General features: G+C 43.9%; 1 protein-coding gene across 1 annotated transcript; it reads right to left on the bottom strand.

The window, feature by feature from the left end:
• Nucleotides 1–15,359: 15,359 nt before the first annotated feature.
• On the bottom strand, nucleotides 15,360–28,483 carry LOC122926699 (galactoside alpha-(1,2)-fucosyltransferase 2-like). Its single transcript, XM_044278166.1, has 2 exons — nucleotides 28,340–28,483; nucleotides 15,360–18,350 (listed from the first exon to the last, which is right to left on the bottom strand). The coding sequence occupies exons 1-2, from the start codon at nucleotides 28,359–28,361 to the stop codon at nucleotides 17,278–17,280; spliced, it is 1,095 nt and encodes a 364-aa protein (XP_044134101.1). The 5' UTR covers nucleotides 28,362–28,483; the 3' UTR covers nucleotides 15,360–17,277.
• Between the last annotated feature and the right edge of the window lie 43,606 nt (nucleotides 28,484–72,089).

The following is a 72,089-nucleotide window of genomic DNA, read 5'->3' as shown; positions in this document are numbered from 1 at the left end:
AAAGTGTAATATAGAGCAACCAAAAATCATATGTACCCTAAAATAGTACCAACAAAACTGCCACCTTATCCCGTAGTTCCCAAAATGGGGTCACTTTTTAGAGTTTCTACTCCACGAGTGCATCAGGGTGGCTTCAAATGGAACATGGTGTAAAAAAAAAACAGTCCAGCAAAATCTGCCTTCCAAAAACTATATGGCATTCCTTCTGCGCCCTGCCGTGTGCCCGTACAGCAGTTTACGACCACATATGAGGTGTTTCTGTAAACTACAGAATCAGGGCCATAAATTTTGAATTTTGTTTGGTTGTTAACCTTTGCTTTGTAACTGGTAAAAATTGATTAAAATGGAAAATCTGCCAAAAAGTGACATTCTAAAATGTCATCTCTATTTCCCATTAATTCTTGTGGAACACCTAAAGGGTAAACAAAGTTTGTAAAATCAGTTTGGTATACCCTGAGGGGTTTAGTTTCTTAAATGGGGTCACTCTAAGGGTGCATCAGGGGTCTTCAAATGTGACATGGCAGCTTAAAATGATCCCAGTGAAATCTGCTTTCCAAAAACCATATGGGGTTCCTTTCCTTCTGCGCAATGCCGTGTGCCCATACAGCAGTTTACGACCACATATGGGGTGTTTCTGTAAACTACAGAATCAGGGCAATAAATATTGAGTTTTGTTTGGCTGTTAACGCTTGATTTGTTAGTGGAAAAAAATTGGGAATGTGAAGTAATAACTATTTTTGGAGGTACAGGTATTACTATCTAATTATAAAAGTAGAGAAATAGAAATTTACAAATTTGCAAATTTTTCTAAATTTTAGGTCAATTTGGTATTTTTTCATAAATATAAATAAAAGTTTTTGACTCAATTTTACCACTGTCATGAAGTGCAATATGACAAGAAAGCAATTTGAGAATGGCATGGATAAGTAAAAGCGTTTGAAAGTTATCACCACATAAATTGACATGTCAGATTTGCAAAAAATGGCCTGGTCCTTAAGGTCAAATATGGCAGGGTCCTTAAGGGGTTAAGATATGGAGCAGGAGTCTTAGGAGTTGGGTGTGGTCGCTGGTAGGGTACATGAGTTTCTGATTCTCACAGTGTTTAATTACCACTGAAAGCTCATTATCTACCTGGCCAGTTTTTTTTTTTCTCTTTGTGTGCTACAATTTTACATGTTTACTTTAGATGTCAGTGACCAAGCAATTTTTTATTTTTTTTTATCATCACATTTGAAGAGCTAGAACTTTTTTTCCCATTGATATAGTTGTGTGAGGGCTTTTTTTTTTTTGGCCGGATAGGTTGTATCTTTCAGTGGTACCATTTGGTGTACATTTAATTTATTGATTAGCTTTAATTTTGTAGGGTGGAAATATAAAAAAAATATCCAGTTGCATTGTTTTTTTTTATGCACTGTTTTTACCATGCAGTAAAAGCTACCTTTAGTCTATAGGTCTGTACAAATTGTGACTAAATACATATTTTTCTTTTTACATTTTAGAACTTAGGAATAACAAAAACATGTTTTTTTTAAAGAAATGTCATCTTTTTGTCGCTGTATTCAGAGACCCATAACTTTTATTTTTCCATCAACGTAACCATACTGTATGAGGGCAGGACAGGTTTCAATTTTTATTTGTAGTATTCTGAGGTACATATAGTTTATAATTTTTTGCAATGCTTTTTTAGGGGGAATGCAAAAAATATAGCAAATACGCATTTTTTTCCTGTTGTTTACTAGTTGCTAAAATTTTCATGATTGAGGTGGTACCAAATATTTTTTTTTCATTTTCACAGTGTACTAACAGGCAGCCTGTAATGCATCTGCTATTGCCTAATAGGCAAATTCTTAGGGCAGGCCTGTGGGCCTTTTTATGTCCACCGCTGCTATAATATAGTTAACAGCAGCTCAGGCAAGATGACTGCCCCATAATCATGTACACAAAACAGAATAAATAAAATTGCAATCAGAAAAATTACTGCTAAATGTATACCGTATTTTTCGCCGTATAAGACGCACCGGCGTATAAGACGCACCTAGGTTTTTGGGGAGGAAAATAAGAAAAAAAATATTTTTAACCAAAAGGTGTGCTGTGGGTTTGGAACTAGGTGGTCTGTGGATGGCACTATTACTAGGGATCTGTGGATGACGGACACTGTTATGGGGGGATCTGTGGATGACGGACACTGTTATGGGGGGATCTGTGGATGACGGACACTGTTATGGGGGGATCTGTGGATGACGGACACTGTTATGGGGGCAACTGTGGATGACGGACACTGTTATGGGGGAACTGTGGATGACAGACACTGTTATGGGGGGATCTGTGGCTGGCACTGTTACAGGGGGGGGATCTGTGGATGGCACTGTTATACATGTGTCATCCACAGACCCTCCCAGCCCATAACTGTGCCATCCACAGATCCCCCGCCGCTCCAGTATACTAATATAATATGTCTGATTTAATTAATGGTTATTAAATATGCATCTTTATTCCTAATAGTACCTTAAATCCTAAGCGCTTCAGTACAATGCCGGCAGGCCGGGCAGCCGGCGCGGCGCGTCACTCACTGACGTCACTTGCCTGCGCCGCCTGCTTCATTCATAAAGTAGGCGGCGCAGGCACGTGACATCAGGGAGTTACGCTGTATCTAGCATTACACAACTATCTACTGAGGAAGGAACTTGTTTCCGAAACGCGTCTAGTGTGTATTGAGACCTGGCTATCGGTGCGGCTTTTTTCAAAAATGCAAGAAGATTTTTTTCAAACGATATACCGCTACAAAGATTCCGTTCACCAAGAATCTACTAAGTGGATTGAAACTGTGTTGCTACATCTGAGATTACCACAAACACAAGGTAAATCCTGTTGTGTTCACTCTCCCTGACCTGACAAGTTCAGGCAACTACCGGCTCGGCTCAGCTATACCAGCTTCCGTCTGGCCTGACGGTTCAGGCGCCTGCGTCACAAACCAGCGATCAACTACCTGGCTGGACACGTGGGACGCTGAGCGAGCGGGTCTGATGGTCTGCTCCGCAAGGAACAAGTAAGTGGAGCCCCACAGATCGGAGAAAGCGTGGTTACGAACTGTCAGACGACATCTAAACACAGAGTCCCCTTGTGGGAAATTACAACAAGGACAATCCTGAATCTATAGTTCCAACTATTCGGTGAATCGGTAACTATAATCATGGACATTTGAATGGTTCAACACATTACCCCTTGCAGCCTAACTCTAGCCATTAGGTCTCATTTCTAGGAGTACTCCGGTTATCTAGGTCTGTGCGTGAGCTCCGCACATTTATACCTATTTATATATTTGTTTATGTATGTATGCTGATACTGACACCAAATCTTATTATTGATTCAGTGTATTAATAAATTTTACGCAAAAATACTGCGAGCCAGCCTGTATTATTAGTATTGATTTATCTCTCTTTTTCAGCTGGTAACTGAAAGGCTGAGCTCCAGTAGTTTGCTGGTGGAGCCTTTTCTAATTATTTGATATCAGATCCATGTAATAGCCATGTGTCAATATTATATATAATACATGTATAAAAATATGTAATATGCCAATAGTATAAGCATTTTAACATCTAGAAAATAAAAGTATATTTGCAAAATGATGCCAACATAAAGTGGACATATGGTAAATGTTATTTATCACCTGTTTTGTGAAGTATGACTGATCTGTCCTAAAATCAGATAAATCCAGATTTTGAAAACTGCAAATTTGGTAAAATGATTGTTAAATTTCACATTTGATTTCCAAATAAAAACAATGTATTACCACTAACATAAAGTAAAATTGCTTGGATAAGTAAAAGCATTCCACAGTTATTGCCACAGCTGTTTCCTTGTGGATTATGTTCTTTGTTTGCTGAGATTGGATTTTTGATTTGTCCTTGGCTGTCTTATTGGGTTGGTATTGTAGGGCAGTGAATTTATTTCTGTTCATTGTTACTCATTCACTCTGAACCTGCATACCATCACAATATGCCATCCACTTCATTGCAGGACTACCAATCGTTTTTACTTCCATATATTTGTTTCCTGATTTGTTTTCTACCAGTGTTGATATGTGCTTAATAATATTATTCTTGCGACCATTCAGTTATATAATTTGGACCTACTGTAAGTTCTAGGATATTTGATTACCAGGAGACACTGTTAGTACCTGGGAAAGGTAACTGCTATAGGTGCCTGAACAACAGGCAGTGTGATATCATGTGTGTTTAATAACGTTTATTACAAATATTTTCTTTATTGAAATTGGTTTTGTATCATTATTTTTAGTAACTTTACTAAAAAAATGTAACTCTAAATATGAACACATTCCCAAATACCTTTCATTAGTTATAATGTCTTGTTTTTTTATAGGAAGCAATCATCAGGGGAAATAAAATGACCGCTCTCCTTTTAGTACACACAAAACCCGTCCTAATTACACATCAGGACAAGTTACTTCACAACACTGAGGTCTGCCTCATCCTCCTCTCTGCTCTACTTGTCAGGGATTATGATCCGGAATACAGATGATTAGATCTTTAGCTGAATCTTTGTGGGAAATGAGGTCATGAGGAGACATGAAGTACAGAGAGGACAGTGGGGATGTGGCTAATGAGAAGCAGCACTTGTATGCAGTCTCCATTACCACAGACTCACATTACCACATTCTATCCTGTCTGTCCTCTCTGTACTTCATGTCTCCTCATGAACGCCATTCCTACGGAGATTTAGCTGAAGATCTTATTAGCTGTATTCAGGATCATAATCCCTGACAAGTAGAGCAGAGAGGAGGATGAGGCTGCTCTTTAGCTCAGTGTTGTGAAGTAACGTGTCCTGCTGTGTGATTAGGACAGGTTTTGTGTGTACTAATAGGACAGCGGCCATTTTGTTTATCCTAATCATTGCTCCTTTGACAAAACAAGCCATTATAATTAATGAAAGTTATTTGGGAATATATTTATAATAATATAATATTTAAGTGTCTTCATTTTCTTAATTCCCAGAGAACCCCTTTAAATCAGCCCTCCCCATTAAAAAAAACCCAGATAATTATTCTGATAATCAAAATGGAGCAAGAACAATTAACATATAAATAATACAAACTTTACAATAAGATCAACAGCAAAACAACCTTACCGTATAAAAAATAAGTCTTTTTATTGCCAATATTTAACACCACAATTTTGTAATCACACAATTGTAATCACACGTAAACATGTTACACCCTCGATAGTAATTTTTTAAAATAATTTACAGGCACATTTATTGCAGAAAGAAATATAAATGTTCAATGCATTTACGTATCCACCTCCAAAATGACAAGAAATTTTTTTAATTGCATAAGCTACTTGTATATAAACTACTAATACATTTAAAAAAAATCCTAAAATAACCTAAAATATATATTAATAAATAAAACTGCTTTAAAGGGGTTGTCCAGCCTAGGAGCCAACCCAACTTCTGCTAGTAATAAGCACAAAAATAAATAAATTCACTTATCTGTCCATCTGTCCTGGCCGCTATGGGTTCCTCCAGGACTGGTAGCAGGTTGGTCCGCTGTTACCGCTGTGGTAATCACTGGCCTCAACAGTCATATGTGCTTGTCATACCACTCAAGCACAAGTGATTTGCACAGCAATCATGGAACTAAGCTACTTCCCGTCTGGTATGGACCTAAAGCAGCCAGGATGGAAGCCTCGGAGTTGTAATGACTACACTGTGGACAGGTAAGTGTATTCTTTGTTTAATTTGGGAACACGTTACTGGCAGGGGTTGGCTTCTAGGCTGGACAACTGCTTTAAGCAAGACTAAGGGATCTATTATACCTGCAGATAGTCGGCCAGATCATTGCTAACAAGCGTTCGCAGGAGCGTTCGTTATCGATGATCTGCCTGTATAAAAGTGCCGCCGATTACTCGATGAACAAGCAAACGCTCATTCATCAGGCAATCAAAAATTTTAAGCAGGTTAAAAAATCATCTAATTATGGTCTGCAGTTGACAAATAATGATTTTGAATGGGGCAAGTGGTGGCATTAGCGATCGTATCTCCCCATACATGTAATAGCAGCGGTCTCCTCCACTGACGAGCAGGTGATTGTCGGGGAGGAATGTTTACTTCCCATTAATTGTCTGCCTCATCTGTTGGTCCAGTACAGGCCTATGAGGTGACTAGAAAGGAGTCATTTAAAGCCCTAAAGAGAACCTGCCACATAGGAGTCATATACAGTATAGAGATTATGTAACTGCCATGGTTGATCCCTTCGCATTTGCTATTGGGTGGCAAGAAGCTGCTCAGGATTCCAAACTATTATTATAAAACATGAGGTGAAAAATTTAACGGAATTTAAATCCCTCTGGTGCGCTAAAGCATTAGCTCAGACACGTTTTACTTGATTTCTGTGGAAAAACAGAATAAAATGCTAATAAGCCATATATTTCTTTGTCAGATTGCTTTACTGGACACAAGATGCAGGAAAGCTGTGTGCTTAATCAATCCTTCCAGCTTTGAAAAAAATTTGCAATTGGAACTTGATTCCCCTACGTATGTTTTATGAGTAGTCCAAAGATCAAAACTGCCACTGACCTGACCTAGAGCTGTATGCAATCAGTGCACATTACAACTGCCACTGGAATTTGAACTTTACACTACCGCTTATTCCAAAAGGTTCTAAACTGCGATGAGAGCCATAAAAGTAGTTGTCCACTCCTTTACAAGTAAAGACCTGCGCTCAGGATAGGCCATCACTATCTGATCGACAGGAGTCCAACAACTTGCACTCCCAGTGATCAAAGTGAATGGAAGCAGCGCTGCAGTCACTAGTTCCGTGTAGTTCCAACGCTTAGCTACTGCAGAAGAGCTGAACAGCAGCACTTGGACCCTTCCCGATGTCTGGACTATCGCTTGTAAAGGAGCAGGCAATCCCTTAAAGGGAATCTGTAAAAAGTAAACCCAAGACACTTTGTAGATGTGTGCTTTCCCCCTGTATACAATGGATTTTCTCCCATTCTATTCAGTGGTCAAAATTATGAGAAAAATGCTAATGAGCAATAATATTCTAATGGGCCCCTTTGTGCAACAAAGACGTTGAACCTAGTTACATCCAAAGGCTTTGCTCATTTTCCCTGCCGCCCATGCTCGCACCACTTTCCCTGACAGGGTCAGGCATTGTAGATGTAATCGCGCCTGTCCCTTAAATCTCACAGCTGCGCTTTCGTCGCACATGCGGTGACAGGGCTGTAGAATCTGTCTGCCCATCTGCCTGATGATGCGCTGCATGTAATATTTCGGGGTCAGGTGCAATTACATGTCATGTTACCTGTCAGGCAAAGTGTTGGGGGCATAGCTGTCAGACAAAATGAGCGGAGCCTCTGATTGAAATGAGGTGCAACGGCAACGTCCTCTATGCATCAATGGGGCTGATTAGGATATAGTAATCAGAATTGGGACCACCAACCAGGATAGGAAAAATTCCATTGTATTCAGGGGAGAAAGAATATATCTACAAAGTGAGTTCATTTAGAGGTATGTGCTGACAGAATCCCTTTAAGCCTCTGCCATTTTAAATATGTATTTGGCTTTAGCCAATCCACTTTTGTTAGTAGGGTCCCTTGAGAAAAAGCGTATCACAGAGTAATCTACTAATGAGACCTCCACTAAAATACTCCAGTCAATGAGGGAACACAACACATTGAATTTTCTTGCATCGCCACTACAAGAGAACTATAGCATTACACAGTTCTTATTCAAATCAATGGGATGTCAATGTAATGCACATATGCAACAAGTCAAAGACGCTTTTTGTAGCTGTTCGCCCCTCCGTCTAATAGATAAGGACAACCATTTCCTCAGAATCTCCTAATCAGTTATTTGAAAATGTTTTTTTTTTTCAGTGAATCACCCCTATGAGCAGTCCCGGCGCTATAATAACGCAGACCAAGTGGCTGCCTTAGGGCGCAAAGAAGGGGGGGGGGGGGGGCGCCAGGGCGGAAAAATGAAACTTACAAAATAAATAAAATCACTTGCGAAGTTGCGCCGTGTGTGTGCTCTGGCCCTCACTCACAGAGCGGCAACACGGTCACGGGGTCAGGGGGGGTGAGTGTTGACTGCCGTAGGTGGTAGGTGAGCGCAGAGCGGCGCGCATAATGTTTTTACATAACACAACATTAATGGGGAGGGTGACATGATGGGAGGGTGGAGAAGACAATTCGAAAAATGTCTGTAGTCTGTGCGGGGAGAAATGTGACATGGGGGTGAAATGGACATGATGGTGGGGAGAAATGTGAGCTGGAGGGGGAGAAATGTGACATGGAGGGGGAGAAATGTGACATGAAGGGGAGAAATCTGACATGGGGGGCTGATTTGAGATGGGGGTGATTTGACATGGAGTTGGTGAATTGTGACATTGAGGGGTGAAATGTGACATGATACGGGGGAGAAATGTGACATGGGGGCTGATTTGACATGGGATGATGTGACATGGAAGGGGAGAAATCTGAGATGGGGGGGAGAAATGTGACATGGGGGGGTGATGTGACAGAGGGGATTATGTAAAAAGCAGGGGGGGGAATGTGACATGGCGGGCTGATGTGACATAGGGGGGTGATTTGACATGGAGGGGGAGAAATGTGACATGGGGGGGTTGATGTGACATGGGGGGATAAATGTGACATTGGGGGATTGACATGAAAAGGGGTGATGTGAAAAGGGGGGGGGGGTTTACATGAAATTGTGAATTTCACCATTTGTTCATTATATCGAAATTGCAATATTTACCTCCCTAATCACAATTGCACATGTTCTCCAAATCATGCAGCCCTAGTATATATGGGGGCACTGTATATATTTGGGCACTATATGGGGGCTGTGGGGTACTGCATATATTGAGCACTACACCCTGTTTGTTTTTCAGTTTAACTCATGGATGGCATTGTGTCTCAGGGCTCTTTTGATCACTGAAAACAATCTCGGACACCTGTGATAATTAGATTGGCAGGTGAGCCCAATTTAAGGAAAAACTACTAAAGGAGGGCGTTCCACATTATTAAGTAGAGCACCATTGTCAAGCAATATGGGGAAGAAAAATTATCGCTCTGCTGCCGAAAAGAAAGAAATAGTTCAATGCCTTGGACGAGGTATGAAAACATTAGCTATTTCACGAAAACTTAAGCGTGATCATCGCACTATTAAGAGATTTGTGGCTGATTCAGAGCACAGACGGGTTCATGCAGATAAAGGTACATTGAGGAAGATTTCTGCCAGATCCATGCAGCGGATCAAGAGAGCAGCTGCTAAAATACCATTTCATAGCAGCAAACAGATATTTGAAGCTGCTGGTGCCTTTGGAGTCACAAGCAGAAATGGCTGCATTGGGCAGAAAAATACATGAAGACTAATTTTCAAACAGTCCTGTTCACTGATGAGTGCCGTGCAACCCTGGATGGTCCAGATGGATGGAGTCGTGGATGGTTGGTGAACGGCCACCCTGTTCCAACAAGGCTGCGATGTCAGCAAGGCGGTGGTGGAGTCATGTTTTGGGTCGGAATCATGGGAAGAGAGCTGGTCCCCGAAGGTGTAAAGGGTCCCCGAAGGTGTAAAGATGACCTCTGCAAAGTATGTGGAGTTTCTGACTGACCACTTTCTTCCCTGGTACAGAAGGAAGAACTATGCTTTCCGTAATAAAATCATCTTCACGCATGACAATGCACCATCTCATGCTGCAAAGAATGCCTCTGCATCAATGGCTGCTATGGGGATAAAAGGAGAGAAAGTCATGGTGCGGCCTCCATCCTCCCCTGACCTCCGTCCTATTGTGAACCTTTGGAGAATCCTCAAGCAAAAGATCTATGAGGATAGGAGGCAGTTCACATCAAAGCAGTAGCTATGGGAGGCTATTCTGAGATCATGCAAAGAAATTCAAGCAGAAACTCTCCAAAAACTCACAAGTTCAATGGATGCAAGACTTGTAAAGGTGATATGAAATAAGGAGTCCTATGTTAAAATGTAACGTGACCTGTTAAAATGTTGTAAAAGTAAAAATGTTGTTAAAAGTTTGATTGAAATAGTTTTGATTTCACTAAATAAGCTGCAAACAAATGACAATTTTCAGTTCTTTACAACCTATAAAGTGTTTTGAAAAAATAATTTGGAACAGTGCATTGTAAGTTTTTTATGTTTAAAAAAACTACTGTTATCATTCTGAGGTTTGCTCAATAAAATTTGAATTGTACTCTTAATAGTTGATAACATAAGAATTATGCTGACTGTTATTTACATAAATTATTTAGGTAAATGAGAAAAATATCATTTGCATAATAATTTGGAACAGGCTGAATATGGGGGCACAGGCACTAAATGGGGGCACTGTATATAGTAGGCCTAGGCCAGCCCAACAGGTACTATATGGGGGGGCCTGTATATATTTGGCACTATATGGGGGCTGGGTGCACTGTATATATGGGGGGCACAGAATATAATATATGGTGACACAGATCTGATAAATATGACTTTGCTTCAGTTCTGTTCAGGCTCAGCTGGGGACTGCACTGCAGACTGAAGAGCAACAGAGGAGAGAGGCGCATGTAGGTCAGTGGCTGCATCGTGGTGCATGGTTAGTCACTGTCCAGTCTGTCCCCCCCTCCCCTCTGGGACAATATTTGTATTGGGGCACAGCGAGGCAGAGCTTCACAAATTTGTTATGAATCTAAGAGCCAGCAAAATGAGTTAGTGGCCAGGATACTACATGTCACGAAACTTGAGGTTATGAAGTCAATGTGGGGTTATAGCACATCTTATATGCACAGGAGGTGGGTGCGGTAGGTGGACTGCAGGGTTTTGCGAGGCAGGCATTCAGGCGATTGGCGTGGGGTCCGGGTGGGATGCTGGTGTTAGGGGGAGTTCTGGTGGGGGGGACACCAAAATGTAGCTTCGCTTGTGTTGGCAAAAATCCTTGCACCGGCCCTGCCTATGAGCCAACATCTACTGAGTCTAGTGAAAAAGTTAGAACTGAATACAAAGGTAATTATTCGAGACACGTGTTTTATTGCACATTCTTTAAGCAAAAGTTAACTGAAAATAGAGGCTAATCGAGATAGAAGGTAGTAAAGTTTATGAGCAGGTATTGGATTGAACTTTGGTAGCTTAAAGGATTGACAGCCGGATGCTAAAAATGTGCTGAAACAGTATTATGATCTACTTAATAGGCTGTAATCATGGCATGCAGTGGCAAGCCCCTTTAAAACATATAATATATAATCAAGCCATAATAGGACTTAAACATTAATACAGGGATTCCCGTGTTTCTTCCTGTTGATCCAGAGGAAGGTAAGCCCTTTACCCCATAAGGCTGAGCCAATCTGTCCCAATGGGAAACATTTTCCTCCCCAAGAGACGATCAGAATGAAAACCCAAAAAACAAGAATATCTAATGTAACAAAGAGGGTGAGATTCAACAATGAATAAACAGTTGTCTGAAACTCTATTCTACACAGTCAAGCTTCTCCTCGTAGGACCTCTCACCAGTAGCTGCATAGTTCAAGTGTGAGACATCTAAAGTCTAGATAACCCCAGCAGGACCTGCCACCAGAGGCATCATTAGGTCAAAACATTCGGGGCTTGAGCCCTGGATGTTTTGTCCAGTGCTCCGAATGTTATGCTGGCATGGTAGCATTTTTTATTTATTTGGCTATTCCCTACCCCCCTTGTACTTGTTCTGCTACTTGCGGGCTGCGGGGACATGAGTTCAGTCACTTTGATGCGCAATCCCGTTCTGCGGTGCGTTATCCCACAAGACCCGCCGCTGTAGGTCATGGTTCTCACGGGATCAGGCGCCACAGGACGGGATTGCGCACCGAAGTGACTGAACTAATGCCCACGCAGCCCGCAAGTAGTGGATCAGCGGAACAAGTACAAGGGGGGTGAGGGGATGATCTGTAGGGTTTCCCAGACGGCTAGGCCCTTCACAGTAGTTATTAACCCCTTTCAGCAGTCCCCCATTCACTAAAGGGGGACTGCCGAAAAGGGTTAATAACTACTGTGAAGGGGGGACTGCTGAAAGGGGTTAATAACTACTGTGAAGGACCTCCCCCCCCTCTGGTGGTGATGGGGGTGTAGCTTCACAGGGTGGGGGCATGGTACAGTGGGCTTGTGTCCCGGATGTTTTCAGACCTTAGCAACGCACCTGCCTGCCACCAAGAAATCCCATCCTTCACAGTCCAGTTGAGAAACATCTTAGATGGAGTTGCTCTGAGTAGGATCTACAAAGAAGTACAACAGTATAGCCTATAGCAGAACAGGCTAGAATGGACCGACAGTATGCATTTATTATTGAGTATATATATTCAATATATAAATAGTATGCCGAGAGCTCATAAGCAGTGGGTCCAGGCACTAGAAATTTTTGAATAGTTATCCCCATTTGCACATTTACGTCTTATCCAAAGGATATGCCATAGATGTCCAACAGGTGTGGGGGAAAAACCCTATGGGACATGTATCCAACTTGAGACGGGGCCCTGTCTTATGGCCGTTGTGAATGGGAAGGTGGCTGTGCTTGCTCTGCTTTCTTCATTCTCTTTTATGGGAATTACACAAAATAGCCAAGTATGCATGTTCGCCTATTTTCCAAACTCCCACAGAAGTGAATGGAGAGATGTGAATGTACAGCCAACTCTCCATTCACAGCGGGCACAAGATAGGGCCCCATTCTTGATATAAGTGAAGGACCCAGAGGTGGGACATGCGCCTTATGGAAATTTATGGCCTATCTGGTGGATGTGTCATAAATGGCAGTATGAGAACAACCCTTTGATGCAATGTCAAACTTTTTACGTTTTATGGTGGAGAAACCATTATGATATTTTACATCCGCCACCACTTTCTCATATCTCATCTACTACAGGCCATACCCAACAGATTTAACCCAATCCTGAATGAAATCGAATATTGTTCTGTTTACAAGCATACAGTATGTTTTCGCATTATAACATATCTGTTAGGAATTTCCGATTTGATTGCTTTCCTAGATCTACTAACAGGTTACACTTGGGATTTAATTTACAATATCCTGCATTTAGTCAATACACTGCCAACGCAGCTGATGGCTCCAGCCGAACAATACAAGTTTTCATTCTCCATAATTTTACATGTTATTCTTGGAAATAAATGTTGTGCACAAACAGAGCTCACAGCATTAACCGGACAATAGTGGTCAAGAGTATTTGCTGGATTATTTTTTATCACTGACTTTGTGGTGTCTCATTTGTAAGCTAACAATTCAAACAATGGTTGGCAGGTGCAAGGACAGCTTGACCAGACACATTGTGGTCATGGGGCAGCGCATGTCAACATCCTGGTACCTGGCTGTAATAAATGATACTGCTGTAATAAACCATACCATAGGATGGCTGTATATCAGTTATGTTTCACTAAAGGGTCAGAGTCTATGGGGGGAATTTATCATTAGGAGAATATTTGAAGTCAGTTTTGCTTCAGTCTGTGTTGGAGTACTTTGTGCCACATTTATCAAATGTCACTGGCTGTTTGATAAATTTGGCTTGTCCTTAAAACTAACACTTTTGTCTAGAGAAGCTCCTTCAGTTTTCCTACTCCACCCTCCTCCTGGAGTGAGATTGATACTTTTTTGCGACTTTTTAAAATTCGCACAAGCTGCAATGATAAATCTGGAGTGAAACTCATTAACGTAGCTAACCACACCCACTTTTCCACCCATATTGCAAAACTGGAGTGAGTGGTGTACAAATGCAAAAAGTCGCAAAATTTTGCGCAAGTAAGTGTAAAAAGTCGCTAATTTTTGCACAATCGCATATATTATGCGCAAGCGAGTGCAAAAGAGTCGCAAAAGCCTATTTGATGCCAGAATTATGGAGTGAAGGTATTATAAATTATGGCCTATGTGTCTTTCTAATGGGCCATAAGGCACACCATGTTCTCTTTCCACATTACAGCCTTATTGCATGCTAAATTAAATCTTCCTCCACTGACAGGTCTCTCTCTCTCTCTCTCTCTCTCTCTATATATATATATATATTATGTATATAAAGATATGATATTATGTATATATAAAAATATAAATATATATATATATATATATATATATATATACACACATATAGAGTAACATGTTTAGTCTGTAAATAATAATTAAAGTGGTTGTACCATGAAAGATATTTTATATTTTTCAAACCAGCACCTGGATCTGAATTTTTTTTAACCGCATGTAATTAACCCCTTAGTGACTACCCAGAGGCCTTTTCACAGAGGTCACTAAGGGGCCTTAGGCTGGGCCGTTGCTTTTTTACAGTGCAGCTCCGGGCACCTGGCTCTCACATGAGAGCCGTGGCCCTGCTCTAACAGCCTAGACCGGCAGGAGCGCCGATCCGGGCTGTTTAACACTTTACATGCCGCAGGCAATTGTGCCCGCTTCATATAGAGTGCTGACAAAGGGAGCAGATTCCCTCTGTCTCCCATCGGCACCCCACAAATTTGATCGCGGGGTGCCGATGTGTGTGAAGGCTGCCTGGGGTCTGATGTAGGCCCCCAACCAGCCTTGAGTCATTTCCAGCCTGTTGGTCAATGTCAGAATAGCATTGCTATTAAAATGCAAGGAACTATAGGGATAATAAAAGCAATCAAAAATATGTCTGTTATGGTCCCCTTGTGGGACTATTAAGTGGTAAAAAAGTAAAAAAAAACTCATTTATTCAATAAAAAAATTCCATAAGAATATTATGCTTTTTTTGCATTGAAAATACGCTTTTCAATGAAAAAAATTGCTAAAAATAAATCTTCCCTATATGTTTGGTATTTCCGCATTCGTAATGATCCGGACTACATAAATATCACGTAAATTTTCCCCTACGGTGAACGCCGTTAAAAAAAATAGAAAAAATAAATGAATTGCTAATTCATTTTTAGTTGCCACCGAAACAACGTAATAACAAGTGATCAAAAAGCGCCATTTGCTCCAAAATGAAACCAATGAAGAATACAAGTCGTCCGCGTAAAATCAAGCCCTCACACAACTCCATATAAAGAAAAATAAAAAAGTTATGGGTCTTGGGAAGTGGCAATGCAAAAAAAAAAAATTCTTTAAAAAAAGGGGGTCTAATTGCAAAAAAAGTTGTAAAACATTAAAAAAATATGTATTTGGTATCGCTGTAATCGTACTGACCAAGAGAATAAAGATATTATGTTATTTATACCAATAAATTAACACAGTAAAAACTCAGTGACAGTATTGCTGTTTTTCCAATTTCCTTCCCAGAAAGAGTTAATAAAAGTTAATCAGAAAGTTATGTGTACCCCAAAATGGTGCCATTAAAAACTACAATTTGTCCCACAAAAAAAAGCCCTCATAAAGCTATATAGACGAAAAATTAAAAAATTTATAGTTATTGGAATGCGACAATGAAAAAGTAAGAAAAACGTTTGGTCAGTAAGGCCCAAAACAGGCTGGTCACTAGGGGGTTAAGAATGTAGTAAAGGCACTGAATGAGTTATTCAATAAAATGTACCTTGATAGCGCAACCTGCTGTTTGTTCTTCAACTCTTCTGTCTGTCCATGGACTTGCTCAGTTCCATCCTTCAACTGCCACCGGCCAGAACTACTGTTAGAAGCTATGATAGTTAGAGGACACGCCTTCTGAGAAAGGACACACCCCCTAAGCTGCCAGTTTGAAGTAAATCTAGCACAGCAATTGGAGCAATGGATGTTAGGGACAGGGCTGGTTCAAGCTTTGTTAGAAAGAGGTTGCCATGCGCTATATGATATCAGATTTTTATTTTTTACATTAATCATGGGATAACCCGTTTAGGGCACCTGCCATGTGGTATATAATAGGCACGTCTGATTTGCTTAATTGTTTTTAGTCATACCTGAAGGCACTAAAATAAGTGATAGCCAGTAATACCAGGCTAGAGTGACAGATTTCAGATAACCTGCATATTTAGTTACAATTAGAATTATTTTTCTATGGAAAATCTGCACCTTTTACCAGACCTTCCAGTAATAACAATAGTAAAAAAAAAATCATATTGTTAGTTGTTACAATAGGCACAATTAATAGTATGCTAACATAGATTGGTAGAATTAACCCCATGTCTATGAAGCTATTAACCAGAATGTCCACCTACCAATAAACATGACATTATACAGTATATCAGATGATAAGAATTTTAGGACGGTACCATGTGTCAATTCAGTACTACCCACTAACCAGAGGTAGTAATTTTGCAGCATAAACTGTGTCAATAATAACGATTATAAATAAAGATATTCATAGAACTATAATTTTCTGGTCTATATTTAAAAAAGTCTGATTTTACAAAATAGAATTAATAGAATAATAACAATGTCAGTTGTCCCAAATTCTGAAAAAAAGTGTAATATTTTTTAATATGGATTTGTTTAGCTTTTTCCTGAAATAGGTGCAATATCTCTTTGAATACAACTCAAAGCAGATTTAGTTATTCTAACAGCCAGTGTAAATTTAAGCCAGGCAGTCTGAAGATGTGCCAAACTAGCTGCTGTTGCACATTGGTGGATCTGAAGTCAAGCCCCTTTCTTACTGATCCATGATCCATGCCCTCTAGTCGAGCAAAGCACAAAAAGTGTCTAAAACACATAATAAATGTGTTACAAAGCATGTATGCCAGATTATTATTATTATTATTTTGCACAAATTGAGACTCCTTTAGGCTCCTTTAGGTTACTAGTTCTCCCCTGATGTCTTTCTCCAGTTAATACATTCTTGTTCCATTGGTATGGCAGTTAATTTTTTTTTATATATGTAAAATGAATAAAATACCATGTATTTGAATTTAAGGAATTGGATCTCTACTGTAATTTTGTTTATATCTGACACTTAATATTCAGCATTAATTAAAAATTAAATTACATATGGTGAAATATTCTTAGCATAAGAACATAAAAAGACTTTTAGCTGTCATTTTATATAGAATGTACAATATGCATGTCAATCTTTGAAATAATAAATAATGTTATCATATTTCTGTATAAAAAAATACATTTTAAATTTTTTACTCTAAATTATTTTTTGTTTTGGGCAACCAAATAGTTGAAATAATAAAAACAAGATCTTTAAATGATTGGACATGGAATAAAAATTGTTGTAACAGCTCACCCATATTGCATAGTGAAATGATACAAAAATGACTTTGGAGAGACAGGGAGAGTTTCTTCCTATAATTGTCCTTGTGGCCTTACCCGGAGAACCACGTAAACACTCATTAAGGGTTCTTTTTATTAAGAAGTGGTGAAAGATCCGCAGGAATCCCAATCCATTCTGGAAGAAAAGCAGCTTCATACTTAAAAAGTTTAAGGAAGGGAGAGTCAGGTAAAGTGTAGTTTGTTAGGTAGATGGTTTCTCCTCCCACCAAGTAACCAACCCAAATGCCAAATGTCCCTATGGTCATGATGGTGTGGTTACAATGTGATAGCAAGGCAAAATCTCGCCCAGGTGAGCCCTCCTGGCCATCCCCAGCAAAGTGGACATCACCCAATGAATTGTTTATATTCTCTTTACACCAATCCATCCCATTACTGGTCACCACAAAAAGAGGGTTCTCATACTTCTCTCTGAAGTAGTCCATGGCCTTTTGCAAATAACCTTTGTCAGCAATCACCCCTTTCCATGTGTTTGGCATTACATGAACATAATCACCTCTCCGAACGTGAATTCCGACAAAGGTGACGTTCTTCCTATCTCCTCGAACCTTCTCAAGATAAGTGTTAGACTCTTCTTTGATATAATCATGGAAAGTAAACTCTCGAAGAATCTCATCCTTTATATGTTGGTAGAAAGTAAATGAACAAGGGTAACCACTAAGACTGATGTATTCGCCTTCAATATGTCTGTACTCCTCAGACATCCAGTCGTGAAGTCCATAATGTCTCCATTTGATGCGGTTGATGACATCTGGGTGAAGCACAGGTAATGTAATTTTAAAGATCTTTGACAGCTGGTTCTGCATCTGTGGCAAGATATAAGCTTGATGGCCATTTAACTTGGCAAGGGCATATAGCGTTGCATACTCGCCCATTAAGTTGCCCAAACGTCCAATGGCATTGACAGTCCACATACCAGTCAGTGGTTTGGGCTTGTTTACTATTGGCTGCAATTTATTTTCTAGCACTTTTTCTTCTGATGTGTTGTGCAGTGTCCTTTCTCTCATTACAGTCACGAATGTATTAACATCCAGCTTGGTATAGTACATATAGGAGAACATCATGATAACAAGAATAAGTAAGGACTTGCCGAACCACCAGAATAAACGTTTGCTAATTTTTGGAGGCGTGCCAACTGCAAATGAAATAGAAAAAAGGTAAGTGCACACTGGCGTAGACAATGTAAATACTATGTTATGCTATGTAACTAAGGGTTATGGTTACATGGGAACCGCTACAGTGAGGAACAGAAGTATTTGAACACCCTGCGATTTTGCAAGTTCTCCCACTTAGAAATCATGGAGGGGTCTGAAATTCACCCATAGGATGTTTATATCCTATGGGTGGATGTGAAGTGGTTAAAAAGTCTACCTCTACCTCACTCATTAATCTAACTTAGTAGCACCTGTCTGAGCTCTTTAAAGACACCTGTCCACCCCACAGTCAGCTAGTCGCCAACTACTACCACGGGCAAGACCAAAGAGCTGTCAAAAGACACCAGAGACAAAATTGTGGACCTCCACAAGGCTGGAAAGGGCTACGGGGCAATTGCCAAGCAGTTTGGTGAAAGTAGATCAACTGTTGGAGCAATTGTTAGAAAATGGAAGAGGCTAAAGACGACTGGGGCTCCATCCATGATGTCACCTCGTGGGGTATCACTGATGATAAGAAAGGTGAGGAATCATCCCAGAACTATAAGGGAGGAGCTTGTCAATGAAATTAATAGAGCTGGGATCACAGTTTCAAATGTCACTGTCGGTATAACACTACGCCGTCATGGTTTCAAACCATGCATTGCACGGAAGATTCCCCTTCTCAAGTCATCACATGTCCAGGCCCTTCTGAGGTTTGCCAATGACCAGCTGGATGATCCAGAGGAGGCATGGGAGAAAGTCATGTGGTCAGATGAGACCAAAGTAGAACTTTTTGGTCTAAACTTCACTTGTTGTGTTTGGAGATAAAAGAAGGATGAGTTGCATCTCAAGAAAACCATCCCTACTGTGAAGCATGGGGGTGGTAACATCATGCTTTGGTGGTGCTATTCTGTGAAGGGGACAGGACGACTGCACTGTATTAAGGAGAGGATGAATGGGGCCATTTATTGTGAGATTTTGAGCAACAACCTCCTTCCCTCCGTTAGAACATTGAAGATGGTTCATTGCTGGGTCTTCCAACATGACAAGGACCCGAAGCATAACCAAGGAGTGGCTCCATAAGAAGCATATCAAGGTTCTGGAGTGGCCTAGCCAGTCTCCAGACCTAAATCCAATAGAAGATCTTTGGAGGGAGCTGAAACTCCATTACTCAGCAACAGCCCCGAAACCTGACAGATCTAGAGGAGATCTGTGTGGAGGAGTGGGTCAAAATCCCTGTTGCAGTTAAGAACTACAGAAAACGTTTGACCTCTGTAATTGCAAACAAAGGCTTCTGTAACAAATATTAACACTCATTTTCTCAGGTGTTCAAATACTTATGGTCAGCAGTGCAAGACAAATAAATTCTTTAAAAATCAAACAATGTGATTTCCTGAATTTTATTTTTTAATTCTGTCTCTCAGAGTGGGAATGCACCTACAATGGGAATTTCAGATCCCTCCATGATTTGTAAATGGGACAACTTGCAAAATCGCAGGGTATTCAAATACTTCTGTTCCTCACTGTAAGTAAAAATCCTCATATTTTATTGTGAAATAGTTTATGGGTGACATTGGCTAACAAATGACCCTTGTAAAAGGCAAATCTTGCAATGATTAGGGTAGAGGAACAACCCAAATTTAACCATTAACCCTTTCATGACCAAGGGTCATTGATGCCCTAGTGTCCAGGTCAAAATTTACAAATCTAACATGCGTCACTTTATGTGGTAATTGCTTTGGAACACTTTTATTTATCCAAGACATTCTGAGATTGTTTTCTCGTGACACATTGTATTTCATGATAGTCAAAAATTTGAGTCAATATGCAGTACAGACCAAAAGTTTGGACACACCTTCTCATTCAAAGAGTTTTCTTTAGTTTCATGACTATGAAAATTGTAGATTGACACTGAAGGCATCAAAACTATGAATTAACACATGTGGAATTATATACATAACAAAAAGTGTGAAACAACTGAAAATATGTCATATTCTAGGTTTTTCAAAGTAGCCACCTTTATGCTTTGAGTATTGCTTTGCACACTCTTGGCATTCTCTTGATGAGCTTCAAGAGGTAGTCACCTGAAATGGTCTTCCAACAGTCTTGAAGGAGTTCCCAGAGATGCTTAGCACTTGTTGGCCCTTTTGCCTTCACTCTGCGGTCCAGCTCACCCCAAACCATCTTAATTGGGTTCAGGTCCGGTGACTGACTGTGGAGGCCAGGTTGGAACAAAAGATCTCAAATTTGGACTCATCAGACCAAAGCACAGATTTCCACTGGTCTAATGTCCATTCCTTGTGTTCTTTAGCCCAAACAAGTCTCTTCTTCTTGTTGCCCGTCCTTAGCAGTGGTTTCCTAGCAGATATTCTACCATGAAGGCCTGATTCACACAGTCTCCTCTTAACAGTTGTTCTAGAGATGTGTCTGCTGCTAGAACTCTGTGTGGCATTGACCTGGTCTCTAATCTGAGCTGCTCTTAACCTGCAATTTCTGAGGCTGGTGACTCGGATGAACTTATCCTCCGCAGCAGAGGTGACTCTTGTCTTGGCCTTCCTTTCCTGGGGCGGTCCGCATGTGAGCCAGTTTCTTTGTAGCGCTTGATGGTTTTTGTGACTGAACTTGGGGACACTTTCAGAGTTTTCCCAATTTTTCGGACTGACTGACCTTCATTTCTTAAAGTAATGATGGCCCCTGTTTTTCTTTACTTAGCTGCTTTTTTCTTGCCATAATACAAATTCTAACAATCTATTCAGTAGGACTATCAGCTGTGTATCCACCTGACTTCTCCACAACGGAACTGATGGTCCCAACCCCATTTATAAGGCAAGAAATCCCACTTATTAAACCTGACAGGGCACACCTGTGAAGTGAAAACCATTTCAGGCGACTACCTCTTGAAGCTCATCAAGAGAATGCCAAGAGTGTGCAAAGCAGTAATCAAAGCAAAAGGTGGCTACTTTGAAGAACCTCGAATATGACATATTTTCAGTTGTTTCACACTTTTTTGTTATGTATATAATTCCACATGTTAATTCATAGCTTTGATGCCTTCAGTGTGAATCTACAATTTTCATGGTCATGAAAATAAAGAAAACTCTTTGAATGAGAAGGTGTGTCCAAACTTTTGGTCTGTACTGTATTTCACCTTTATTTATGAAAAAATCCAAATTTATAAAAAATTTAAAAAATTCACAATTTTCAAAATTTCAATTTCTCTGCTTCTAAAACTGAAAGTCATACCTAATAAAATATTTATTACTTAACATTTCCCATATGTCTACTTTATGTTGGCATCATTTTGGAAATGTAATTTTATTTTTTTAGGACGTTAGACGGCTTAGAAGTTCAGAAGCAATTCTTAAAATTTGTAAGAAAATTTCCAAAACCCACTTTTTAAGGACCAGTTCAGGTCTGAAGTCACTTTGTGGGGCCTACATCATGGAAACCCCCAATAAATGACCCCATTGTAGAAACTACACCCCTCAAGTAACTCAAAACTGATTTTTACAAACTTTGTTAACCCTTTAGGTGTTCCACAAGAATTAAAGGAAAATGGAGATTAAATTTCAAAATTTCACTTTTTTGGCAGATTTTCCATTTTATTACATTTTTTTCTTTAACACATTGAGGGTTAACAGCCAAACAAAACTCAACATTTATTACCCTGATTCTGCGGTTTACAGAAACACCCCACATGTGGTCGTAAACTGATGTAAGGGCGCACAGCAGGGCGCAGAAGGAAAGGAACGCTGTATGGTTTTTGGAAGGCAGATTTTGCTAAACTGGTTTTAGATGCCATGTCCCATTTAAAGCCCCCCTGATGCACCCTTACAGTAGAAACTTCCAAAAAGTGACCCTATTTTGGAAACTAGTTGATAAGGTGCCAGTTTTATTGGTACTATTTTCAGGTACATATGATTTTTAATTGCTCTATATTAAGTTTTTTGTGAGGCAAGGTTTTGGCACAGTTTTTTCTTCTTTTACAGGATAGATCATGTGCTATTTTTATAGAGCAGGTTGTTACGGACACAATGATATCAAATATGTCTACTTTCTTTGTTTGTTTCAGTTTTGCATGATAAAGCAATTTTGAAAAACAAATTATGCTTTTATGTGTCCATTTTCTGAACGCCATATGTTTTTTATTTTTCTGCCGATTGTCTTGTGTAGAGGCTCTTTTTTTGCAGAAAGAGTTGAAGTTTTTATTGGCACCATTTTTGGGTACATAGGATATTTTGATCATTCTGTTATTGGCAGTTTTGGAACAGTTTTTATTTATTTATTTTTACAGCATTTATCTGAGGGGTTAGGTCATGTGACAGTTTTATAGAGCAGATCGTTACGGATGTTGCAATATCTAATATGTATACTTTTACACAATAGGGTACATATGATTTTTGGTTGCTCTATATTACACTTTTTGTGAGGCAAGGTGACAAGAAATAGCTTTTTTGTCACTTTTTTTGTTATTTGCAACATTCATCCGACAGGTTAGATCATGTGGTATTTTTATAGATCAGGTTGTCACGGATGCGGCGATACCTAATATGTATACAATTTTTTTATTTATGTAAGTTTTACACAATGAATTCATTTCTGAAACCCAAAAAATGATGTTTTAGTGTCTCGATAGTATGAGAGCCATAGCTTTTATATTTTTTGGGCGATTGTCTTAAATAGGGTATCATTTTTTGCGGGATGAGGTGATGGTTTGATTGGTACTATTTTGGGGGTCATAAGCCTTTTTGATCGCTTGCTGTTGCACTTTTTGTGATGTATAAGTTGACAAAAATGGCTTTTTTTACACAGTTTTTATTTTATTTTTTTATGGTGTTTATCGGACGGGGTCTATCATGTGATATATTTATAGAGACGGTCGTTACGGACGCGGTGATACCTAATATGTGTAGTTTTTTTTTAATTTTTTATAGGAAAAGGCAATTTATTTTTTTAATTTTACATTTTTATTTATTTATTTTATTTTTATTTTTACTTTTATTATTTTCAGTAAAAAATGTTTATCAAGTCCCTCTTGGATCGCATACGCAGCAGCCCCAATGGTGGAGAGAGGAAGCCCCCTCCCTCTATTAACCCCATGGCCCCATGGATGCCGCTGCCGTGGCATCTATGGGGTTACAGCAGAGTGTCAGCATAGAGCTGAAACTCTCTGAAGATGGCGGCGGCTCAGGAATGGAGCCGCCGCCATCACACACAGCAGGGGACCGCACGGCATCGGGGGCAGCGCTGGAACGGGGGTGCCACGGCCAACATTGAGGTAGGTGAGGCAGCACGAAATGGGGGCAGGAGGAATGTATGGGGCGGGGAGGGGTGGACCGCATCTGGGCACTGGGCAGGCTGCTTGAATGTGGAGATGAGCTTCAGGGGCAGGCGAACACAAGGGGGGGCTTGGAGGGGCACAGATCGGGGGGGGGGGGGCAGAGCGCAGATCAGAGCCTGAAACCGGCATTTTTTCACTGCCGCGATCCGATTGGTTAGTCTGCACAGACTAACCAATCGGATCGATTGCCGGCAAGGGGCCACTCTGATTGGTCCCTTGCCGGCATTACTGCACTGTATGCTGTCTGTGACAGCAGCAGGACAGGGGCAGAAGCTTTAATCCAAGCGCTTTGCAGCGCTTGGATTAAAGAGCTGCCATGACGTCTATACACGTGGTAGCTGCACGGGGTCTGTGCAGCTATCACGTATATATACGGATTGCGGTCGTGAAGGGGTTAAAATAACATTCAAGTGGCTGCTTAGTACATAAAAAAACACATTACCACAATTTTACTTTTTGATACAACTTCTGCAGCAAAAGCCAGTATAATCTTCTGTGAAAAAGGGTCATCACACCAAAGGTTTCCAGAGGTCATGGGTGCTCACCAGGGTTGTTGACCAGAATTTTTCTTTTTTTCTGGACCACTTATCCAAAAATTACAGACAGCCAACATTTTTTACAGACAAATTGGAAAACCATAATGAATGATAGAGATTATAAGTATCTAGAGCTCAATATACCGATAACACCTCATTACCAGCATTTACTGTGAGCTGGAAAATGATGATAATTACCGCCAAAATAATCCAGTCAAGAACCATCAGCCTCTCCGAATGCTACACTGTCTGGGCGCATTACACAGGGCAGTACAGTTTTGCTGACCCATTCATATGTAGCATTTGAGAGGGCAGCTTTGTAATGTGAATTGGGTCATTATCTACAACCTATTCTACACACTAGCGGCTTTGTTTTTGTTATTTTAGCATTTCCATAGGCAGTGACTGTGCCCTTTCCAACCTAGTAGAATTTGAATTGATTTAAGGAATATATCAGCAACTATGTGCATTTCAAGGGGCAACCAGTGCATGGCGAAGATTTCAGCTACTTCTACTTACAAAGCTTACTTTGTCATTTGGGCTGTTCACTTTGGCCATTCTCTTTTCTTTTCATTTATAATGTAGAGAAAGTTAACAAGCCACTTACTAATGAATTGTGACTGTCCATATTGCCCCCTTTGCTGGCTTGATTCATTTTTTCATCAGATCATACACTGCTTGTTTCCAGGGGTTATGACCACCCTGCAATCCAGCAGCGGGGTGGTCGTGCTTGCCGACCCCTCTGATGGCCAGGAGTGCACATATACCAGCGCTTTTTTCCTATAGTGCTTAAGGATTGCAGGGTGATCACAATCCCTGTATACAAGCAGTGTAAAATCACAAGGAAGCCTCCCAACAATCAGCTGTAATCCCACCAGCAAGTGTTTCACTGCCCTGCAGTGCCTCCACAGGAAAAATGAAGCATTACAGTTCTTAATTAAATCAATGGGCTGTGCATGTAATGCAAAGACAAACCGGGTCTTAAGGTTCTGTGCATGTTTAACAAATACGTTTCCTGAATGGAAGACTCCTTTCTATTCACATGGAATTTGTTAGGGTACTTTCACACTAGCGTTGTTAGAATCCGGCAGGCAGTTCCGGCAAGCTGTATACAAACGGATAGCTTTTTTTTCCGGAACCGTTAGATGGATCCGGCGATATATTTGATCCGTCTCATGCGGTATCATCTGGAATAATAATATATCCTGGCCATGCGCAGACCAGAAAGCCGGATTTCCGTAACACTTGGTACCGGATCCGGCATTAATACATCTCTATGGAAATGGCAAGTGCGGTAATGTTCCGGGATTTTGGCCGGAAAAAATACAGCAGCAAGCTGCAGTATTTTGGCCGGTGAAATACCGTACAAGGGACAGAACGGAAGACACCCTGATGCCAGTGTTCCCTCTAAGCCTTGGCAGCTGCTGAGCGGGGTCGGCTCAGAGCTGGGCACAGCGCCATCAAAGGTGGGCGCTAGGAAAACCTAAGATAAGTGTCACATCAAAGAGCATACAGTGTAACCTCTGCACCATGCCGTACAATACAGTGTAACCTCTGCACCATGCCGTACAATACAGTGTAACCGCTGCACCATGCCGTACAATACAGTGTAACCGCTGCACCATGCCGTACAATATATAGTATAGTTCATACACAGTGCCGTACAATATACAGTATAGTTCATGCACCATGCTGTACAATATACAATATAACCCCAAAACCATGCAATATGATGTACATTATAATCCCTACACCATGCTGTACGATGTACGTTATAATCCATACACCATGCCGTACAATATACAGTATAGTTCATGAAGAAAAGAGAGAAAATCCAGCTCTTGATAGCAGGGAATACTTTATTCACAGCGGTATTAAAACTTCCACATACGCAGGGCAGTCAAATCTATGCATTTCGGACATTTACATGCTGGTCCTTAATCATGATAATGAACAGTATAGTTCATACACCGTGCTGCACAATATAATCCATACACCATGACGTATAATATACATTATAATTCATACACCATGCCGTACAATATACACAATAATCCCCCAGTGTAGGTGGTATACTGTATATTGTACGGCATGGTATCTGAACTATACTGTATATTGTACGGCACGGTGTATGAACTATACTGTATATTGTACGGCACAGTGTATGAACTATACTGTATATTGTACGGCATGGTATCTGAACTATACTGTATATTGTACGGCACGGTGTATGAACTATACTGTATATTGTACGGCACTGTGTATGAACTATACTGTATATTGTACGGCACTGTGTATGAACTATACTGTATATTGTACGGCATGGTACAGGGATTATAATGTACAGTATACTGTACAGCAAATGACAATATAACCCCTGTGCCATGCTGTACAATAAACAGTATAACCCCTACACGGTGTCCCTACACTGCACCTCTCTGTATATATTTCATTATTTTGCCCCTCTCTGTATATATTTCATTATTTTGCACCTCTCTGTATATATTTCATTATTTTGCCCCTCTCTGTATATATTTCATTATTTTGCCCCTCTCTCCATCTCTGTATATATTCCATGATAATGAAGGATTTGCTGCCAGTGGGCCTGCCCTCATATGGCCGGCGTGGGCTCCCTTTTCTGAATTCAAGTGCGGCGTGCCCCCCCCCCCCTCCCTATGAAGCCGGTGTGTGTGTGTGTGCATACATAAATAAATAAAAATACCTTCTCTGCTCCACTCATCTGTCAGGACAATCCCGTCATACCCTCTCCGGCGCCGCGCCATTCAGTCATCCCGCCATTCGGTCATCCCGCGTGATCCTGCGAGACCTGTGACCTCAGTGCCGAGTCTCGCACTGTCACAGCTGGTGGCGCAGGCGCAGCACCGAAGAGGGTATGGGTTACTTAATGTGCGCACTGGGCCGGTAGCGCAGCCGGCCAATCGCACTGTAGGCGTCATAAAAATAAATTGCACAGAGAGGCCCCGAGCTCCTTACATAAAGTCCGGGCAGCAGCAGTGAGCGGGCCAGCAGAGGTGCTGAGCGGAGGCATAAAGGAAGCTGCGCGGCCGCGCGCCCGCGCAGCTTACAGGGAACACTGCCTGATGCATACTGAGCGGATTGCTTTCCGTTCAGAATGCATTAGGACAAAACTGATATGTTTTTTTCCGATATTGAGACCCTTTACTGGATTTCAATACTGGAAAAGAATGACGCTAGTGTGAAAGTACCCTTAGTAGGGTATTTGAAGGTGGATTCCCTCCTCCAGACCACCTCTTTAGCTGTTTAGCATTGTTTGTGCATTGCGGTGACTCCCTGTGTTTAGAGCCTAAACCCCTTTATGTTTTTTCATTCATTTATTTGATTCTGATAAAAAAAAAAGAAAATCCTGAATCATTGCCATAAAGTTATTATTTAAGAAACATAAAAAATGGACTGACATAACAGAATGGCGCTGATAAAATGGACACCTGCTAGCCCGATATAAAATCACAGGTATCACATCATGATTGTTACCATAAGTTGTACCAAATAACACACTTAGGATACTTTCACACTAGTGTTAGAAGAATCTGGCAGGCACTTCCGGAACTGCCTGCTGGATCCGGAAATCCTTATGCAAACAGATGCGGATCCGTTTAAAAAAATGCATTGAAATACCGTATCTATCTCTCCAGTGTCATCCTGAAAAACGGATCCGGTATTTTTTTTTTTTTTCATTTTTAAAGGCCTGCACGGATCCGACATTAATACATTTCAATGGATGCTGCAGTATTTTCTCCAGCCAAATACCGTAAGAGGGACTGAACTGAAGACATCCTGATGCATTCTAAACTGATTGCTCTCCATTCAGAATGCATTAGGAAAAAACGGATGCGTTTTTTCCCGGTATTGAGCCCTTATGGCGGAACTCAATACCGGAAAACTTTAACGCTAGTGTGAAGGTAGCCTTAGCCCTGCTACATCAATATCCTGTACATTGTGTGATTCTAAACATCGTAGTTGTTCTGACATCTCTAGAGAGATGTAACTAAATACATCCATTTAACTTTTCTCTAAATCCACTAGCAGAATGAAGTAGTCCATGGGCTAATCACAGGTAAATGTATCATCTTACCTGTTGCAGCAGGTTGCTTCATTTTTTTTCGCTTTTAGTCCGTTTGTCTCCTATACTGGTGCTGCATTCAGAGTCCGAGCGTTACACATGCACCATAGTCATCTGTCACCTTCCCAGGTAAGATACAGGGTGTGAACGCACTGAGTTGCATGTGTCACTGTACGACACAGGTAACCTGACTATGAGATGGGTGTGGTGAATAACACCTGTTTTCTCTGAATTCAAGGAAATGGAGTACACAAGGACTGCCTTCAATGTGGGTCTGAGAAATGAGAATAGGCAGTATGCTAAACCACAGAGAACATTGTAGAGAGGGGGAGCCCTGCTGAGGTTCACATTGTATAGACCTCAAAGCAAGTGCATCGGTTGCCTCTGTCTATGGTGCTCCTTCATGTTATGTGGCTGAAACTTTTTTCGCTCATCCCTCAACACTCTCCACTGTAATCCTGTTGTATTATCTTCACTCATAGTGGTATCCAGATGCTTCAGATGTACTAACATGTCATATCAATGTCAGCCATAGCATTGAAACTACTAATATTGTGTAGGTTCCTCTACTGCCTCCAAAAACAGCCAAGGTATGGACGCTACAAGACCTCTGAAGTGTGTTCTGGTACCTGGAACCAAGACATTAACAGCACATCTTCAAAGAGGCATTGTATTTTCACACAATTTCATTTCATTTAATAGAGATTGGTGTAACTAGCAAATTTCAGAATCACTGAAAAAAGCTGTAAAATCATGGCCACTAGGGGTCTCACTTCCACCTAAGTTGCAGTCCACTGCCTGTTGTCAGGCAAGATCCGTCCCTAGTAAAATACGGGGCCCCAATTGTTCACAGTGCATTTTGTATAGACAAAATTCATTTTGTAGAATTCTATTTCACAAAATGACATTCTGTGCCACAAAATGACATTCTGTGAGAAATATCTATCAGTCAAATGCTCTCATCAATCAGAAGTTAAAGGGCAAGTATTGGCGCGGTAAGCCACACCTCCTGAATGACATCCTTCTGCTCTTCTCCAGCCAGAACAGCGCAGTGTGCATGGCAGGCAGGTTCTATGTTTGCCTTACAGTGAAAACTTTTTATTGATATGAATTTCCCTCTGCAATATTGTCCAGACCCCACCCTTTCCCCTCCTGTCACAGCCATGTTATTGGTGTGTCTGCACTTACAGATCAAGCTGTTTTTGGGGGCATTTTGTATAGTGTAAGGGGCCATGCATTTACATAATGGGGTTACATCACTGGCAGGGCTGAAGTTATAATTAGTAGGGATGAGCGAAGTGGGATTTGGATCCTAGATCCGAAGTCACTTTTATCAAAACTTTGGTTTAATGCTATGCGGAGATGTGTCTCTGTACAGCATTAAAATCTATGGCCTCCGACGAGGCGAAGTGAGTTATTGACGATTGGTACCGCGGAACCGAAGCCGATTTCGATCCAGGTTTTAAAATGGTTTTCTAGTTTAAAAATCAAATACCAAAGTAATTCAACGACGTCTCGCGAGACTTCGGGAATAACTCACTTCGCCTCGTTGGAGGCCCTATATTTTAATGCTGCACGGAGGGCAAAGGACCTGTGATGACATCAGAAGGGGTGGTGCTCAGCAGTGGAGAAGTATCTAGAACCAGTTGTACTCCCAGAACATCAGGCACACATAGTTCTGAGTACTAACTAATTAACTTTGTTTGTCTCAAGTACACCCGGCTCAGCAATTCTCCAGCAAGTAAAAAGGAATCCAAGATACAAAATAAAGGTGCAATCCCTCACACATCGTGATATATTTAATGTCTTTCCTTGCTGCCTCCATGAGATTGCTATTGGACATTACAGGGGGTATAAGAGGATAGGACTACCACTTCTAGCATGCCCAGACAGTTATGTGAAAGAAGACAATACATAGAGGAGGTAAAAAAAGGAGTGAACTACAACTCCCAGCATGTCCAGGCTATTAGATGATATCAGAGGACAATACAGGGAGGAGGTATAAGATAGGACTACAACTCCCAGCACGTTCAGGCCATTATCAGGTGATATCACAGGATGTTACAGGGATAAGAAGGTATAAGAGAAATACAACACCCAGCATGTCTAAGCTATTAGGTGATATCAGAGGTCATTACAGAAAGTTGGTATAAGGGGAAAGAGCTACAACTCCCAGCATTTCGCTAGCTCTCACATTGAACCCATCACTCCCCCTTCCCCCCTCCCCAAACTTCCCCCATGACTTGCTCACAGGTCCCACCTGGCTATTTCTGCTCTTCGGCTGAGCATCATCCAGTTCTACCCTGATCACATGATGGTGAGGTCATGAGAAATCCTTCCTCACCACTCCTACTGTCCACTGCTGAGCCCCGCCCCTTCTGTTGTCATAACCGATCCTTCGACAAAATTTCTGGTCATCACTAGTGATGAGCAAAGCGAGCTTCGGATCATAGATCCGAAGTTGCTTCGCTCAAAACTTCGGATTAATGCTGTATGGAGATGATATCAAGAGGACATTACAGAGAGGAGGTATAAGAGAAGTTTTGAGCGAAGGGTACTTTCACACTAGCATTATTCTTTTCTGGTATTAAAATCCGGTAAAGGGTCTCAATAACGGAAAAAAAGTCTCAGTCCTAATGTTTTGTCCTAATGTATTCTGAATGGAAAGAAATCTGTTCAGTATGCATCAGGATGTCGTCCGTTCCGTCCCTTTTACGGTATTTGACCGGACAGAATACCGCTGCAGTCTTTTTCCAGACAAAATCCTGGAACAATACCGCACTTGCTGGATCTGGCATTAATTTCCATAGAGATGAATTAATGCCAGATTCGATACCAAGTGTTACGGAAATTGTCGCATCGCCAGGTCCGATTTTCCGGTCTGTGCATGCTCCGAGGAGCTACTTTCACTTTTGATCTTTGAAAAAAATTCAATACTGGATCCGTATGATATGGATCTGTAAAAATACTGGATCCGTATGATATGGATCTGAAAAAAAAAGCTATCCGTTTGTATACGGCTTGCCGGAACTGCCTGCCGGATTCTAACAACGCTAGTGTGAAAGTACCCTAAGTCGCTATGTCATATTGTGGCTCCCAGTATTAATAGTGCCCCCATTATTGCCCCCCAGTAAGATTAATGTCTCCATTAGTGAGTCCTTTAGGTTCTTTATTTTCCAATCCAATTTTATTTTTTGATTGTAGATTTTCTGTGAGTGCACAAATTTCTCCAGTGTAATATTCTCCTGAAACAATAAAATTACATTTTGGACTGACTTCCCCTTTAAGAACCACACCTTTTTAGGCTATAAAAGATATGACATATAAAACCATGCTAACAAGCCACTATACCAATAACTTCTTAGTTGTGAAAACATATCATATGTTAACCCAACCTTACAAAATATGTGACCCCTTCACTGGCTTTGCTTTTGGCCTGACTAGTGCAGTCAGTAAATCCTACAATGTTCAGTTAACCCGAGTCCACCTAAAAGGAAAACACCTTTTCAGTACACTACCTGATGCAGTTCTCAGTGGCCCTATTTTTAGCTTTTTGTTACATCTGAATGTTCTGCACTTCACTTCTATCCACTAGATGGCGATCTTCTGCCATTTCAGAAAGCCAAAGATATTGCTCTCACTGCTCCTCAAACTATTTTATTCAAAGTTCTTTCATAGTGTGGCAGTGCGAAAAGATGTGTCTGAATGAGATGGTGATGATATTGGAGAGGCCAGGCATAATAACATGTACTGCATACTAGACTATCCAGAGGAAGGCAAAAATTGCTTGTCAGAAATGGTCAGCTTTGCCCCTCCAGTTTAAAGGATGTGTCAGACCCAAATACATTTTTGAGGGTTATTTGCCTGGTTTGCACTCACACATGGACATTGTCAGCAGACTGATACATAGGGCCCACCAGTGGAATTGATTCAGAGGGCCCACCTGCAGGGGTGGGAGTCAAATATTTAACAACAGTTACCTGACTTGGTGTGTGGGATGCCTACGATGGAGCGCACCTTAGATAATTATTTCATAATCAAACAGTGGTATAGTATGGGGGGAAAGAGGCAGGGGGTCGCTCAGCAGCCTGATATGACTTTGCATTAACTGGACTGATGATGCAAACCCGGCATCATTACTGCAGTTTAGAGCCTTAGAAAGCCTTAGATGTCATCACAGGTCCTGAACGGTATAAAAGTGAAAGAACTGCACTGTCAATCGTGTAGTTTCTAGATTCAGAGGGTGGTGCAGCTGCAGGACCTGTGATAATATCATCAAAGGTCCTTCACCCCCTGAATATTGAATAACTGCAAGATTGAGACTAGAATGGAGTGGGTAAAAGGAGGTCCTACCTCTGGAATCATAGATATAGTGAGTAAAAGGAGGTCCTCCCCTTTTCTCTCATGTGCCTTAATACTAACTCTAAGACTAATACTAACCATAATAGTAACCCTAACTCTAATAGTTACCTTAACCCTAAGGCTGGGTTCTTGTCACGTTTTGAGCCTTCTGTCAGAAGTCTGGATGACTTAAACAACGCGTATCTCTGACGGAAAGTTCAAATATATGCCACTCACTGTACTTTTTAAACTGTCATAGATGCTCTCTGAGGCATCAGTTTAAAAGAGGCTAGTGATTCCATACAGAAACATTCATCACTAGGGTGGCCAGACATCTGGTTTTCAGGCTCCCTGTCCTCCGTCCGGTGCAGGGCCTGGACAGACACAGGGATATCCACCCTTTCAGTCGCTCACGCTCAGACAGCAGCACTTCTCTCACCTCCAGTCAGTCACTAGACCCCGCTGACATGGCTCCCTGTGGCTGACTGAGGGGGAGAGAAGCACCCCGGCTGTTCCCAGCTCACCTTCCCTTCAGAAACTTCTTCCCTCTCCTCCCCCGTTTTTCCTGGTGGTGATGGGGGTGTGGCTTCATTGATGCGGGGGGGGGGGTGGCTTCAGGGAGGCAGGTGCGGTTTATCGGTTTGGGGGCATGGCCTTTGAGGTCCGGCTTTCTTGGGTGAAGCCAGTAGCCACCCTATCCATCACCCATGGAGGCCTATGCACACATCTAACATGTACTTCCAGAGGGCTCCTGACATAAACACTAAACGTAGGGGAAAAACATGATTTGAACCCAGCCTTTTCTCCAAATACAACCCCCAATACCTCATATACCTCACACAGTGACCATAATGTATAACTGTCAACATATATATGTACCCACTGCATCTATTATACCTCATGCCTGATATATAGCATATACAGCAGTGTACTGAAACATCAAATATAAGCTATAATAGGTGCAGTGTGTACAGATATAGTATATACAGCAGTGTACTGATATATTTGTACCCACTGCATTTATTATACCTCGTACCTCACATATCAGTAGACCTCTGTATATACTATATACAGTTGCAAGAAAAAGTATGTGAACCCTTTGGAATGATATGGATTTCTGCACAAATTGGTCATAAAATGTGATCTGATCTTCAGCTAAGCCACAACAATAGACAATCACAGTCTGCTTAAACTAATAACACACAAAGAATTAAATGTTACCATGTTTTTATTGAACACACCATGTAAACATTCACAGTGCAGGTGGAAAAAGTATGTGAATCCTTGGATTTAATAACTGGTTGAATCTACTTTGGCAGCAATAACAACCAAACGTTTCCTGTAGTTGCAGATCAGACGTGCACAACGGTCAGGAGTAATTCTTGACCATTCCTCTATACAGAACTGTTTCAGTTCAGCAATATTCTTGGGATGTCTGGTGTGAATCACTTTCTTGAGGTCATGCCACAGCATCTCAATCGGGTTGAGGTCAGGACTCTGACTGGGCCACTCCAGAAGGCATATTTTCTTCTGTTTAAGCCATTCTGTTGTTGATTTACTTCTATGCTTTGGGTCGTTGTCCTGTTGCAACACCCATCTTCTGAAGTAAGGGCTAAAATTGAATTGTGCCCGAAACATGTAGACCTGCTTTCTTGTACCTGGATTTTATACTCACGTGATTATTGAATAAAAGCCTTTGGATTACCACAACTACAAGCTGGACAAAATCCCTCTTTTTTCTTCATACTTCATATTTCTCCTGATTCGGGTGAAGGAGTTGTTCTCCCCCCTTCTCTACACAGTGGAATCCTCGGCAGGTGAGAGCTGCTCAAATCTTTGACCTTTTTTTTATATATAACACCCATCTTCTGTTGAGCTTCAGCTGGTGGACAGATGGCCTTAAGTTCTCCTGCAAAATGTCTTGATAAACTTGGGAATTAATTTTTCCTTCGATGATAGCAATCTGTCCAGGCCCTGACGCAGCAAAGCAGCCCCAAACCATGATGCCCCCACCACCATACTTCACAGTTGGGATGAGGTTTTGATGTTGGTGTGCTGTGCCTCTTTTTCTCCACACATAGTGTTGTGAGTTTCTTCCAAACAACTCAACTTTGGTTTCATCTCTCCACAGAATTTTTTGCCAGTACTGCTGTAGAACATCCAGGTGCTCTTGTGCAAACTGTAAATGTGCAGCAATGGTTTTTTTTAGATAGCAGTGGCTTCCTCTGTGGTATCCTCCCATGAAATACATTCTTGGTTAGTGTTTTACGTATCGTAGATTTGCTAACAGGGATGTTAGCATATGCCAGAGACTGTTGTAAGTCTTTAGCTGACACTCTAGGATTCTTCTTCACCTCATTGAGCAGTCTGCACTGTGCTCTTGTAGTCATCTTTACAGGACGGCCTGGAACTGTATATAGTATATACAGAGGTCTACTGATATGTGAGGTACGAGGTATAATAAATGCTGTGGGTATATCTGTACCCACTGCACCTATTATACCTTATATTTGATGTTTCAGTACACTGCTGTATATGCTATATATCAGGCATGAGGTATAATAGATGCAGTGGGGAGAGTAGCAGCAGTGCTGAACTTTCTCCCTTTATAGACAATTTGTCTTACTGTGGACTGATGAACAGCAAGACTTTTGGAGATACTTATATAACCCTTTCCAGCTTTATGCAAGTCAACAATTCTTAATCGTAGGTCTTCTGAGAGCCCTTTTGGCATCATTCACATCAGGCAATGCTTCTTGTGAAAAGCAAACCCAGAACTGGTGTGTGTTTTTTATAGGGCAGGGCAGCTGTAACCAACACCTCCAATCTCATCTCATTGATTGGACTCCAGTTGGCTGACACCTCACTCCAATTAGCTCTTGGAGATGTCATTAGTCCTGGGGGGTTCACATACTTTTTCGGCCTGCACTGTGAATGTTTACATGGTGTGTTCAATAAAAACATGGTAACATTTAATTCTTTGTGTGTTATGAGTTTAAGCAGACTGTGATTGTCTATTGTTGTGACTTAGATGAAGATCAGATCACATTTTATGACCAATTTGTGCAGAAATCCATATCATTCCAAAGGGTTCACATACTTTTTCTTGCAACTGTATCTGTACAAATTGCGTCTATTATATGGTAAAATAGATGCAGTGGGTACAGATATATAATATATACAGCACTGTACTGATATGTGAGGTACAAGGTGTAATTTATATCTAGTACCACGTGACCATCGGCAACATGTTACCTGTGATATCACACCTCCTTTTACTCACTCCAGTCTAGCTGAATCTAAGCTGAACCGTAACCCACTTACCCTAACCCTAAATCCAATAACCCCTAATCCCTAGCCCCCACAGCCTCATTCAGGCTAAAGGAAGAGGTTATGCGGTTTCCTGATATAGCCTAGAGTCATGTGACCATCAGCCTCCTTTTACCCATTCTATTCTAGCTTCTTCCAGAATGGCAGAAGAAGCTCTTTCCTTTCAACTCCAGGCTTACTGCTCATATCCTGAAAGTCCACAAGAGAGGTGAGACATATGAGGACAATACTGCTACCACTAGGAGAGGTTTTCAGGGAACAATACTGCTGTCAGCGGATCTAGCTGTCAGGGACCCAGAGGAAAAGATAGAAGTGGTTTATTACCTCTTCTGCCTTCTCTTTTGCTCGGTGCATAACTCTTAGGGCCCATTCACACGACCGTATGTGTTTAACGGATCCGCAAATATGCGGATCCGTTGTTCCGTGAAAAAACGGAACGGATGTTGTTCCGTTTTTTGCGGATCCGCTAAAAAACGGAAGGTGTCTTTGTAATTTTTATATAAAGTTCTTTGTGCAGAAAAAAAAAAAGGGATATAAATAATTCCTGTCAGATAGCTAGAGTGACATTTTGTCTAGCTTTGATTGCACCAAGAGCTTAGTGTGAGACTTGTGCTTGGTCGGCATCTGTTTCGTGCTATATTTCTGGTCTATCATGGCTAATCATCGAGAGGTTCTTCTTTACTGGCTAATTTCTCGCAGATTTGGACAGCAGCCAGCAATGCTGTCTGAAGAACCGAGGAGGAGGCGGTGGGTTCATCCCATTGTCTCGCAGCGTCTACAGAAGGGCCACTTTCACAAATTATACTTTGACTTACGGCAGCACCCTGATAAATTCCAGGGTTACTGCCGTATGTCTGTACAGACATTTGATATGTTGCTCGCGTCTCTCCGTTCTGGGCTCACTTTCCAGGACACCAACATGAGGCGCAGCATCTCACCTGAAGAAAGACTTCTAGTCACGTTGAGGTAAGTTTATTAGTCTATCCTTTATTATTTATTACATTTTTTTCTTTTTTCAAACCAGAAACTTAATAATGTCATTTTTCTCTTCACAGGTTCCTTGCGACTGGGAACTCTTTTGCATCTTTGCATTATGAGTATCTGCTGGGAATCTCAACGATATCTGGGATCGTCTGTCATACATGTCAACTTATCTGGCAGCGACTCAGAGATGCGGTGATGCCCAAGGCAGAAGATTGGCTTAGAATTGCTGATGGGTTTTATCAATCTGCACAGTTTCCAAACTGCATTGGGGCATTGGATGGAAAACACATACGTGTTAAGAAACCGCCTCACTCAGGGTCCCAGTATTTTAATTTTAAACAATATTTTTCTATAGTGCTGTTGGCATTAGTTGACAGTAATTATAGATTTATTTTTGTTGATATTGGGGCCTATGGAAGCACAGCAGACGCCCGCATCTTCTGTTCTTCCAGAATGGGTGAACGGCTTCGCTCCAACCAACTTGCCTTGCCAGAGCCCAAACGTCTACCCGGATCTTCTGCTTCAGCCGCTCCATTTGTAATCGTGGCAGACGAAGGGTTTGCATTATCTCCACATGTAATGCGAGCTTTTCCTAGACGCGATTTGGATGACCGAAAGCGCATATTTAATTATCGTCTGTCTCGTGCACGTCGATATGTAGAATGTGCTTTTGGGATACTATCCAATAAATGGAGAGTTTTCTTGTCATGCTTGCAAATGAGTCCGCAAAATGCCACCCTGGTGATACAGGCATGTGTGATTTTACACAACTTCACCAGGATTCATGATGCACCCTCTGAACCTGAAGTGGCCCCTTTTCCACCATCCACATCTGTTGGATTAGACCATAATCCGCAAGGAAGGCCTGGATCTGCTGGACTAGCAGTTCGAGAACTCTTTGCCGATTACTTCATTAGTAGAGAGGGTGCATTATCATGGCAGCTGAACAGCATCCGTGGTACTCGTCGTTAATCTTTGGGTTATGGTTATCTAAATTAATTTAAATTAATTTTCTAGTTAGTTAGTTCCCATATTGTTAGATTAGATTAGGGACTCGCAATATAATGAGGAGCCTTGACGCTGGCTTGCGAGCTAAGGTATTTTGGAAAATCATTCAAACATTTTTTAAGGAATGATTTTGCCAAAAACTGACTAATACCTCATTGGGATATAGAAACTAAATTTATGCTATATCACGGCAGAATGTAGTCAGGCACATTTGGTCTGGGGGCAACCCACATACATTGTGCGTATGTCAGTGTACAGTATCATAGATTACAATGATGCTCTTCCCATCGGGCTAGCTGCTGGATTATTTTTCTTGTTATCAGTTAAAATTAGAGTACAATAGTACCATACCGGCGGACCAATGCACACAGCATCAAATGATACTGTGCGCCTAATGTATGCTACTCTAGGACATAGGTTAATTTCACACTTGACGCTTGACGGATCCGACAGACTTTTTATGCTGTTTGATCCTTTTTTCTGGAAAGTGTTAATTACGTAGTCTGAATTCCATGGAGAATAGAGTGTGGAAAATTGTGATAAGGTTTTTTCAAGGGTCAGCCCACTCCTAGCCAGAGCTCTCTAATGCTCCACTAAATTTAAATGGGATTGCACAGCGCCTGCCCAGCAACATTAGTAAATCTTTACTATGAGGCGCACAGACATAGAGTATGCTATGACCCATAGTAAAGATTTGAGAGCTGACCCCTGCTCTGCGGCCATTGGTGGTCCACAATACAGCCATGGCCGCCCAATGGCCGTGTGTAATTATAGGCCTCAAATTACCGAATGGCTAGACCAGGGATGGCTAAACTCGACCCTCCAGCTGTTTCAAAACTACAACTCCCAGACTGCCTACAGCTATCAGCCTACTACATGACATGGTGGGAGTTGTAGTTTGCCAACAGCTGAAGGGCCGCTGTTTGATGAACACTTAAATTACTATAAAAAACCTGCTGAGATATATTTTATCAAATAATGTAGTGTAAGAGCTTACATTACCTTGCTCTAGCTCATTGGACACAGTCTAGAGTTACCTGAATTCATAAAACAATATGAAAAAGGCCTAAATGTTTTTGAATCAAAATCTTTTTATAAAGAAAAAAACAAATTATAACTCATATAGGTCTTGGGTAAATGAGTAACCCTCACATGTTGAGGAGGTAGAGGCGGGGGGGTAAACACGTGTGACCCTTTGAGGCTGGCTCAATACTGGCTCAAACGTTGGCTGGTCAGCCGTTACATGCAACTTTTTTCTTGCATCATTTAAGTAATTAAAAATGTTCATGGGCATTATTGGCCCAGCAAATAATTTGAGGACAGCAGTCAAGGACGACACGCACATATGCTGCCTTGACCGTGGAACTCTTTGCAGAAAAGGTCCCAGTCCTAACATTATAGAGTCCTCCTGGCACTCCGGCCTGTTTCTGGATAAATACTCGAGAACGTGAGTATCCACCAGGTCTCGAGTATTTGATCCCGAAATAGGCTGGGGAGGGGGACTCTGTCGTCTCCTCTTCCTGGATCCTCTGCTGGTCTGGGGTTCATCTGGAAGGTCAGCTGGTGGAGTAGAAGGCTGCGGTGGTGTACGCGCTGGAGAGCAGGGGTCCGGAGGTGACATTACCGGATTACTTTCCACAGTCCGCATTTCTGATGGGCCTTCATCCAGACTGTCGACAGTTCTTAATAAGGAATAAAACAAGATTTTGTAATTAATATTTTCAAATTTTAAGATTTTTTTTTTTCCTAAAAAAATAATGTGAATATACTTACGGCCGCAATTCAAAAATGGGCTTCAGGAACTGAAGCTGCTTGGTGTAGAGATATGGCTTTTTTTTTTTTCCACCACTATCGCCACTGCGTCCTTTGTTTGTTGTCTCCTCCCGCCGAAATTGATCCCGGCAAGAGTGTCATCTGGTTTTCAAGTTTTGGACTGTATTTCAATAAAATAAATATAAAAAAATAAATAAAAATTGTGTCAATTCTTTAAGGTCACAATACAATTTCAAAATGTTAAAAAAAAAGCACCTGCAAGTACACTAAAAGCAAATGACATGATGCACGTGCACTTAGATAACATGCTTTGGATGCTCAGGGAAGTTTGCAAAGTTCTATGAACATAGCCATCATGCTAGACTGTACCTGTAAGTACACTAAAAGCAAATTACATGATGCACGTGCACTTAGATAACATGCTTTGGATGCTCAGGGAAGTTTGCAAAGTTCTCTGAACATGCAGATCATGCTAGACTGTTCCTGTAAGTACACTAAAAGCAAATGACATGATGCACGTGCACTTAGATAACATGCTTTGGATGTTCAGGGAAGTTTGCAAAGTTCTCTGAACATGCAGATCATGCTAGACTGTTCCTGTAAGTACACTAAAAGCAAATGACATGATGCACGTGCACTTAGATAACATGCTTTGGATGTTCAGGGAAGTTTGCAAAGTTCTCTGAGCATGCAGATCATGCTAGACAGTACCTGTAAGTACACTAAAAGCAAATGACATGATGCACGTGCACTTAGATAACATGCTTTGGATGTTCAGGGAAGTTTGCAAAGTTCTCTGAACATGCAGATCATGCTAGACAGTACCTGCAAGTACACTAAAAGCAAATGACATGATGCACGTGCACTTAGATAACATGCTTTGGATGCTCAGGGAAGTTTGCAAAGTTCTCTGAGCATGCAGATCATGCTAGACAGTACCTGTAAGTACACTAAAAGCAAATGACATGATGCAGGTGCACTTAGATAACATGCTTTGGATGCTCAGGGAAGTTTGCAAAGTTCTCTGAGCATGCAGATCATGCTAGACAGTACCTGTAAGTACACTAAAAGCAAATGACATGATGCAGGTGCACTTAGATAACATGCTTTGGATGCTCAGGGAAGTTTGCAAAGTTCTCTGAGCATGCAGATCATGCTAGACAGTACCTGTAAGTACACTAAAAGCAAATGACATGATGCACGTGCACTTAGATAACATGCTTTGGATGTTCAGGGAAGTTTGCAAAGTTCTCTGAACATGCAGATCATGCTAGACAGTACCTGCAAGTACACTAAAAGCAAATGACATGATGCACGTGCACTTAGATAACATGCTTTGGATGCTCAGGGAAGTTTGCAAAGTTCTCTGAGCATGCAGATCATGCTAGACAGTACCTGTAAGTACACTAAAAGCAAATGACATGATGCACGTGCACTTAGATAACATGCTTTGGGTGCTCAGGGAAGTTTGCAAAGTTCTCTGAGCATGCAGATCATGCTAGACAGTATGGATACATATAAATTTTTTGGTAACTTACCAAGTTTCTTGTGCACCTTGCCATCGCCCTTCGCCCATTCCTCAGGCAGAAGCTCCTCCGCAATTTGGTACCATGACCTATCCTTACGGACACGGTCGTGGTACAAATCAGAGCGTGTATCCCACAGCTCTGGCCTTTCTTGAATCAAAACTATTAAACGCTCCACAGAGAAAGACATCTTTGCTGTCAGACAAATATGCCTCTTCTATCTGATGTTTGTGAGGGGCACATAGACATGTCTGGAAAAAGTATCAATTTTTAATAGGGGCAGGGATATGTAAATAGCGGACATTCATCCGTTTTTTCACGGATAACATACGGAAACACTCCCGTATGATCCGCTTTTTCACGGACCCATAGACTTGAATGGGGCTACGGAACGTTTAATGCGGACAACTATAGGACATGTGAGTTTATTTTAGCGGATCCGCGGAACGGAACAACGGAATCGGACAGCACACGGTGTGCTGTCCGTATGTTTTCAAAGCCCATAGAAGTGAATGGATCTCCATACCATACGCAAAAAAGCGGAACGGATGCGGATCCGTTCATACGGTCGTGTGAATGGGCCCTTAATGAGAGCTATGTGGTGAACGGAGAAATTGGCTCTGCTGCTTCCACCAGTTGACTCTGATATCACATCACAGGTTAGAAGGGGCACAAAACTTGGCCTGCCCCAGGTGCTGGCATCCCACTCCATGCTACTGTAATCAAATAAACCAAGTCGGGTTAACCGCTGCCAAGTCTGGTTAACTCCTTTACTGTGCTTACTGTGGGGATTCGCTCTGGTAGGCAGGTCAGCGGACGCAGTATAGAGTCAAAGGACCAGGTTGTAAATCACTCTTCAGTGTTTATTCACACTTATAACATAACAGTCCCTTTTTTCAGGCTTGGTGCTTGTTCATACACAGAAAAACAAAATAAAGTTCACCTGGTATCCTGGGTGTCAGTTCACACCTGGCTGAATGCTCAGCCTCAGAAAGTCCACTTGCAGGCTTTAAGGCGGCCTGCTCATCTGACACAGCACTTTGACTACTCCCAGTAAGAGCCGTCCCGGACCAGATATCTACAGAGATACTAAAATAGCAAAGTGTCAATCAGCATTAGCTGCTGCTGACACATGAAAATACTGTCTCTTACTTTACCGAGGCCAGGAACCTCGGTGACACATTCCTGCCATCAATCACAACCCCTTGTACCTGACTACATTACCTACAGTATGACCTAAACAATGATGAAGGTGTGCTGAATAGTATTATCCATCACCTCTCTGTAGACTTTATGACTGACTAGAGTACTGAGATGAAGAGAAATAGACACAAGAATGATTTTTTCACATTTGGTGGCTTACAGGTGACATCCAACAGATACTCTACACTAGGAGGAGATCCTCATGCGTCTCCTTGAAAACAATAGCTCTACACACTGTGACCCCTAGAAAACAATAGCTCTACACAGGGGCGTAGCTAGAAATGACTGCGCCCCATAGCAACATTTTTTTATGGGCCCCCCTCTCCCGTATCTCCCACCCCCACATACCTCTCAGACCCCCACCCCTTCCAGAGCTCCCACCCAAACACCCTTCCAGGACCTCCCACCCCAACATCACCACACCCCTCCTAGACCTCCCACCCTAAATCTTCCACCGCCAGTCCCCAGATATAATGGTCCAGACATCAAGTGTCTTGCTCCCCCCTCCTGCCTATATAATGGTCCAGACCTCCAGGTTCATGCTTCCCCCTACTCCCCATATATAATGGTCCAGACCTACAGGATCCTGCTTCCCCCTACTCCCCATATATAATGGTCTAGACCTCCAGGATCCTGCTTCCCCCTAATCCAAATATATAATGGTCCAGACCTCCAGGGTCCTGCTCCTCCCTATATAATGGTCCAGACCTCCAGGGTCCTGCTCCCTCCTAAATAGAATGGTCCAGACCTCCAGTGTCCTGTTCCCCTCTATATAATGGTCCAGACCTCCAGGGTCCTGCTCCCCCCTTCTTAAATATAACGGTCCAGACCTCCAGGGTCCTAATCCCTCTCTTCTCCTTAAATATAATGGTCCGGACCTCCAGGGTCCTGCTCCCCCCTCCTCCCTATATGATGGTCCAGACCTCCAGGGTCCTGCTCCCCCCTAAATAGAATGGTCCATACCTCCAGTGTCCTGCTTCCCCCTCCTCCCTAAATATAATGGTCCAGACCTCCAGGGTCCTGCTCCCCTAAATAGAATGGTCCAGACCTCCAGTGTCCTGTTCCCCCCTATATAATGGTCTAGACCTCCAGGATCCTGCTCCCTCTTCTCCTTAAATATAATGGTCCAGACCTCCAGGGTCCTGCTCCCCCCTTCTTAAATATAATGGTCTAGACCTCCAGGGTCCTGATCCCCCCCTTCTCCTTAAATATAATGGTCCAGACCTCCAGGGTCCTGCTCCCCCCTAAATAGAATGGTCCATACCTCCAGTGTCCTGCTTCCCCCTCCTCCCTAAATATAATGGTCCAGACCTCCAGGGTCCTGCTCCCCCTAAATAGAATGGTCCAGACCTCCAGTGTCCTGTTCCCCCCTATATAATGGTCTAGACCTCCAGGATCCTGCTCCCTCTTCTCCTTAAATATAATGGTCCAGACCTCCAGGGTCCTGCTCCCCCCTTCTTAAATATAATGGTCTAGACCTCCAGGGTCCTGATCCCCCCCTTCTCCTTAAATATAATGGTCCAGACCTCCAGGGTCCTGCTCCCCCCTCCTACCCAGATATAATGGTCCAGACCTCGGGGATCCCACTCCCCCCTCCTCCCCAGATATAATGGTCCAGACCTCCAGTGTCCTTTCCCCCCCCCCCTATATAATGGTCCAGACCAGACCTCCAGGGTCCTGCTCCCCCCTTTTATTTAAAAGGACTGGTCCAGACCTCCAGGGTGCTGCTTCCCCCTCCTCCCCAGATATAATGGTCCAGGACTCCACAGTAAGTTTTACCAGTACCAGAGTCAGCCAACCCTCACCTCACAGCCACTTGAACGTCTGCATGCCCACACTCCAGCAGCGCTGCCAGGCCCAGCAGCACGCAGCTTCGATGTACGCTCCGCCTCCTCCACTTCCGGCCAGTTGAACTGCCGCCCAGACTGGGAGCAGGACCACTCCATCTCCTCATTGCAGGTATGCCTCTCTGCCTCCGGCTGCGCCTTATCACACCGCCCACAGCCTGCAGGCCCTGCAGATAGCGCTTTCTCTGTATTTCCCAGAGGGGCCTGCGACCCCTGTAGCTACGCCACATGAATTAAAAAAAAATAATAATCCTTAGCCGGTGGCCCGGGCCCCCAGTGGCGTTGGGCCCCATAGCCATTTCTATGGCTGCTATGGTGATCCCTACGCCCATGGCTCTACACACTGTGCCCCCTAGAAAACAATAGCGCTATACACTGTGCTAAATATATTAATCTCATCAACTGTTCCTCTGAAAAAAGCGCTATACATTATACCCCCTAAAAGTTGTCCCACACAATGTACCCCAAAAAATTATACAATGCACTGTGCCCCAAATAAATAATACAAAGGACAGCTCCCCCCCCCCCCCCGAAATAAATGATACACTGCACTGCATCCCCTAAAAGAAATAATATAATTCACTGCGCCTGTAAAATAAATAATATAGGGCACTGTACCTCTTGAAATTAATAATATAATGCATTGCATTCCCTGGCATATACTGTATAAATATAATACGTTCCACTTCCTGAAATTAATATAATGCACTGCACCCCTAAAATAAATAATATAATGCACTGTACCCCTAAACTCAATAAAATAATGCATATAATACAGTGCATTATAATATAGTGCACCACTGACACACAAACTTACCCTTTCTGCAGGCAGATGTAGTCTGACAGGAAGACAACACAATAAATAAGAAAGACTCCTGTACTCCACTGCTTAATTTGCATAGATTTATTGAGATGGGATTTCCAGTACAATAAATGCCAAACATTTTTGGCTATATGGCCTTCTTCAGAAATACTGTAACATACATGAAAATAGAATGATCAGATATAGAGCAAAAAACAATATAGTGATGTAAATATTGTTTACAATACATATTATACAAGAGCTTGCATGCTGTCCGGGGTAACATTGTTAGCAACACATGTTATACAAAATAATGCATCATATTCAGAGGGTATATAAAATCCAATAGACAATTCATAATGATAAGAATCGAATGTATATGGTACAATATTAGGTAGAATGTGCAGCATTACGTCTGGCGCACTACTTGGGGTCCCTTAAAGTACATGTTTGTCGTGATGCCAGTTGCAGTGAAGCAACAAGGCCTCAAGGCCCCTTTTTTGTGATATGGTGGTAGGTGATACCCAGGTGTAGGAATGCCCGAGTGGTGTAGTGTGACCTAAATGTCCCTTTAAGTATACTTGTGCACATGTCACGGTGCTCCTACCTGGATACGCAACCCAGGCGTGGCCCTCCAAAGTGCAGAAAAAGGGGGTAGTAGTAGTAGGGGGTGAGGAATAAATTGAGTCCAGACCTTGTGATAAGGTTGATAACAGCTTTACTTGAATAAACTTTTCTCCAAATGATATACAGGCTTTGTCTTGGCTCCTAGCAGGCGTTGGCAGGCAAACTCCTCTCTGCTATGTCTGTTGCTCTCTGGCTCTGCTGTGCTGACAGGATAGCTATAGAACTCAGCTTCCTCTTTAGGCTGTACTACACTTTCTGTGGTCTGGTCTGTCTCTAGCTTTGTCCAGGGAAAACTTTACTCCTGGTTGCTGAGGCTCTTTGCTGTGGCCTCCAGATCCAGCTGAGCTGAAGGTGCTCATGCTGACCCCCGCAGGGCTCGTCCAACAGGGGCGGGCTCCTGCTGCCTTCCCCTAGCAGGGAGTAAACTAAACTCAACTCTAAACTAGGACTCCACTCTCCTTGCAGCAAGTGAGACACGCCTACCACACTACAGAGGGGGCTGTTAGAATGGAAAGGAAAGCTCCATTCTCTTTACGATAGTAAGAGGTACATTTTGGAGATCCGTAGCATATCATGAGGAACCCTGGTGGAGGTGCGGTAGAAAGGCTATATCAGTAGTTCCAGTCACAAGCGGGCTTAATCCGTGGATATCCACAAATATACAAAAGATGTGTACGGATGTGTTCATCTATTGCAGACGTGTAACACATAATTAGGGCTGATAGATGAAATCAGAATAGAGTTAAGGAACCAATCATGCATTGTAAGGTAAAATAGAAGGAAAGATAACAAATGGAACAGAATTTGGAAAAACTATTTTTCTTCATGGAAAGAGAACATGTTTATATGAGGGTTGACATAGGAGCTTCCCTGGCTGAGCCACACTGGGGTTTTAGTGAGAAGATGTAGGGCACATAATCACCATTAGGGATTTGTGGCGCTTAGGTGGGAGAGGCAAGTGCTTCTGTTGTATGGCGCTGATTCGCCTCATGTAACGGCATCCCTACCTATCCCTTGGTTGAACTTGATGGACGTTTGTCTTTTTTCAACCGTATTAACTATTTAACTATGTAATATAGTCCGGAAGAGTGTGGAGAGGAGGGCAGTCCCAGGTCTGAGGAGCTTGGGACCCCCTGTTACATAGAAACATAGAATGTGTTTCAACACATTCTATGAAAACACTGGCACTCGTTACATCAAGCCTACCAACAAATCACTCGCATGCAACAGACATCCTAAAAACCTCAAAGACATTCTTGTCAAAACTGATATAGGCCCCGCCTCTAGGTTGACCAAGCAATCCTTCTTAAAAACACAACGGAAGGGTACTTTTCCACGTTTGCACTGCTTGCAGTCCTCACACGTCACCAAAGGGGACAAGGTATAGCCCCCACTCACTGGAAAAGCTCTCCCAATAAAAGGTTTCTTTACTTGCGACAGCTCCAATGTAATATACATTATCAAATGTCTGTGTGGGCTAGCCTACATAGATGAAACCACCCAAACGATTAGGGATAGGATTTGCAAACACAAATCCACAATTAGATGTGAAAAGCGCACTTTATCTCCTAGTGGCACAACATCGCACAACTCCGATTCCAAGTACTCGAGCAAGTTGAAATACCCCGAAGAGGTGGAAGTATCATCAAGATGTTTAAAAGTAGGGAAGCCTACTGGATACATCAACTGCAGACACTCGAACCACAAGGACTCAACCGTGATTATGATCTTGCAAGCTTTTTGTGATATCACTTTGCCTTATGTTGTTGAATGACTATACTAATGCTTGTGTAAGGGGCTTACGGTAGTACAGTGAAGAGCCCTGGGAAAGCAGGGAATGAGTGCAGTCGGTTGTGGTGTGCCGAAACCGAGGATGAGGTAGGCCTGAGAAAGAAGAGGGCCCACCCAAGGAAAAGATATGGAAGAAATGAGTTGTAAAAGAGTGGAGTGGTGGGAGGGTCAAAAGCTCAGACCTCAATGATGCAGGAGCCAGGTAAGGGGAGTGCCCTAAATAGGCTGGAGGCGGACCTCAGCCCCTCCCACAAATCCAGGCAATCTGCCTTAATACTTGTGTAAGGGGCTTACGGTAGTACAGTGAAGAGCCCTGGGAAAGCAGGGAATGAGTGCAGTCGGTTGTGGTGTGCCGAAACCGAGGATGAGGTAGGCCTGAGAAAGAATAGGGCAAAAATGGAAATAACCAGTTTATTGTAACCAATTGATGTATCAATGGCTTAACCCGACATGTTTTGGAAAGCCACTCTTGACTCTTGTGTTGGATTGGGAATGTATTGCGCGTAGCGGATGACTCCCAGCGCCCCAATCCCCTGATGACATGAGTGAGGATGTTGGCACTGGAGGCCGTGGACGTGGCTCCAATGCGACAGGAGTGCCCTGAGTAGTTGGCTGCGTTGAGGCCTAGTTGTGTGAGGGATGACCCGGCATGGGTCATGAAGGTGGTGGTGGTGAGTACCGAACCATGTAGTTGAAGTAGCGGTTGAGAGGGTAGAACTTGTGACGCTGATTGTGAGCATCCAGGACCCTGACTGGAACTGTTGTGCGTGGGGTAATGAAATGTTGACGGGTAAGTGCTGACTATTCTTGGAGTGAGGTAAGGACAGGATGTAGGGAACCATGTGTTTTGACAAGTGGGAGACAAGAAGACAAGGTGAGGTTCGGGTCGTGGAGGCTGTAGTGAATTTCCAGGAACTCAGGAATCCGTAGATGGTCAAGTAAATTGCTGTTTTGATGACGGAGTTGGTATCTGTTCCAAGAGGCGTGGCGTCCAGTAAGTCGGATAATGCTTTGAAGATCCGATTGACTATGGGTAGCCTCTGGGCTGGTCGTGCGGGTTCCGTTTCCTGAATATCTCTGTGTATGGATTTGATCTGGTGCGAGGACATGAAGCTGATATTATTGGGGTGTGTGATTAGCATATGATGTTGACATGCCAGTGAGATATAGTTTGATGGTGTTGTATGACATGATTTTGAGGTGGCAAAAAGAAGCCAACCCCGGAAGAGACTTCATGATAAAAAGGGGTGCGGGATGTTGTGTTCCAACAGGACCTGTTGAATAGTGTGAACGCTCTGTCGTGTGTTCTATGTGTATCGTCTGATAGTGCTGAGCGGGACAAAGACTGGCTATGCCGCATGATGCCTTCTGATCCAGAATGAGCTGTTTGAATGATGGAGTGATGGAGGCCGTGGGTGACGCTGATGGGAGAGCTTGATGAAATGCCTGAAATTTGACGCGAGACAGACTGACAGCTGCCGTATTGCCCACCCCTGGGAAATGGAAACAATGTGAGAAGAAATTATTATTGCAAGTGGCCAACCAAGGAAGTCTCCGCAGAAACCTCACGATTGTGAGAGATTTGGAACGATCCTGTTGATGAACTGGCAGGTCGTATGGTTGTCTGGCTAGCACCGGACCGACATGTTTGCCCCTGAATGACCCCACGCTACGGCAGCCGCCCCGACGGGGTAGAACTTGAAAAGCGCTGAGGCAGCGGAGAATCCCTCTACACCCCGGACTGCAGGAGGCCAGCTGCCCCACAGCCAATCGTTCCCAAAAATGGCCGCGAAGCCTGTGGTAGATGCCGCATCTGACCAGATAGAGGGGGAAGAGTCCGACGGCTGAGGGAGAAACAAGCCCCCGCCACTCCAGGCGGACAGAAATCTCCCCCACATGCCCAGAGTTGCCTGCAGCGTGGGCATCCAGGGACACCCCGTGCGAGTCGTGTAGGAGAAAGGGGGGAGGTGCAGGAGCCGTGATATAAATGAGCGACCCCGAGGTGGATGCGCATGGCAAAGATCAGGGAGCCCAACAGGGACTGCAGTTCTTTGCGGTTGCCGGTGCTGAGTTGAAGGTAGTTGACTATGTGGGCGAGAATGTCCTGGATCTTCCCGGATGTCAAACTGGCTTGCATTGAGGCTGAATCCAACTAGGTACCCAGGAAAGGTGATGACCGTGTCTGGCCCTTGTGTCTTCTTGGTGGCGATGGGTACCCCAGGTTCCTCCTCCGGTATTATGTGCGCCGGGCTGACTTCTTGGTCCTCCAGGCTAACGGTCGACGTGATCACTGGCAATCCGGCCGGCGCCGGTGATGCTGCCGGTGGTGGCCCTGCCAAGGAGAGGGTCGCGGTGACTGATTCCAGCCTCTCCAACCTGGCATTGACTTTAGACATGGATGACATTTAGGGAGGACAGCATGGTATGTATATCCCCTGTGCTGGACTGGCTAGGTCCTTCCCCTGCCTCCCTGTTTATCGATTGGCGTGTGCAGCAGCCGGAAAAGCTCTGCTTTCCTCGCCGTGGCGGGGAAGGGAACATGCAGTCACCTTAACTCTGTCGTTATGCGCGGGTTTGTCCAGGATCTGATGGGTGCTGGACTGGCTAGACCGTCTCCCTGGGTAGCAGTGACGGATCTAGCAGGAGTGCCAGGTAGGGAGAAGTTCTCTATCCCTTCCAGAGACATGGTAAAACAAAACAGTTGATTAGCTTGGGGAAACACAGGATCGTGCTGGCAGGCTAGCTAGGCCGGATGGCGAAAAATTATACTTGCATGGTGACAGATGAGGCCCTGCTAGTTGCCAAGCGGCTTTGAGAGGCTCTACCTATGATTTGGCGCGAGGGGATAATGAGGCCACTCGAGGTAGTGGCAGGATCGTTGGCCTCTCGGTGACTGTAAGACAGGACTAGGGGAAGGGAGTGACAGGTGAGGCCCTCTCTATGCGACATGCGAGGCGGCTTACTAACGAGATGGCGCGTTGGGCAGGTGCCTCCGTACGTTTGAGGCGGGGTGTCGGCCTCGCGGGACCACTAACTACTGGCGAAGCCAAAGAAGGGGGGGTACCTAGTGGGATGATGGTGGCCCTAAAGCCAGCACGCTGACCCTAACGGGACCGTCCGAAATGTGAGGAAGATTTAGGTAAATGAGCAGGTGAACGTACCTGGTACCAAGAAAAAATTCTCCGGCTACACGGTAGTGTAAACAGTATAGGTTAACCGCCTAAAACACAAGGGGGGGGGGTAGACATGACAAAGTGTGAGAAAATGTGTAAAGCATGTGGTACATGTGCATGACCGGGAGGATCATGGTGGTTGTCCGTGAAATGACAGCTTGCGCCTGGTATGAAAGGGGGGGCCGGTGCGTGCCGTGTGGCCATGCCCAGGTGAAAGTGCGTGTCTGCAATTGGATGGCGCATAGGGACCGTGCCCCAGCCATTCCACCTGTCCATTTGTGTGTGAAGCAGCGACGTGAGTCTTTTTTTTTTTTTTTTCCCCCGTCCCCTGATGATCTGATTATCATAAGGGGAATGAAACATGCATCACACTGCCGGTCCAACTGATGAGATTCACATTTGGCACTGAAATCCATTGCAATCCGTGGGACATGCTGAATCCCTGGTGAACACCGGTAAGAAGGATGATTGTGAATATGCAAATTGCTGCTGCATGATGATGGTAGTGCCCATGATGGAGAACAGGGGGGGGGCTGCTGGGGAGTATGATGATGGGGCGTGCTGGGAGGTTCTCTCGTCGTCCGCCGGCGTGCCCCCCGCACCCGATGCGGCCCGCACGGCCGCCGGGACACCGCGCACGCGGCGACGGAATCGCCACGCATGCGCCGAATCCCGGCCGCGCATGCGCAGACCAGGCGCCAGGACGCGGGCGGGCGCCACCGGCCGCGCGGCGGGAGGAGTGGTGATCCAGCAGGATGTAGCGGGGAGGGGACGACAGGGCCGCGGTGAGCCCTGTGAAGGTGAAATGAGCCGCCCGTACTGACCGGGGGGGGGGATGAGTGTGTGCGGGTGTGGTGTGCGCAGGAGGCGGCGGGGAGCGCCAGCCTGATGATGACATGAACGGGGGAGGAAGGGGGGGCCTGACTGATGGTGGCCGCATGGAGTGACATCGGTGACTACCCCCTGGCGGCGAACCCATGCGCCCGGAGTCCGCCCGCGGGCGCCGGGATACCGCGCATGCGCCGAGAAAATCGCTGCGCATGCGCAGAACCGGCCCCAGGACGCGGCCGGGCGCCATTGGCCGCGTGCAAGCGGAGCGGCAACAGGCAGGAGGCTGCGGGTCAGGAGGTGAGAGTCTTCCCACGTGAGTGAGACAACGAGTGGAGAGGAGGCCGCAACAAGCAAAGGAAAGTTTGGCTGTTGTTTACCTTGGTGATTTGTCTTCTATGCAGGATTCTGCCATCCGCATGGGGCCATACTATCTGTATGTAAGAGCGCCAGCCTGGTGAAGTGGACATGAACGGGGGAGGAAGGGGGGGGCCTGAATGATGGATGTTGGGGGGTGATCCCACCAGGGAATGGGGCTGGGACCGACAGGGGCTGACCGGAATCTGCTGGGGAGACGTGAGAAATGCCTGAGAACGAGCTGGCGGTGACTGCTGCGAGAAGCCGTGACCTGGGTGCAGCGTGTGTGGGACCAACAGAAAAGGGGGGACCCTGCCGCATGCCGTCAGAGTGTAAGGCCGGAGGTGGTGCAGATGTGAAAGAGAATGCATGCCCAGGTGTGACAGAAATGTTTAGTGACTTGTATTGAAACCGTGACATTGGTGCGCCATGATGAAGAGCTGAACCAGTACTGGGGCAACCGTGAGGCCCTGCTGACCCGTACGAAATAACTCATACGCATTTGTGCCCCTGCAGCCGTGCACATGAACATGAGGAGGAGGAGGGGGGGGGGGGCATGAATGTGGATGATTGTGGGGTGATATGGACTGAAAAGGAAATGGGGAACGAGCCTGGAAACCACAGGGGTGCTGACCGCAGTGTTGCCTGTGGGAAGATTGCTTGAACGAGACATGACAAAATGAGATGCTGGTGACTGTGAGAAAGGCGTGATATTGCGCAGCGTCTATGAAATGAAATAAACAGAAATGGGGGATTAGGCCAGAAACCATGCCGCATGCTGCAGAGGTGTTGACCGGAATGGTAGTACGGTGTGGACAAATTGCGCATGAACAAGGCGTAACAGAAATGAATACTGGTGACTTGTATGAGAACACAGTGACATTGGTGCAGCGTATGCTGAAATGAAATGAACCGGTACAGGGGCACCCGTGAGGCCCCGGCTGTACCGTATGGATGACTCAGAACCCACTGCCTGCAGCCGCAGGGGTGTTGTCCGGAGTGGTGATACGGTGTAGGTAAATTTATACATGAACAAGACATGACAGAAATGAAATGCTGGTGACCTGGGCGAGAAAGCTGTGACATTAGTGCAGCGTTTGGTGAAATGAAATTAACAGAAATGGGGGATTGCCCAGGAAACGACTGCATGCTTGCCGCAGGGGTGCTGACCGGAATAGTGGTACGGTGTAGACAAATTGTGCATGAACAAGGGGTGACAGAAATGAAATACTGGTGACTTGTATGAGAAAACAGTGACATGGTGCAGCATTTGGTGAAATGAATTGAACCGGTACAGGGGACAACCGTGAGGCCCCGGCTGCACCGTATGGATGACTCGCAAATTAACAGGCAAAACGTGACCCCCAGTGAACCTGAGTAAAGCCGGAAAAATAGAACCGAAATGCTCCAAATCCAGAACTGATGGCAACGAAAAACTCCCAGAAATTCAGCGACTCGCAGGCAACTCTCCAGACACTCCACAAGCGACCTCCTCTCTCAAAAGCTCAGACCTCAATGATGCAGGAGCCAGGTAAGGGGAGTGCCCTAAATAGGCTGGAGGCGGACCTCAGCCCCTCCCACAAATCCAGGCAATCTGCCTTAATACTTATCTTTTTCCCTTTTCCTTCTTTTAGACCAGATATTGAGAACTGTACCCTGGTTGAAGCTGCACATTGGGTTTGTAATATCCTTTACCAAGACCCCCCCCCCCCTTCTTTATTTTAATCCCTCCTTTCTCCCCCTTTCCCTTTTCTCATTTCCTTTTTTTTATTTTACTCTATTTTTCCAAATTTTTATTTTATCTCCATTTCTATCGCTTCATCTCATTATTTTTCCCTATTTCTCTTTTCTTCTTTCCCTCTATTCTTCTTTTCTTCCTTTTTTAACCCTTTCTCTTCCACACTGCTTTATCACCATTCTTCCCCTCTTTCCTTCATCCCCCCCCCCTTAGTTAATCCTGTTTCTCCTTTTCCCATTCCGTGGTCCACTAATTCCACACATAGACATTAGCCTACACCATTTGTCCTGGCTGACAAGGCGCATGCGTACTGCATCCACGTACAGCACCGGCCATCTTTGTCTCTCCCTCCACCCTGCGCCCGGGCCAGCGCGTTTGCGCAGTAGCTCCCGGGCCTCCCGCCATCTTTACTAAGCCAACAGGGCATCCCACGCTCTCCAGCCCTGGGACCGCCCCCCAAACCACACTCTTCTGGCCTATGGCATTTTAAGGACTCTGCTACATGAGGCGAATCAGCGCCGTACAACAGAAGCACTTGCCTCACCCACCTAAGCGCCACAAATCCCTAATGCGCCTTATGTACCCTACATCTAAAACTCCAGTAGGGCTCAGCCAGGTAAGCCCCTATGTCAACCCTCATATACACATGTTCTCTTTCTCTGAAGAAAAATAGATTTTCCAAATTCTGTTCCATTTGTTATGTTTCCTTCTATTTTACCTTACAATGCATGATTGGTTCCTTAACTATATTCTGATTACATCTATCAGCCCTAATTCTGTGTTACACATCTGAAATAGATGAACACATCCGTCCACATCTTTTGTATATTTGTAGATATACACGAATCAAGCCCACCTATGACTGCAACGATTGATATAGCCTCTCTATCTCACCTCCTTTTATACCAGAGTTCCTCTTGATATGCTACAGATCTCCTAAATATACCTCTTACTATACCTCCAAATATCTGACATAGCACTTCATTTGATTTTACTGCATTCTGCCTAATACTGTACCATATGCATTCGATTCTTATCTATATGAATTGTCTATCGAATTTTATATACCCTCTGAATATGATGCATTATTTTGTATAACATGTGTTGTTAAGGCTACTTTCACACTAGCAGGGTTCAGCAAAAACGCTTCCGTTACTGATAATACAACCATCTGCATCCGGTATGAACGGATCCAGTTGTATAATCTTTAACATACGGATCTGTCATGAACTCCATTGAAAGTCAATGAGGGACAGATCTGTTTTCTATTGTATCACATTGTGTCAGAGAAAACGGATCCATCCCCATTGACTTGCATTGTGGGTCATGACGTATCCGTCTTGCTCTACATCCCATGATGGAAAGAAAATGCTGCAGTTTGCTCTCCGGTATGAGAACGGAATGCATTTTGGAGCAGTCCGTTCTGTTCAGTTGTTTGTTCCCATTGACATTGAATGCAGACAAAACGGAAGCATTTTATTTCCGGTATTGAGACCGTATGACGGATCTCAATACCGGAAAATATTGATGATAGTTTGAAAGTAGCCTAACAATGTTACCCATGACAGGATGCTTGCTCTTGTATAATATGTATTGTACACATTATTTACATCACTCCATTGTTTTTTGCTCTGTATCTGATCGTTCTATTTTTTTATGTATGTTCCCAAGAAAAACTACCAGACCGTATGAAATCAATAATACATTTTATTAGCAAGTATCATTCCATATAAAAGTTAATATAAAACTAGTGCAGGGAAAAAGGCGAATCAACACAACCAGAAGGGGCACAGGAAGAGCAATTTATGACAAATTTATTGGATAATTAATGTGCAAGTGCAAACAGCAAAATTCAAGTACAAAGTAACAGTAAATTTACCCATGCTGTGCCTCCTCCGAGATGGCGCCAATCCCGATGCGCGTTTCGGCGGACCTTTATCTGGGGGTCCTCCGAAACGCACGTCGACATTGGCGCCATCCCGGAGGAGGCACAGCATGGGTAAATTGACTGCTACTTTGTACTTGAATTTTGCTCTTTGCACTTGCACTTTAATTATCCAATAAATTTGTCATAAATTGCTCTTCCTGTGCCCCTTCTGGTTGTGTTGATGTCGCCTTTTTCCCTGCACTAGTTTTATATTAACTTTTATATGGATTGATAATTGCTAATAAGATGTATTATTTATTTCATACGGTCCTTCTTGGGAATATTATTGTAGTTCTACCATAGGTATGTGTGTAATTCACAACACATGGTATTGGGTCATATGAGTTTTGCTCTATCTAATATTAATAGTCTTGGGCCAATATTTCTTGTTCATATTTTCATGTATATTACAGTACTTCTGAAGAAGGCCATATAGCCAAAAACGTTCAGTATTTATTGTACTGGAAATCCCACCTAAAAAAATCTATGCAAATTAAGCAGCTAAGTGGAGTGCAGGAGTCTTTCTTATTTATTGTTATTGGTTTGGGAACCATCTCCTGATACCCACGACCTTCAATCGAAGTGACGTCTAACCATGTACAACACAAGGAAGACAGCACAGTCAGGACAACTCAGTGTCAGTGTCTGTAGCCAGGGGCATAGCTATAGGGGGTGCAGAGGTAGCAGTCGGGGGACCCAAAGACCCTTGTGCCGCATAAGAAGACACCGGTATTATACAAAAATGCATGCTGGTCAAGTTACACCTCTGGCTAGAGGGAACGGGTTTGGTCAAGAATTTGGCATGGGGTGGTCAGCCTATAGATTTTATAAAGATTAGGGATGAGCGAACTCGAACTGTATAGTTCGGGTTCGTACCGAATTTTGGGGTGTCCGTGACACGGACCCGAACCCGGACATTTTCGTAAAAGTCCGGGTTCGGGTTCGGGTTCGGTGTTCGTCGCTTTCTTGGCGCGTTTGTGACGCTTTCTTGGCGCTTTTTGAAAGGCTGCAAAGCAGCCAATCAACAAGCGTCATACTACTTGCCCCAAGAGGCCGTCACAGCCATGCCTACTATTGGCATGGCTGTGATTGGCCAGAGCACCATGTGACCCAGCCTCTATTTAAGCTGGAGTCACATAGCGCCGCCCGTCACTCTGCTCTGATTAGCGTAGGGAGAGGTTGCGGCTGCGACAGTAGGGCGAGATTAGGCAGATTAACTTCTCCAAAGGACTTGATTAATCGATCGATCTGCAGCTGTGCATCATTGAGCTGCTGAAATTCAATTGCTCACTGTTTTTAGGCTGCCCAGACCGTTTGTCAGTCACTTTTTTCTGGGGTGATCGGCGGCCATTTTGTGTCTTGGGGTGCGCCAGCACAAGCTGCGACCAAGTGCATTTAACCCTCAATGGTGTGGTTGTTTTTTGGCTAAAGCCTACATCAGGGTGAAGCTGTCACACCAAGTGCATTTAACCAGCAATAGTCTGTTCATTTTTTGGCCATATACTACATCAGGGGCAAGCTGCGCCTGTCACCAAGTGCATTTAACCCTCAATGGTGTGGTTGTTTTTTGGCTAAAGCCTACATCAGGGTGAAGCTGTCACACCAAGTGCATTTAACCAGCAATAGTCTGTTTATTTTTTGGCCATATACTACATCAGGGGCAAGCTGCGCCCGTCACCAAGTGCATTTAACCCTCAGTAGTGTGGTTGGTCAAGCTGTCACACCAAGTGCATTTAACCAGCAATAGTGTGGTTATTTTCTGGCCATATCCCAGTCTAATTCTGTCAGTAAATCCATACCGGTCACCCAGCGCCTAAATACTAGGCCTCAAATTTATATCCCGCTAAATCTGTCGTTACCGCTGTCCTGTTGTGGATGGGCAAGTTATTTAGTGTCCGCCAAAGCACATTTTTTGTTCTGGGTTGAAATACAATTCCCAATTTAGCAATTTCATAATTTAGTGGTTTCTGCTATATCAGAGCTATTTGAAATCTATCCCTAAAAGGGTATATAATATTCAAGGTACACATAGGGTCATTCAGAATAACTTCACACACACGCTACTGTGCATTTCCAAGTCTAATTCTGTCACTAAATCCATACCGGTCACCCAGCGCCTAAATACTAGGCCTCAAATTTATATCCCGCTAAATCTGTCGTTACCGCTGTCCTGTTGTGGATGGGCAAGTTATTTAGTGTCCGCCAAAGCACATTTTTTGTTCTGGGTTGAAATACAATTCCCAATTTAGCAATTTCATAATTTAGTGGTTTCTGCTATATCAGAGCTATTTGAAATCTATCCCTAAAAGGGTATATAATATTCAAGGTGCACATAGGGTCATTCAGAATAACTTCACACACACGCTACTGTGCATTTCCAAGTCTAATTCTGTCACTAAATCCATACCGGTCACCCAGCGCCTAAATACTAGGCCTCAAATTTATATCCCGCTAAATCTGTCGTTACCGCTGTACTGTTGTGGCTGGGCAAGTTATTTAGTGTCCGTTAAAGCACATTTTTTGTTCAGGGTTGAAATACAATTCCCAATTTAGCAATTTCATAATTTAGTGGTTTCTGCTATATGATGATGACGAAACACAGGTGCCAACTGCTGCGTCTTTCTGCAGTGTGCAGTCTAAACAGGAGGTCAGGGATCAAGACTGGGTGGAAGACGATGCAGGGGACGATGAGGTCCTAGACCCCACATGGAATGAAGGTCGTGCCACTGACTTTCACAGTTCGGAGGAAGAGGCAGTGGTGAGACCGAGCCAACAGCGTAGCAAAAGAGGGAGCAGTGGGCAAAAGCAGAACACCCGCCGCCAAGAGACTCCGCCTGCTACTGACCGCCGCCATCTGGGACCGAGCACCCCAAAGGCAGCTTCAAGGAGTTCCCTGGCATGGCACTTCTTCAAACAATGTGCTGACGACAAGACCCGAGTGGTTTGCACGCTGTGCCATCAGAGCCTGAAGCGAGGCATTAACGTTCTGAACCTGAGCACAACCTGCATGACCAGGCACCTGCATGCAAAGCATGAACTGCAGTGGAGTAAACACCTTAAAACCAAGGAAGTCACTCAGGCTCCCCCTGCTACCTCTTCTGCTGCTGCCGCCTTGGCCTCTTCCTCTGCCTCTGGAGGAACGTTGGTACCTGCCGCCCAGCAAACAGGGGATGTACCACCAACACCACCACCACCTCCGTCACCAAGCGTCTCAACCATGTCACACGGCAGCGTTCAGCTCTCCATCTCACAAACATTTGAGAGAAAGCGTAAATTCCCACCTAGCCACCCTCGATCCCTGGCCCTGAATGCCAGCATTTCTAAACTACTGGCCTATGAAATGCTGTCATTTAGGCTGGTGGACACAGACAGCTTCAAACAGCTCATGTCGCTTGCTGTCCCACAGTATGTTGTTCCCAGCCGCCACTACTTCTCCAAGAGAGCCGTGCCTTCCCTGCACAACCAAGTATCCGATAAAATCAAGTGTGCACTGCGCAACGCCATCTGTAGCAAGGTCCACCTAACCACAGATACGTGGACCAGTAAGCACGGCCAGGGACGCTATATCTCCCTAACTGCACACTGGGTAAATGTAGTGGCAGCTGGGCCCCAGGCGGAGAGCTGTTTAGCGCACGTCCTTCCGCCGCCAAGGATCGCAGGGCAACATTCTTTGCCTCCTGTTGCCACCTCCACCTTCTCGGCTTCCTCCTCCTCTTCTTCCACCTGCTCATCCAGTCAGCCACACACCTTCACCAACAACTTCAGCACAGCCCGGGGTAAACGTCAGCAGGCCATTCTGAAACTCATATGTTTGGGGGACAGGCCCCACACCGCACAGGAGTTGTGGCGGGGTATAGAACAACAGACCGACGAGTGGTTGCTGCCGGTGAGCCTCAAGCCCGGCCTGGTGGTGTGTGATAATGGGCGAAATCTCGCTGCAGCTCTGGGACTAGCCAATTTGACGCACATCCCTTGCTTGGCGCATGTGCTGAATTTGGTGGTGCAGAAGTTCATTCACAACTACCCCGACATTGACAACTACCCTGCTGCATAAAGTGCGGGCCGTCTGTTCGCGCTTCCGGCGTTCACATCCTGCTGCTGCTCGCCTGTCTGCGCTACAGCGTAACTTCGGCCTTCCCGCTCACCGCCTCATATGCGACGTGCCCACCAGGTGGAACTCCACCTTGCACATGCTGGACAGACTGTGCGAGCAGCAGCAGGCCATAGTGGAGTTTCAGCTGCAGCACGCACGGGTCAGTCGCACTACAGAACAGCACCACTTCACCACCAATGACTGGGCCTCCATGCGAGACCTGTGTGCCCTGTTGCGCTGTTTCGAGTACTCCACCAACATGGCCAGTGGCGATGACGCCGTTATCAGCGTTACAATACCACTTCTATGTCTCCTTGAGAAAACACTTAGGGCGATGATGGAAGAGGAGGTGGCCCAGGAGGAGGAAGAGGGGTCATTTTTAGCACTTTCAGGCCAGTCTCTTCAAAGTGACTCAGAGGGAGGTTTTTTGCAACAGCAGAGGCCAGGTACAAATGTGGCCAGACAGGGCCCACTACTGGAGGACGAGCATGAGGAGGAGGTGGAGGAGGAGGTGGAGGAGGATGAGGATGAAGCATGGTCACAGCGGAGTGGCACCCAACGCAGCTCGGGTCCATCACTGGTGCGTGGCTGGGGGGAAAGGCAGGACAATGACGATACGCCTCCCACAGAGGACAGCTTGTCCTTACCCCTGGGCAGCCTGGCACACATGAGCGACTACATGCTGCAGTGCCTGCGCAACGACAGCAGAGTTGCCTACATTTTAACGTGTGCAGACTACTGGGTTGCCACCCTGCTAGATCCACGCTACAAAGACAATGTGCCCACCTTACTTCCTGCACTGGAGCGTGATAGGAAGATGCGTGAGTACAAGCGCACGTTGGTAGACGCGCTACTTAGAGCATTCCCAAATGTCACAGGGGAACAAGTGGAAGCCCAAGGCCAAGGCAGAGGAGGAGCAAGAGGTCGCCAAGGCAGCTGTGTCAATGCCAGCTCCTTTGAGGGCAGGGTTAGCATGGCAGAGATGTGGAAAACTTTTGTCAACACGCCACAGCTAACTGCACCACCACCTGATACGCAACGTGTTAGCAGGAGGCAACATTTCACTAACATGGTGGAACAGTACGTGTGCACACCCCTCCACGTACTGACTGATAGTTCGGCCCCATTCAACTTCTGGGTCTCTAAATTGTCCACGTGGCCAGAGCTAGCCTTTTATGCCTTGGAGGTGCTGGCCTGCCCGGCGGCCAGCGTTTTGTCTGAACGTGTATTCAGCACGGCAGGGGGCGTCATTACAGACAGGATACACAAAAATGGGCCCTAGTGAGACCCTCGGGATTATGTCCTGAAATAAACCACTGGTCAAAAGACCAAAGAAAGTCCCTATAGGGGTCTACTAATTTGGAAAATAAAAGCCAAATACTTTATTTAGTTCATTTAAAAGGGGGGAATTACTACCCCACAAAACCACACGTTTTAAAAATAACAGGTGGCAGAGCAAATTTATGTACGGAATTGTTTCTCTCTCATTTAATTTGAGAACATATATATGTGCAAGTGGGTGGTTGGTGACAGTATACCACAGTTTGATATACCCTATTGCTTTGTGTCCTGGAGCCTGGGCCCAGGTTCTGGACACTACTGCGCTAGTTGTCTCTACACTGGCACCTAGTAACCGCCGCACTAGTTCGTCACACACAGAACTATAGCCCTACTAGGGTTTACACATTTGCTGCCGACTGAACTAAAACAAGCGCCTAACACTGATCCCCACCCGACATGTTTCGCCGCGATGCGGCTTCGTCAGGGGCTAATACCCCTAACCCCTGACGAAGCCGCATCGCGGCGAAACATGTCGGGTGGGGATCAGTGTTAGGCGCTTGTTTTAGTTCAGTCGGCAGCAAATGTGTAAACCCTAGTAGGGCTATAGTTCTGTGTGTGACGAACTAGTGCGGCGGTTACTAGGTGCCAGTGTAGAGACAACTAGCGCAGTAGTGTCCAGAACCTGGGCCCAGGCTCCAGGACACAAAGCAATAGGGTATATCAAACTGTGGTATACTGTCACCAACCACCCACTTGCACATATATATGTTCTCAAATTAAATGAGAGAGAAACAATTCCGTACATAAATTTGCTCTGCCACCTGTTATTTTTAAAACGTGTGGTTTTGTGGGGTAGTAATTCCCCCCTTTTAAATGAACTAAATAAAGTATTTGGCTTTTATTTTCCAAATTAGTAGACCCCTATAGGGACTTTCTTTGGTCTTTTGACCAGTGGTCATTACAGACAAACGCAGCCGCCTGTCTACAGCCAATGTGGACAAGCTGACGTTCATAAAAATGAACCAGGCATGGATCCCACATGACCTGTCCGTCCCTTGTCCAGATTAGACATTAACTACCTCCCCTTAACCATATATTATTGTACTCCAGGGCATTTCCTCATTCAATCCTATTTTTATTTTCATTTTACCATTATATTGCGAGGCTACCCAAAGTTGAATGAACCTCTCCTCTGTCTGGGTGCCGGGGCCTAAATATATGCCAATGGACTGTTCCAATGTTGGGTGACGTGAAGCCTGATTCTCTGCTATGACATGCAGACTAATTCTCTGCTGACATGAAGCCAGATCCTCTGTTACGGGACCTCTCTCCTCTGCCTGGGTGCTGGGCCTAAATATCTGACAATGGACTGTTGCAGTGGTGGCTGACGTGAAGCCTGATTCTCTGCTATGACATGCAGACTAATTCTCTGCTGACATGAAGCCAGATCCTCTGTTACGGGACCTCTCTCCTCTGCCTGTGTGCTGGGCCTAAATATATGCCAATGGACTGTTGCAGTGGTGGCTGACGTGAAGCCTCATTCTCTGCTATGACATGCAGACTAATTCTCTGCTGACATGAAGCCAGATTGTCTGTTACGGGACCTCTCTCCTCTGCCTGGGTGCTGGGCCTAAATTTATGAAAATGGACTGTTGGAGTGGTGGGTGACGTGAAGCCTGATTCTCTGCTATGACATGAAGACTGATTCTCTGCTGACATGAAGCCAGATTGTCTGTTACGGGACCTCTCTCCTCTGCCTGGGTGCTGGGCCTAAATTTATGAAAATGGACTGTTACAGTGGTGGGTGACGTGAAGCCTGATTCTCTGCTATGACATGAAGACTGATTCTCTGCTGACATGAAGCCAAATCCTCTGTTACGGGACCTCTCTCCTCTGCCTGTGTGCTGGGCCTAAATATATGCCAATGGACTGTTGCAGTGGTGGCTGACGTTAAGCCTGATTCTCTGCTATGACATGCAGACTAATTCTCTGCTGACATGAAGCCAGATTGTCTGTTACGGGACCTCTCTCCTCTGCCTGGGTGCTGGGCCTAAATTTATGAAAATGGACTGTTGCAGTGGTGGGTGACGTGAAGCCTGATTCTCTGCTATGACATGCAGACTAATTCTCTGCTGACATGAAGCCAGATCCTCTGTTACGGGACCTCTCTCCTCTGCCTGTGTGCTGGGCCTAAATATATGCCAATGGATTGTTGCAGTGGTGGCTGACGTGAAGCCTCATTCTCTGCTATGACATGCAGACTAATTCTCTGCTGACATGAAGCGAGATTGTCTGTTACGGGACCTCTCTCCTCTGCCTGGGTGCTGGGCCTAAATTTATGAAAATGGACTGTTGGAGTGGTGGGTGACGTGAAGCCTGATTCTCTGCTATGACATGAAGACTGATTCTCTGCTGACATGAAGCCAGATTGTCTGTTACGGGACCTCTCTCCTCTGCCTGGGTGCTGGGCCTAAATTTATGAAAATGGACTCTTACAGTGCTGGGTGACGTGAAGCCTGATTTTCTGCTATGACATGCAGACTGATTCTCTGCTGACATGAAGCCAGATCCTCTGTTACGGGACCTCTCTCCTCTGCCTGGGTGCTGGGCCTAAATATATGCCAATGGACTGTTGCAGTGGTGGCTGATGTGAAGCCTCATTCTCTGCTATGACATGCAGAGTAATTCTCTGCTGACATCAAGCCAGATTGTCTGTTACGGGACCTCTCTCCTCTGCCTGGGTGCTGGGCCTAAATTTATGAAAATGGACTCTTACAGTGGTGGGTGACGTGAAGCCTGATTCTCTGCTATGACATGAAGACTGATTCTCTGCTGACATGAAGCCAGATCCTCTGTTACAGGACCTCTCTCCTTTGCCTGGGTGCTGGGCCTAAATATCTGACAATGGACTGTTGCATTGGTGGCTGACGTGAAGCCTGATTCTCTGCTATGACATGCAGACTAATTCTCTGCTGACATGAAGCCAGATTGTCTGTTACGGGACCTCTCTCCTCTGCCTGGGTGCTGGGCCTAAATTTATGAAAATGGACTCTTACAGTGGTGGGTGACGTGAAGCCTGATTCTCTGCTATGACATGAAGACTGATTCTCTGCTGACATGAAGCCAAATCCTCTGTTACGGGACCTCTCTCCTCTGCCTGTGTGCTGGGCCTAAATATATGCCAATGGACTGTTGCAGTGGTGGCTGACGTGAAGCCTGATTCTCTGCTATGACATGCAGACTAATTCTCTGCTGACATGAAGCCAGATTGTCTGTTACGGGACCTCTCTCCTCTGCCTGGGTGCTGGGCCTAAATTTATGAAAATAGACTGTTGCAGTGGTGGGTGACGTGAAGCCTGATTCTCTGCTATGACATGCAGACTAATTCTCTGCTGACATGAAGCCAGATTGTCTGTTACGGGACCTCTCTCCTCTGCCTGGGTGCCGGGGCCTAAATATCTGAGAATGGACTGTTCCAGTGGTGGGTGACGGGAAGCCAGATTCTCTGCTATGGGACCTCTCTCCAATTGATTTTGGTTAATTTTTATTTATTTAATTTTTATTTTAATTAATTTCCCTATCCACATTTGTTTGCAGGGGATTTACCTACATGTTGCTGCCTTTTGCAGCCCTCTAGCCCTTTCCTGGGCTGTTTTACAGCCGTCTTAGTGCCGAAAAGTTCGGGTCCCCATTGACTTCAATGGGGTTCGGGTTCGGGACGAAGTTCGGATCGGGTTCGGATCCCGAACCCGAACATTTTCGGGAAGTTCGGCCGAACTTCTCGAACCTGAACATCCAGGTGTTCGCTCAACTCTAATGAAGATGTAATAAAGAAATTTAATTTTATCCCGAGCCTGTTGCTGGATTTTCTCTACTAGTTTTTTTTTTTAAATACATATATATATATATCTTTTTAGTCATATTTATTTATGATGAAGAAACAGCTAGTGCAGACGACATGTGTTTGCCAATCGATGTTAAAATCATACAGAAGACTAAAAAATAAAAAAGAGGTAAGTTTATTCCCCATTATATATATGGAAACATTAGTTTCTTAATTGCAACGTATGGATGTTTACTTGCCCATATCATGGCATTAAAGAGGACCTGTCACCGCTACTGACATGCCTGTTTTAATAGCCCCATGCATTCCCCATGTAATAACCATTCTGGAGCATCTATTCTTATGGCTCTATGTTGTCCCATTCCTTTATTATTTCTACTATAAGTTATTAATAAATTGCTAGCAGTCTGCAGTAAGGGTACACAGGGGTGTAACCATTGGGGGGAAAGATATCCCTGTGCAGGGACCCACCCCCAACTGGTTACCACCCCACTGTACCTTTACTGCAGATATTCTATCTGCCAATACTTTTTTAGCTTTAGGTCCGTATTTATCAAAGATATCGGCCGGCAGGAGGAAGCTTAAGTTGGGTCTTTACCTACTTTTGGCAGCACCTTAAAGAGGTTTATGAAGTTCTCCAACAGCCCCCCTCATGTGCCGGGTCCCTCACAGGTAATATACTTATCCCGCTCCTGGTGCCCCTCCAAGTCCTTGCACTGCCGCTGCTGCTTCTCCCTGTACACAGAGGAAAAGATCTGGTGTCGGGGGGAGCAGCCAATGGCAGGCAGGGACGGGGACGAGCTTCCCTAGCATCACCCGCGTGTACAGGGAGAAGCAGCAGTGGCGGTGCGGGGACCAGGGGCAGCGGCGGGAGCAGGGTAAGTATATTACCTGTGAGGGGCTTGGCATAACCCCTGTAATATATGCAGTATTTGCATTACTGGATATCTCCACACCATAAAAAAAGGGAAATTTGATCTGCTAATATTTTATAATATTCACTGATACATCCATGTTATTTGGGTGCTTATAATGCTTATAATCTAGAATAGAATATTTGAAGTACCATTGATATAAACAAATGTAAGGTTTCTGTGCTGTAAAAAAAGTGAGACAAAGATAAATCATTCCAGAAATTTTTCCACCTTTAATGTGACCTATAAACTGTACAACTCAATTGAAAAACAAACTGAAATCTTTTAGGTGGAGGGAAGAAAAAAAAGAAAACTAAAATAATGTTGCATAAGTGTGCACACCCTCTTATAACTGGGGATATAGCTGTGTTCAGAATTAAGCAATCACATTCAAAATCATATTAAATAGGAGTCCGCATACACCTGCCATCATTTAACCACTATCCGACCGCCTAACGCAGGATTGCGTCCTGCGGGGGGCCGGGTTATTCCTCCTGCCTGGACGCGCCTTGCGTTCAGTCCGCCCCACCGCAGTGACCAAATTTTTTTTTAATGATCACTGCAAAAACACAGCAAAATCGCTGCGGTGCTATAAAGATCACTTTTGAGGGGCATGGCGAGTTCATAGAAGACTTTTTTTTTGGGGCACAAGTTAGCTGAATTTTTTTTTTGCTTGTTTGTTTTTTCTTACAAAGTCTCATATTCCACTAACTTGTGACAAAAAATAAAATCTCACAAATAAAATCACCATACCCCTCACGGAATCCAAATGCGTAAATTTTTTTGACATTTATATTCCAGACTTCTCACGCTTTAGGGCCCCTAAAATGCCAGGGCAGTATAAATACCCCACAAGTGACCCCATTTTGGAAAGAAGACACCCCAAGGTATTCCGTGAGTGGTGTGGTGAGTTCATGTAAAATTTTATTTTTTGTCACAAGTTAGTGGAATATGAGACTTTGTAAGAAAAATAAATAAAATAAATCATGTTTCGCTAACTTGTGACAAAAAATAAAAACTTCCATGAACTCACTATGCCCATCAGCAAATACCTTAGGGTGTCTACTTTCCGAAATGGGGTCATTTGTGGGGTGTTTCTACTGTCTGTGCATTGTAGAACCTCAGGAAACATGACAGGTGCTCAGAAAGTCAAAGTGCGTAAATTCTCATTTTTGCACCATAGTTTGTAAACGCTATAACTTTTACCCAAACCAATAAATATACACTTATTGCATTTTATTTTATCAAAGACATGTAGAACAATAAATTAAGAGAAAAATTTATATAGAAATGTAGTTTTAATTGAAAAATTTTACAACAGAAAGTGAAAAATGTCTTGTTTTGCTAAAATTTCGGTCAATTTCGATTAATATAAAAAAAAATTAAGATGTCAGCAGCAATGAAATACCACCAAATGAAAGCTCCATTAGTGAGAAGAAAAGGAGGTAAAATTCATTTGGGTGGTAAGTTGTATGACTGAGCAATAAACCGTAAAAGTAGTGTAGTGCAGAATTGTAAAAAGTGGTCTGGTCATTAAGAGGGTTTAAGCTAGGGGAGCTGAGTTGGTTAAAGTGCCTCATATTAACCCCAAATAAAGTTCAGTTGCTCTAGTTGGTCTTTCCTTAAATGTTCTTAGTCGCATCCCACAGCAAAAGCCATGGTCCACAGAGAGCTTCCAAAGCATCAGAGGGATCTCATTGTTAAAAGGTATCAGTCAGGAGAGGGGTTTAAAAGAATTTCCAAGGCATTAGATATACCATGGAACACAGTGAAGACAATCATCATCAAGTGGAGAAAATATGGCACAACAGTGACATTACCAAGAACTGAACATCCCTCCAAAATGGATGAAAAGACAAGAAGAAAACTGGTCTGGGAGGCTACCAAGAGGCCTACAGCAACATTAAAGGAGCTGCAGGAATATCTGGCAAGTACTGGCTGTGTGTGTGTGGTACATGTGACAACAACCTCCTATATTCTTCATATGTCTGGGCTATGGGGTAAAGTGGCAAGACAAAAGCCTTTTCTTACGAAGAAAAACATCCAAGCCAGGCTACATTTTGTAAAAACACATCTGAAGTCTCCCAAAAGCATGTGGGAAAAGTTGTTATGGTCTGATGAAACCAAGGTCGAACTTTGTGCCCATAATTCCAAAAGATATGTTTGGCGCAAAAACAACACTGCACATCACCAAAAGAACACCATACCCACAGTGAAGCATGGTGGAGGCAGCATCATGCTTTGGTGCTGTTTTTCTTCAGCTGGAACTGGGGCCTTAGTTAAGCTAGAGGGAATTATGAACAGTTCCAAATACCAATCAATATATTGGCACAAAACCTTCAGGCTTCTGCTAGAAAGCTGAACATGAAGAGGAACTTCATCTTTCAGCATGACAACGACCCAAAGCATACATCCAAATCAACATAGGAATGGATTCACCAGAAGAAGATTAAAGTTGTGCGGTAATAAAATTAAAAGGTGCTTTAACAAAGTATTAGTTTAACCGCCTCCCGACCGCTGAACACACGGATGCGTCCGGGAGGCGGTCGATTCATTCCTCCTGGACGCATCCATGCGTCATCTCGCGAGAGGCGAGATTTCCTGTAAATGCGCGCACACAGGCGCGCGCGTTCATAGGAACGGAAGGTAAGCAAGTGGATCTCCAGCCTGCCAGCGGCGATCGTTCGCTGGCAGGCTGGAGATGCGATTTTTTTAACCCCTAACAGGTATATTAGACGCTGTTTTGATAACTTTTGCTTGGATCGACCACCAGAGGACACAGGTAGCTCAGTAAAGTACCACCAAACACCACTACACTACACTAAACCCCCCCTGTCACTTATTAACCCCTTATGAACCCCTGATGACCCCTGATCACCCCTGATCACCCCATATAGACTCCCTGATCACCCCCTGTCATTGATCACCCCCCTGTAAGGCTCCATTCAAACGTCCGTATGATTTTTACGGCTCCACGGATACATGGATCGGATCCGCAAAACACATACGGACGTCTGAATGGAGCCTTACAGGGGGGTGATCAATTTCAGGGGGGTGATCACCCATATAGACTCCCTGATCACCCCCCTGTCATTGATCACCCCCCTGTAAGGCTCCATTCAGACGTCCGTATGTTTTTTACGGATCCACAGATACATGGATCGGATCCGCAAAACACATACGGACGTCTGAATGGAGCCTTACAGGGGGGTGATCACCCATATAGACTCCCTGATCACCCCCCTGTCATTGATCATCCCCCTGTCATTGATCACCCCCCTGTAAGACCCCATTCAGACGTCCGTATGATTTTTACAGATCCACGGATACATGGATTGGATCCGCAAAACACATACGGACGTCTGAATGGAGCCTTACAGGGGGGTGATCAATGACAGGGGGGTGATCACCCATATAGACTCCCTGATCACCCCCCTGTCATTGATCACCCCCCTGTCATTGATCACCCCCCTGTCATTGATCACCCCCCTGTAAGGCTCCATTCAGATGTCCGTATGATTTTTACGGATCCACGGATACATAGATCGGATCCGCAAAACACATACGGACGTCTGAATGGAGCCTTACAGGGGGGTGATCAATGACAGGGGGGCGATCACCCATAGAGACTCCCTGATCACCCCCCTGTCATTGATCACCCCCCTATCATTGATCACCCCCCTGTAAGGCTCCATTCAGACGTCCGTATGATTTTTACGGATCCACGGATACATGGATCCGCAAAACACATACGGACGTCTGAATGGAGCCTTACAGGGGGGTGACCAATGACAGGGTGGTGAACACCCGTATAGACTCCATGATCACCTCTCTGTCATTGATCACCCCCCTGTAAGGCACCATTCAGACATCCGTATGATTTTTACGGATCCACGGATACATGGATCGGATCCGCAAAACACATACGGACGTCTGAATGGAGCCTTACAGTGGGGTGATCAATTTCAGGGGGGTGATCACCCATATAGACTCCCTGATCACCCCCCTGTCATTGATCACCCCCCTGTAAGGCTCCATTCAGAGGTCCGTATGATTTTTACAGATCCACGGATACATGGATCGGATCCGAAAAACACATACGGACGTCTGAATGGAGCCTTACAGGGGGGTGATCAATGACAGGGGGGTGATCACCCCATATAGACTCCCTGATCACCCCCCTGTCATTGATCACCCCCCTGTAAGGCTCCATTCAGACATTTTTTTGGCCCAAGTTAACGGAAATTATTATAATTTTTTTTCTTACAAAGTCTCATATTCCACTAACTTGTGTCAAAAAATAAAATCTTACATGAACTTACCATACCCCTCACGGAATCCAAATGCGTAAAATTTTTTAGACATTCTTCTCACGCTTTAGGGCCCCTAAAATGCCAGGGCAGTATAAATACCCCACATGTGATCCCATTTCGGAAAGAAGACACCCCAGGGTATTCCGTGAGGGGTATATTGAGTCCATGAAAGATTAAAATTTTTGTCCCAAGTTAGCGGAAAGGGAGACTTTGTGAGAAAAAAAAAAAATCTATTTCCGCTAACTTGTGGCCAAAATTTTTTTTTCCGATGAACTCGCCATGCCCCTCATTGAATACCTTGGGGTGTCTTCTTTCCAAAATGGGGTCACATGTGGGGTATTTATACTGCCCTGGCTTTTTAGGGGCCCTAAAGCGTGAGAAGAAGTCTGGGATCCAAATGTCTAAAAATGCACTCCTAAAAGGAATTTGGGCCGCTTTGCGCATCTAGGCTGCAAAAAAGTGTCACACGTGTGGTATCGCCGTACTCAGGAGAAGTTGGGGAATGTGTTTTGGGGTGTCATTTTACATATACCCATGCTGGGTGAGAGAAATATCTTGGTCAATTGCCAACTTTTGCCAAGATATTTCTCTCACCCAGCATGGATATATGTAAAATGACACCCCAAAACACATTCCCCAACTTCTCCTGAGTACGGCGATACCACATGTGTGACACTTTTTTGCCGCCTAGGTGGGCAAAGGGGCACACATTCCAAAGAGCACCTTTAGGATTTCACAGGTCATTTTTTACACATTTTGATTTCAAATTACTTACCACACGTTAGGGCCCCTAGAATGCCAGGGCAGTATAACTACCCCACAAGGGACCCCATTTTGGAAAGAAGGCACCCCAAGGTATTCCGTGAGGGGCATGGCGAGTTCCTAGAATTTTTTATTTTTTGTCACAAGTTAGCGGAAAATGATGATTTTTTATTTATTTATTTTTTCTTACAAAGTCTCATATTCCACTAACTTGTGACAAAAAATAAAAAATTCTAGGAACTCGCCATGCCCCTCACGGAATACCTTGGGGTGTCTTCCTTCCAAAATGGGGTCACTTGTGGGGTAGTTATACTGCCCTGGCATTTCAGGGGCCCATATGCGTGAGAAGTAGTTTGCAATCAAAATGTGTAAAAAAAAATGGCCTGTGAAATCCGAAAGGTGCTCTTTGGAATGTGTGCCCATTTGCCCACCTTGGCTGCAAAAAGGTGTCACAAATGTGGTATCGCGTACTCAGGAGAAGTTGGGGAATGTGTTTTGGGGTGTCAATTTTACATATACCCATGCTGGGTGAGAGAAATATCTTGGCAAAAGACAACTTTTCCCATTTTTTTATACAAAGTTGGCACTTGACCAAGACATTTCTCTCACCCAGCATGGGTATATGTAAAATGACACCCCAAATCACATTCCCCAACTTCTCCTGAGTACGGCGATACCAGATGTGTGACACTTTTTTGCAGCCTTGGTGGGCAAAGGGGCACACATTCCAAAGAGCACCTTTTGGATTTCACCGGTCATTTTTTACAGATTTTGATTTCAAACTTCTTCTCACGCATCTGGGCCCCTAAAATGCCAGGGCAGTATAACTACCTAACAAATGACCCCATTTTGGAAAGAAGACACCCCAAGGTATTTTGTGATGTGCATAGTGAGTTCATGGAAGTTTTTATTTTTTGTCACAAGTTAGTGGAATATGAGACTTTGTAAAAAATAAAAATAAAATAAATCATCATTTTCCGCTAACTTGTGACAAAAAATAAAAAGTTCTATGAACTCACTATGCCCATCAGCGAATACCTTAGGGTGTCTACTTTCCGAAATGGGGTCATTTGTGGAGTGTTTGTACTGTCTGGGCATTGTAGAACCTCAGGAAACATGACAGGTGCTCAGAAAGTCAGAGCTGCTTCAAAAAGCGGAAATTCACATTTTTGTACCATAGTCTGTAAACGCTATAACTTTTACCCCCCAAATTTTTTATTTTTTTTGCCCAAACATTTTTTTTTCAATCAAAGACATGTAGAACAATAAATTTAGCGAAAAATTTATAGATGGATGTCAT

Source organism: Bufo gargarizans, chromosome 2 (genome assembly GCF_014858855.1).
Source record: "Bufo gargarizans isolate SCDJY-AF-19 chromosome 2, ASM1485885v1, whole genome shotgun sequence".
NCBI lineage: Eukaryota > Metazoa > Chordata > Amphibia > Anura > Bufonidae > Bufo > Bufo gargarizans.
Note: the sequence above shows the minus strand (reverse complement) of the source record. Positions and strands in the feature narration are given on the sequence as shown.

Excerpts from the sequence above, each read along its gene's own strand:
- LOC122926699 (XM_044278166.1), bottom strand. The coding sequence starts at position 28,361 with ATGAAGCAACCTGCTGCAACAG. Across the intron at positions 18,351-28,339 it reads GAAGCAACCTGCTGCAACAG|TTGGCACGCCTCCAAAAATT; the intron begins GTAAGATGATAC and ends TTTCATTTGCAG.